Genomic DNA, 72,089 nt, shown 5'->3' on the forward strand with positions numbered 1-72,089 from the left:
CCAATACATCATCCAGATGATCAGACCAGCTCAACTCTAAGCATAGCAAGTATATCAGGGTGATGGCACAACATGGCTCAAGCATCTACCAGGTATGCTAGATTTCTGTGTTTAGCTATTTACTGTGAGAAAGACAGGTCATCCAAAGGAATGGGTTCATCTACCGAAACATAAGTAGCAGTTGAATCATTATCTCCCAATGCATTGAAATGAGAGCGAGAGCAAGATAGTGGGATTGTATCGGAATGCTGAAGGGGGTTTTCTTGCCTGTTGATCAGAAGAACTCAGTTGTTCTTCAATGTTGGTGATAACTACATCTCGCAAGGTCTATCAACAAGATCAACAGAGAACAAATTAAGCACGACAAATGCTTCACAATGATGCACGAGCATGGCATGTTAACATGATGCAGGTTTTATTTAATGCAAGTGATCACAAGTTAATTGGGGTTTATTTGATCAATATAGATTAATTCTAAACTCCAAATATAGGCATTTATATGCCTATTGTGTAATATTCCTACTCATTAAGTTTAAATTGTTCAAACATGCATGAAAATGGCACCAATGGATTTCTTGCATTTTTTTGATAATTTTTCATATATAAATTATTTTCATCCGAGTTATATTTTAATTTCTATGAATTTTGAATGTTTCGATAGTATTCTGGAATTATTTTAAACTAAGAATTGTATTACTACGTTAGGCTGATGGTATCCCTGCGTCAGCAGGTCAACTAGCCGATCAAGGTCAAACCTGACTAGTGGGGCCCACTGGTCAGTGACCAGGGCTAAACCCGAGTTGAACCGCCCCTAATTGGGGTTTGACCCACGCGTGGGGCCCTCTGGTCAGTGGATCTGGGGAGGGGATTAGGCCCTAATGGTTGGCCACGTCGACCCCCACAGGAGGGTGGTCACCGGCGACCAAAACCACGGCGGAGGCTCGCCGAGTTGGCCGGAATCATGCTACAAGGCACGAAATCGAGCGGGGTTTGCGGCTACGGGATGCTGGCGAAGTGCCTAATCTAGCGGGGGCAATGACTGCTCTCGGGGGCGCCGGTAGAGGCACCAGTGACGAGGCGTGCGACGGCCGGAGTTCCGCCTCGAGAGGGCTGCAGCTAGGGGCACGGGAGAGCATGGGAAAATGGGGGAAAAGAACGGCGAGCTGACGGTGGTGCGGATGGAGGTTACGGCTGGAGTTGGGAACGAAGGTGGTGAGGACGACACAGGGGCTCTGAGGTCGATTCGGTTGGCGTGGAGGTGCTGCTCGTGGAGGCGGCGCTGAGGAGCAGGCCGGGAAGGGCCAGCAGGGCCGGAGGCACGGTGGCGAGCTCGAGCTCGAGCTCGGCAATGGCAGCGAGGAGGAGGAGAGAAAAACATGGCGAAAGTGGAAAATGGAGAGAGGAGGAGGAGATAATAGAGAGAGGGGGTCATTTTGGCGCGGGGGAGGCGCCACGGCAAGCAGGAGGTGGCGAGGGGCTTGTCACCGTGCTCACCTTCTCCTGTGCCTACTGGCAGGAGGAGGAAGATGACAGGGAAGCCCTTGGTGGGCTGTTCCTGGCAGGTGAGCGCCAGGTAAGCCTTCGTCCCTTCTGATTTCTTTATTTCTTTTATTTTTTTTCTTTCTCGCATTTGTTTTGATTTGAAAATAGTTCAAATCAATTTTATAAAACCCTGATAATATTTTGAGGTGGCATAGTATAAATATCTAATGCCACACATTTATTTTCAGGAATTATGGAACTATATTTTATATATAGCAGATATAAGTCCATTTCAAATAATTGTTTCATTAATTCAAAAGTCCATTATAAAATGTTTCTGTGTTTTCAAAATATTGGTTGGCAAATTTAGCTCATCCCAATATTTCCACAGAATAGTTGGAACATTTTCCTCGAACTATTTGAAGCAGTTTTGATATTGCCTATTTCACAAAATTTTGGTTCCTGAGGCTTGATCACTTCCCCATTTCAAATTCAATGCAATTTGAATGCATGCATGAATGCTTGGGAAGCAAAGTAAAACTAGGGCTGTGACAACTCACCCCCACTAAACTAGAATCTCGTCCCAAGATTCACGCGTAGTCGGGAAGAGATCAGGGTACTCAAGCCGAAGACGATCTTCGCGCTCCCTGGTTGCTTCATCCTCGGAATGATGAGACCACTAAACCTTGAGAAAGTTGATGTTGCGATGTCGAGTGCTGCGCTCGGTTTTATCGAGAATACGAACGAAATATTCTCGATATGGAAGGTCATCTTGGATATCAAGCGTTTCGTGGTCCACTTCGCGGATAGGATCCTTGAAGCAACGCCTGAGTTGAGAAACGTGGAACACATCATGAACTTTGGAAAGTTGCTGGGGTAGTTCCAATTGGTAGGCAACTTCTCCTCGTTTAGCAAGACTGCGGAAAGGACCAATGTAACGAGGAGCCAATTTGCCTTTGATACCGAAACGATGGGTACCCTTGAGAGGTGAAATCTGAAGGTAAGCCTTCTCGTCAACTTCATAACTTACTTCCTTATGACGGCGATCATAGTGGCTCTTTTGACGAGATTGGGCAGTTTTTAAATTCTCACGAATGATGCGAATTTCTTATTCTGCATCCTGGATCATATCCAGTCCAAAGAATTGTATTTCACCGGTTTTTGACCATTTTAATGGCGTTCCATATCTTCGTCCATGCAGAACTTCGAAAGGAGCTTTGACTAGACTAGACTGGAAACTGTTGTTATAAGTAAACTCAGCGAATGGAAGACATTTCTCCCAATTCATTCCGAATGAGATAACACAGGCTCTGAGCATATCTTCGAGGATTTGATTAACTCTTTCTACTTGACCACTTGACTGAGGGTGATAAGCAGTGCTAAAGGAGAGATGAGTTCCCATAGCATTTTGGAAACTTCCACAAAATCGAGAGGTGAAAATACTTCCACGATCTGAATTGATTTCCAGAGCAACACCATGAAGAGAAACTATTCGAGAAATATAAAGGTCTGCTAACTGACTAGGAGTTATACTCTCTTGAACTTGAAGGAAATGAGCGACTTTCGAAAGACGATCGATGACCAGGAAGATGGCATCATTCCTTTCTTAGTCTTTGGAAAGTCGGTGATGAAATCCATAGAGACCTTGTCCAATTTCCACTCGGGAATAGCCAAGGGCAGAAGGGTGCCAGGAGGTCTTTGATGCTCTGCCTTAACCCGACGACAAATGTCACAGTTAGCAATAAATTGAGCGATTTCTCTCTTCATCCGGGTCCACGAGAACCTCTGGCGTTGGTCCTGATACATCTTAGTACTACCGGAATGAATCGTGAGAGGAGATTCATGAGCTTCCTTGAGGATCAATTCTCGAAGTTGTTGCTTCTTGGGAACCACCAAACGATTCTCAAAGAATACAACACCATTATCATTTACCAAGAAACGACCAACAACTCCTTTGGCAATGCTGCTCTTGATTCGCGAAATTCCCGTATCATGCTTCTTAGCTTCGATGATCTGATCCTCAACAGTCGGTTTCGCCACCAAGGTAGAAAGGAATCCTTGAGGAACAATGTGAAGATTAAGCTTACGAAATTCCTCATGGAGAAGTGGTTGACTTTGTAGCAACATGAGGTTGTTACAAAGAATTTACGACTTAGTGCATCACCCATGACATTGGCTTTGCCTGGGGTGTAAGATATTCCTAAGTCGTAGTCCGTGATCAACTCAGCCCAACGTCTTTGCCTGAGATTCAAATCCGGTTGGGTGAATATATACTTGAGACTCTGGTGATAAGTGTATGTTTCGCAATGATTACCCAGAAGGTAATGTCGCTAGGTTTATAGTGCATAAACTATAGTGGCAAGTTCCAGATCATGAGTTGGATAATTCTCCTCATCTGGACGCAACTGACGAGATGCGTAGGCAATCACATGATGATCTTGCATAAGAATGCATCCAAGTCCTTGACGCGAGGCATCACAGTAGATAATAAAGTCCTTTGTGAAATCGAGGGCACAAGTACCTGGGAGTAGTTACTCATATTTTCAACTCCTGAAAACTTTCCTGACACTGTGGGGTCCACTCAAACTTCTTATCTTTCTTGAGGAGTTCAGTTAGAGCTTTGGCAACTCTGGAGAAGTTTTCAATGAAACGGCGACAATAGCTCACTAAGCCAAGGAAAATCCTAACTTGCTTCACCGATTCAGGTGGAGTCCAATCAAGAACGGCCCAACCTCTCTCGGGATTGACAGCAATACCCTTCACAGAAATTACGTGACCTACAAAGGTCACTTCTCGCAACCAAAATTCACATTTAGAAAATTTGGCGTAAAGGTGGTGCTCTCAAAGTTTTATCAATACCAGCCTAAGATGCTCGGCATGTTCTTCTTCGTTCTTCGAGTAAATCAGAATATCATCGAGGTAAACCACTATGAATTTGTCCATGTACTCCATGAAGATTGAATTCATTAAACGATAGAAGGTGGCTGGGGCATTGGTTGGACCGAAGGACATGATGGTATACTCGTATTGGCCATAACGAGTGACAAAGGCCGTCTTAGGAATGTCCCTGTTCCTAATTTTGATTTGATGATAACCTAATCTTAAATCCATCTTGGAAAAGACTGCAGATCCAGCGAGCTGATCATATAGATCGTTGATCCTGGGGAGCTGATATTTGTTCTTTATCGTAACCAGATTAACCGATTGATAATCTACATCCATGTGATCCGTACCATCCTTCTTCTTGACGAAGAGGATAGGACAAGCCCAAGGAGAAGAACTAGGATGGATGAAACCTTTCTTCAAAGATTCATTGAGTTGTATCTTAAGCTCAGCTAATTCTTGGGGAGACATCTTACATGGTCTTCTAGCAATTGTAGTGGTTCCTGGAACAAGTTCTATGACAAACTCTACTTCTCTGTCAGGTGGGCCACCTAGTAGTTCTTCGAGAAAGACATCTGGAAAGTCACGGACTACCGGGATGTTTTCAAGTTCTCGAAGAGGATTGGCATTGAGAGCATAAATCTGACGTTTTGAAAAACCAGGTGAGAAATTGATTATCTGGCCAGAAGGATGAGTAAGCTGAACAGTCCTAGAAAAACAATCAATTTTGGCATGATGAGCTGTACTCGAGTCCATCCCCAAAACGATATTGATATTTGAAGTCTTGACGGTTATCAGAGAAGCAAGGAATATTGAACCATCGACAAGGATTTGGTTCCCATGGCTTACTGCATTAGTTTGCCATTTGGAACCTGGAGCCTGAACTACTAATGGGATGGGCATATCTCCGAAAGCAATGTTATGAAAGGAGGCATAACGTTCAGAGACGAAGGAGTGGGATGCTCCTGAGTCAAATAGGACTCAAGCTGGATGACAATTGACAAGAAGCGTCTTAAGCACAACATCATCATCATCTTGAGCTTCTTCTGCAGATACAAGGTGCAGACATCCATGAGTAAGAGAAACTAACCTTACATTAAGCTTCTTTGTTGGAGGCTTGCAACGAACAACACCCATTCCTGATGGGGGTGGAACATAACCACGTAGAGGGCAATCCCTTGAATAGTGTCCTGGCCGGCTACACTTGAAGCATGCTCCATAAATAGGATGTGGATCTGGGTTGAACACTTCGTTGATGAGGTTGTTCTGGGGAACACTTGGCATCGGCAAAGGAGGCACCACATAGGATGGCCTCAGTACATATCTCGGAGGAAGAGCTGCATTCGGGATCCATATCCTATGCTTCTGAGACATAGAAATTGAAGATGATCCAACATCACGGTTATGCTTGCGAGATTCCTCATAGGTCATTCTGCTTGTTTCTACTTGGATGGCTTTGTTCACAAGAATCTCAAAAATGATGAACTCTTGCAGACTGAGATCATGGCGAAGCTTTGGGTTAAGACCTTTCCTGAATCTAGCTTGCTTCTTGGCATTTGTGGATACTTTTTCTGGTGCATAACGCGCAAGGCGTCCAAACTCAAAACTATAAGCAACCATATCCATCTTGTCTTGAGACAAATTGCAAAAATCCTCTTGTTTCGGATCTATTAGGGCCTACGAAATATGATGTTGACGAAAAGCTTCATAGAACTCCTTCCATGAAGTAACTTGGCCTGCAGGACGCATGGCCTCAAAGTTCTCCCACCATAGGCTAGCAGAACCTTCTAGGTGATATGTGGCATAAGTAACCTTGTATCCTTCATCCACGTTTGCACAACACAGCTTGTTGTTGATACTTCGGAGCCAATCATCTGCATCTAGTTGCTCATTGGAATTATGGAAGATGGGCAGATTCAATTTGATAATGTCTCTGATGGATACTAGCTCATTGTGCTGATGGGCTGTACTATGCTCAATGTGCTCCAATAGACGGTTGGTGGCACGCTTGTTGCTCTCAATTTATAACATAACCTCTGTCATCAAAGGCGGATCGAGAGTGCCTTCTTCATTCCTACCATCTCCATTGTTTTGACCATGACCAGCAGATTTCCGGATTAGTGGCAACATCCTGAAGGACACAATCAGGGTTCGGAAACAAGGAAGAACACTAAAACACCACGATCCTATGGAAAATCCGACAACATAACGACTGTACTGGCATGAAATATGAGGCAACCTGCAAGAGATTTGGGCAACATAACAACTGAACATCACGGGTTCAAGGTGTAGCAAGAACATAGGCAACACTTCTCTCAAAATGGATGGAAACAGAATTGACACCCGACCATCCTGTAAGTCCATGGTTCGGTAACTCCTCATCCTAGCAGATAGGTAAGAAGCCTAGTCCTTAATCCCGTAGAAGAGAAGAGGGTGACTCAGAATAGAGTGAGTTGAGGAAACAAGTAAAAAGAATCTACGTTACCTTTCCACAATCAATTCCCTTATATAACTATAGTGTTACTAGACTCAACTTCGACCAGTTTGGCTTGGTAATCCTACACACAGTCAAGCTCTAATACCAACACTGTCGGGACCCCGATCCCAAGCCATACAATTCCAGCTTGTAACACATCATATCACTTTGTGGCCTCACACATGGTAATCACCATGGCTGCCACCTTACCTTGGTCGGGACCGTTTGCGCCTTTTGGCACACGTATATGACTATGTCGCTAGCAATTATATGTCAGAGAACCCGGTCGACATGGCTAGTTAGAAACCCAAGTGGCACATCTGTACAGGGACAGGCATACATAACCCAGCAAAGCAGGTGTCGGTCAACAGCATGTGTAGACGAGTCGTAGCAAGCTACATGGACTCCATTACACCAAGTGACATTTCCCCGAGGGGGCAGACACAACAGCAAAGAAGGATACATGTCGGTAAATCAATGTGTCTGGAGCAGTAGCAAGCTACCATGGCTTGGTGGAAGCACAAAGAGGCATTTCTTTGTAAAGAGTACTACTAAAGGCACACAACTAGGTGTCGAATCCCACATATACCAATGCCTTTCAAACATACACGCAATATGCATGATATGTGTAGATAAAACAATGGCATCACAACATAACTCTACGACTCATCTTTTATTTATAGGCTCCGAAGAACCAACATAGTATAATGTTAGAAACAGAGGGGTCACATGACCCGAAATTCAGAGCATATAAGCATCAAGGGTAAGTTACATGTCTGGGTACAAACATCTACGAAAAGCGGCTGGAAGAGCCTGAAAAGCTACAATGACCCTACCATAGGAGCCAGGCTTACATCAGAAGCTATTCCATCGATGTTAATGTCAACAGGAAAACATAGAGAGAACAACGTCTATCTCTGCAAAAATGAAAGTAAGCAACAGTGAGTACGAAGGTACTCAGCAAGACTTACATCAGAACTAACTACATATGCATCATGTATCAGTGAACGGGGTTGTGGCGTTTACTGCAGAAAAGCCAGCTTTGACCTTTGGCTAACCTAAACTTCAACAATGTTTTATACCTCTCTTGTATCCCTACGAGAGAGCACACATCAGTCCACATATCCACCACATCAATACACCACCATGGATCCTCTCTCGTCATCCTACGAGAAGGCCATCCATAGCACTCACATTTATCTGGACCATTTTAAAGTATCCGTTAAAGTTATCTATGAACCATGTAAGTATCCAAGTAGTCCATATCCGAGGACGCGGCTATTCGAATAGATAATTAACATGCAGGGGTGTACTTTGCCACACATGCTCCCGCCACTTATCGCCAGGTGCACATAAAAACAAGCACCTCGGCAACCTTCAAACGGAAGCCCAGCGAGGGAGTCGGCCACGGACGTTAACCTACAATGATTCATTCCCAAGGTAGTCGCCTATCTGAGTTGGAACCCATAATGGTAGTCCGGCCGAGGTTTCCAATATGGCCTAAATGATGTGAGCAGGGCCCCAAGCCGGTCTCGATTGGACCGTTCATCCACTAAGCAGTCTGTGCCACAACCTTTGAACGTTTCGAACTACTACGACTCCTAGACTTGGAACAGAGTAGTAAATAGGCCGAGCGGGGTTGAGTTATCGGAATCCAATGTGCGGTAGTATCTAGTCTTGGAAGACCAACACAAGATGTCAGGTCCTAAGTACGGTATCAAGGAGACAACCCACCATGTACTCCTACATGGCCTCTCATCGCTACCTTTACCAAAACAGGTTCACACACTTAACTCTCATCAGTAGGACATGATCATTCCAATACATCATCCAGATGATCAGACCAGCTCAACTCTAAGCCTAGCAAGCGTATCAAGGTAATGGCACAACATGGCTCAAGAATCTACCAGATATGCTAGATTGCTTGGTTTTGCTATTACAGTGACAAAGACAGGTCATGCAAAGGATTGGGTTCATCTGCCGAAACATAAGTAGCAATTGAACCTTTATGTCCTAAGGCATTGAAATGAGAGCAAGAGCGAGAGAGTGGGATTGTATCAGAATGCTCAAGGGGGTTTGCTTGCGTGTTGATCAGAAGAAATCACATGTTCTTTGATGTCGGTGATAACTACATCTCGGAAGGTCTATCAAGATCAACAGAGAACAAATTAAGCACGGCAAATGCTTCACAATGATGCATGAGCATGGCATGTTAATATGGTACTGGTTTTATTTGGTGCAAGTGATCACAAGTTAATTGGGGTTTGTTTGATCAATATAGATCAATTCTAAGCTCCAAATATAAGCATTTACATGCCTATTGTGTAATTGTCCTATTCAGGAAGTTTAAATTCTTCAAACATAATGAAAATTGTACCATTGGACTCCTTGCATTCTTTTGATAATTTTTCACATATATATTATTTTAATCTGAGTTATATTTTAATTTCTATGAATTTTCAAAGTTTGCATAATATTCTGGAATTATTTGAAACTAAGAATTTAATTACCGCGTTAGGCTGATGTCATCCCTGGGTCAGCAGGTCAACCAGCAGGTACATGTCAAACCTAACCAGTGGGGCCCACTGGTCAGTGACCCGCCCCTAATTGGGGTCTTTCCGACCCTCTGGTTAGTGGCTCTAGGAGGGGACTAGGCCCTAATGGCCGGCCAAGTCGACCCCCACTAGAGGGTTGTCGCCGGCGACCAGAACCACATCGGAGGCTCGCCGGAGTTGGCCGGAATCACGCTACAGGACACGGAATCGAGCGGGGTTTGCGGCTACGGGATACTGGCGAAGCGCCCTATCTAGCGGGGTAACGACTGGCCACGAGGGCTCTGGTAGAGGCACCGACCGAAGTTCAGCCTCGACGGGGCTGTGGCTAGGGGCACGGGAGAGCATGAGAAAATGGGGGAAAAGAAGGACGAGCTCACGGTGGTACAGATGGAGGTGACGGCTTGCTCGGGGAGGCTCGGTGGACGGTGAATTGCGATGAAGAATTTTTGGTGGCTGGAGTGGGGACCGGCGATGGTGAGGACGATGCAGGGGCTCGGAGGTCGATTCCGTTGGCGTGGAGGTGCTGCTCATGGAAGCGGAGCTGAGGAGCAGGTCGGGGAGGGCCAACAGGGTCGGAAGCAGGGTGGCAAGCTCGAGCTCGATCTCGGCAATGGCAGCGAGGAGGAGGATAGAAAAACAGGGGAGAAGGGAAAATGCAGTGAGGAGGACGAGATAAGAGAGGGGGTCGTGCTAGTGCGGGGAGGCAAGGGGGAGGTGCCACGGCAAGCAGGAGGTGGCGAGGGGCTGGCCACCGTGCTCACCTTCTCCTCTGCCTACTGGCAAGAGGAGGAAGATGACAGGGAAGCCCCTGGTGGGCTGGGCCTGGCAGGTGAGCACCAGATAAGCCTTCCTCCCTTCTGATTTCTTTATTTCTTTTATTTCTTTCTGTCTGGCATGTTTTTGATTTGCAAATACTTCAACTCATTTTTATAAAAACCCTGATAACATTTTTAGGTGGGATAATATAAATATCTAATGCCACACATTTATTTTTAGGAATTATGGAACTATATTTTATATATAGCAGATATAATTCCATTTCAAATAATTGTTTGATTAATTCAAAAGTCCATTATAAAATGTTTCTGTGTTTTCAAAATATTGGTTGGCAAATTTACCTCATCCCAATATTTCCAAAGAATAGTTGGAACATTTTCGTGGAACTATTTGAAGCAGTTTTTATATTGCCTATTTCACAAAATTTTGGTTCCTAAGGCTTGATCACTTCCCCATTTCAAATTCAATGCAATTTGAATGCATGCATGAATTCTAGGCAACCAAAGTAAAACTAGGTGTGTAACAAACGATGACAATGCCATATATGGATGCTGCATTGGTTAGAGTAGCATAATGAGTAGGTCTAAATAGATCCATGTGAAGCAATTCAAATGGACGAGCAGTAGTGATCATAGTCTTCGAGGGGTGTTTGTATCTAGTCATTTTTCCAGACTCACAAGCACCACAGAGGTGATCCTTGAGGAATTTGAGGGGTTCGATGCCGATGACATGCTTTTTCTTCGCCAGCGTGTGCAAATTCCTCATGCCTGCATGACCAAATCTTTGATGCCATAGCCAGCCTTCTGAGGTTTTTTCTAGTAAGCATGTGGCTGGTTGAGTACCTGTGGAAAAATCAACAATGTATAAATCTCCTCTCCTAAAGCCTTCGAAGACTTTGGATCTGTCAGATTCCATGATGACTACACATCTATATTTTCCAAAGATAACAACCATATCAAGATCACAAACCATTGAGACTGACATGAGGTTAAACCCAAGGGATTCGACAAGCATCACTTTGCCCATGTGTCTGGTCTTGGAAATAGCCACTTTGCCAAGTCCCAACACCTTGCTTTTATCTTTGTCAGCATAAGTGATTTGCTTCAGTGTTGATGGAGAGAGTGGCATATTCATCAGCAAGCTTCTATCACGAGTCATGTCGTTTGTGCAACCACTATCAAGAACCCACTCAGTACTCTTGGGTTTGTCATCCCGAAGATGAATGTCACATCCCTAACCCTTAAGCAAGTTAGCCTTGTGCTCATGTCTTCTTTGCATTTGCATCTAAGAATTTTCAACAAGAACAAGAAAGTGGCAAAGGAAAAACTCAAAAACCCTAGCCACTACTTTAAATAAAGAAAATCTCAAACTAGCTGAAATCAATGAACCCAAAATGGCCTCAAGAAATGTTCAAACTTTTTGATAAATCACGAAAGTAAATGAGCATTGGAGAAAACTATTTTCTTGACAGTTTAAGCATTTTAAATTAAAGCAAAAGCCACTGGTTTCAAACTTTAAATTTGAAATCAGAAACAATAAATTTTCAAAAATGTTGAAAACTTTGGAAATGGTTGAGAATATTATAACAAATATTCAGGTGTGTTTAAATTAGTTTTTACAACCTTTTTGGAGCAGAAATAAATAGCAAATCAATGTCAGAAATTAAAGCAGAAATAAAACAGAAGGAAATGGAAAAAGGGTTACCTGTCGCCTAGCCTGGCCCGGCCCATCTCCCCGAGTCGTCCCCTCCCTCGCGCCAGTAGGAGCAGGAGGTGGCCGCCGCCTTCTCCGACGCGGCCACGCACCTGTGCGCCTGCCTGTCCGCTGCCTCGCGCTGGCAAGGCCGGGGATAAGCTCCCCGAGGCCACCGCTATCCGTTCCCAGCGTCGGTTGCTTCCCTTCCTCTCGGATCTCTCCTTCCCCTCCTGCCGCCATTGGAGCCGAGCAAAGCTCGAGCTGCCCGTGCCCCTAGCCTTAGCCTCCCCTTGCTGAGCACGCCGTTAGCTCCGCCTCGTCGAGCCGTTCCTCTCTGCAGAAGCCGAAGCTTCCCCGAGCTCTGCATCGCCCCCAACGCCATCGTCTTCCACCTCCGGCCGCCGGAACTCTCCCGTCGATTCGCTCCCTCCGGCGCACCCCCGAGCCCCTCAGCAACACCATCGGAACCGCCGTGAGCTCGTCATCGTTTCCCCTCTCGTCCCACGCTCTTCCGTGCATCGTAGCCCCGTTCCCCACCAAGGCCGAGAGCTCCTCGCCGCCGGTCATGTCGTCGCCGTCGCTGTGGTGTCTGATCCACGCGCTCGAGCTAGGGTTCGAGCCCTTGGAGCCTCCAGGAGTGTGATGAGCCCCTCAGCTGTCCTCCCGGTGCCCTAGAGCCATCAACTGCGCGAGGCCGAGCTTCGGCCGCCGCTTCGGCTCGTCGCCGGCGCCTCCCCAGGCGACCCAAGCCTCCCCTGATGCCCCTGCCAGATCGGCTACTTCACCAGCGTTCCGTAGCTGCAAACCGCGTTCGAATTGGTGTTGTGCAGCGCCGTTTAGGTCGCCTCCGGCGAGCCCTCCGCCGCGGGCTTGGTCGCCGGCGACCACCCTCCGGTGGAGGCCGACGTGGCAAAGCTAATCCAGTAGATTAGTAGCTTAATCTCTCGCTGACAGTGGGCCCAAGGCCAAGTCAACTCAGTTTACGGGCTGGTCAGCGCGGGATTAGTCCCAGAGAGGCTGACAAGTGGGGCCCCCCTGTCAGGTTTGACCTGAACAGGTCGGCTGACCTGCTGACGTCAGTCTGATGCAATAAAGAGAATTTCCAGTTTAGAAATAAATCCAGGAAATTGCTAAAACTTGTAAAAATCATAGAAATTAATCTGTAACTCCAATGAAAATAATTTATATATGAAAAAGTTTCAGAAAAATTTGAGGAATCTGAATATGCTATTTTCAATCATGTTTGAAAAAGTTACAGAACCCTAAAATGTGGAATAAGGAATAATTCAATTCTTAGAATTACTTTTTAAATGGAATTTGGAAAATATTCAAATTTCATTATGAATGCCATGATCACACACTGTCCTAATTACAAATCAGTACCCTAACATGACATCTCATGCATGTTAACATCAAGTTGATCTGAGCATCAGGTCGAATCAATTAAATCGGTATTCGAGAATACCCCATTTGAATTGATATTCGAATGTGATTCAAATCAACTCTAAACCTAATACATGTTGATTGTAATAACCTATCACTTTGCATTCTCATGCCATGCTCATGCATCATCTTGTTTGCATGTGATTGTTATTGAATGTTGCCATTCATTACGGTAGGCTCCGCACCCTCGGATTCCACCGAATATCCGTCTGACGGATATCGTCCCTCCTCTGAGCAACAAGGCAAGCAACCCTTTTGATCATCCCGATAATTCCATGTTCTTGCTCCTACACTTATTTATTGCATTAGGATCAAATGCTTCAACTGCTTTTGCCACGTTAGTTGAACCCACTTCCTTTGCATGACCTAACCTTGTCACAGTAAATAGCCGAACCTTGCAACCTAGCATACCTGGTAGTTGCTTGAGCTGTGATGTGCCTTATCCTGCTATGCATGCTATGCTTAGAGTTGTGTATGGTCTGTCATCAGGGAGATGAACAGAATTGTGAGAATGTGTTCGGTAAGTAAAGGTTGTGTGTTGAACCTATTTGGTAAAGGTACCGGTGAAAGGCTGTGTAGGAGTACATGGCGGGTTGTTTCATTGGAACCGTCATTAGGAACTGAGTTCTGTGTATGTAATCCAAGACTAGATACTACCACATGCTGGGCCCTGAAATATGACCCCGCTCGGCCTATTAATCGCTTAGTACTCGGTCCAGGAGTTGCAAGTAGTTTCTGGTGTTTATAGTAATGCTGGAGGCCGTGCATGGTGCTGACCTGAGAGGTGGGCCGTGATGCGGTAGGCAGTGGCACGGTGTACCAAGTGGCAACCGGATGGTGGGCTTGGGAACCCTGCGCACATCGTTTGAGGCCGTGGCGGAAACCTCGGCCGGACTTCCGTACGGGTTACTCTCAGATAGGCGATAAACCTGGACTAGGTACTAGTGTGGTTAACGGTCGTGGCCGACTCCCTCGCTGGGCTTCCGCTTGAAGGTTGCCGAGGTGCATGACGTGCACATGGCGATAAGTGGCGAGAGCGTGTGTGACGAAGTAGACCCCTTCAGGGTTATGATCTATTCGAATAGCCGCGTCCGCGGATATGGACTACTTGGAGACATATGTTGTTCATAGATAACCTCAATGGCTACTCATAAAATTGCCAAGATAAGTGTGAGTGTCGTGGACGGCATTTCCGTACGGAGACGGAATGATTCCACGATAGTGTATTGTTGTGGTGTTAGTGGACTCGCGTGCGAGAAATCAAGTTGTCAAAATTATTTAAAAATACAAGTTGTCTAGCCACGAGTCAAATGCTGGCTTTCCGGATGAAACCCCACAATACCCCTTTTGATACCTTTCATGAGTAGTTAGTTGTCCTAAAGTCTTGCTGAGTACTTTCGTACTCATGTTTGCTTAATAAATGTTGCAGAGGTTGCTAATGACCCTAATGGAGGGTTCTTCGTAGACATCGACGACGACGAGTAGCTGGTGTCCCAGTTACGATCTGGCCCTACGTTGGATCTGTAGTATAGTCAGGCCATGTGCCTTCTAGTTGTCCTGTCTGTACTCAGACATTTCATAACTCTTCCGCTGGCTTGTAACTGAATGACTGCTATTATGGGTCGTGAGACCCTTAATGTGTAATATTATGTGTGTGGCTCTTCCGAGCCTCTTAAATAAAGCTTGTATGTTTATGGTTATGTTGTGATGCCATCGATGTATCTATACATATCGGTATGCCATGCGTACGTGTCTCGTACTTGATATGTATGGGGTTCGATTACCTAGTCGTGAGCTTTAGTAGCATTCCTTACAAGGAAATGCCCCTTTGTGATCCAACGAGCCTTGGTAGTTCGCTACTGCTCCGGACACATTGGTTGACCGGCATGTGTCCTTCTTAGCTGCTGTGTCTGTCCCCTTTTGGGGAAATGTCACGTGATGTAATGGACTCCTTGTAGCTTGCTACGACTCGTCTACATTCCCTGATGACTGACACCTGCTTTGTTGGGTCATGTATGCCTGTCCTTGTCCGGTACTGCCACTTTGGTTTATGACTAGACATGTCGATCCGGGTTCTTTGACATTGGATTTCTAGCGACACTATCGCATACGTGAGTCAAAAGACGCAAAGGGATGCAGCCGTGGAGTTAACCGTGCGTGAGACCACAAAGGGATGAGATGTGTTACAGGCTGGATTCCTATGGCTTAGGATCGGGGTCCCGACAATGAATTAGTACAACTTACCATCTCATATGCTATCAATTTCATCAGATATGGATTTCATCATAAACAGTAAATTTGAGGACGTGTGAAATGTTATCATTTCATCAATTTAAGCTTGCGTCCAATCAAGCGTTTCCTTAGGTCTCCAGCAAATTCTTCACATGATGATTTTCATCTGGAGACATGACCTGCAGAAGTGATTAGTTCAAATTCTTCACCACCCACATCTGAAGGGGTGGCAAAGATTTCATCATCCTGTGAGCACCATATGAGAAAGGGCCCATTGAAGCTAATGCACTTCTCTTTACAATAGGGGGTTAGGGTACTCAAATGAATAGGCAGAGAAGTTCTTTGAGGATGTATGAACATAATGATCTGAGGCATAATGCTCATATTCATATCCCTTGTAATTTCCCTACATATCAGAAGCATTACCATGAGTACGAGCATAGTTTTGACCAGTTGAGGATTTGATCCTCTTGAAGACTTTGGTCCACCTGAGGAATTTGATCTGGGGTTCAGGTTCTTCACAGGTGGTGTCATGAGGACATTCACCGGAATATTTTCCATGCAACTTTCGGGGACCCAGATTTTCCTCAAGGGCGGTCCATTCCTGCACTTAGTTCCAACATATCGAGCAAATACTTCACCAGATTGATTTTTTAACAGTTTATAGTTGGAGTCAAATGACTCATCTGAGGAATATGATAGTTCACATGCAAAGCATGTTAGATTGGATGGATCAACAGGAGGTCCTTTAGAATTAACCCATGAGGTTTTGGATACTACTCAGGTTTCCAGTATGATCCATCAGCATTTAGCTTCCTTTCAAAGGAAATTCCTTCTATCCTCGGGTTCCTGTTCAAAATATTTTTTTTGAGCACAACGCAAAGGGTTTGATTCCCCTTGAGACTTTTGTACATGCCTGTCACATACAATTCCTTCACACTTGTATTTTCGTCAGTAACATTTGTGGTTTCCTCAAGTGAGGAGTTTTATACCACAGGAGTAGTTGAAGAATTTGTAGCAATAGAAGCATTTGATGATTCTGGTGAAGAATTGGTAGTTTCACGCTCGATGCATTTGAGACATGGTGGTGTGAATTCAACGTGAGCGGCACTGATCTGTTGAGCAACTAATGAATCATTTTCCATTTGAAGATCATCATGAGACATCTTCAACTTTTCAAGATCAAGTTTACTTTGAAGAAACTCATAGGAAAGTTTATCATGATCATCCAAGAGTGTTCCATAGCGATCTTCAAGACAATCAAATCTGTACAGAAGACTTTTCATATCTTAAGTGAGGATTTGAGTATGATTCATTTCATCAATCAACATGTCATTGCTTTTGTCTAGCAGTTTTTGAAGTTTTTCAGTGGCACTTTGTTTCTTAGTTGCAATGTTGGCAAGTTTACTATAACTGGGTTTTTTATAATCATTAGGTTCACAGTCAGTTGGATCAGAGGAGGAAGTGTCACTCGGTACCTTTGATTCTTTTGCCCTGAAGCAATAGGTTGGAGCGAACTCATCAACATAGTCATCAATATAGATAGTGTTGTCATTTTCTTCATGGTTGAAAATTGACTTGCTGACGAATGTGGTAGCGAGTGCAAGACTTGCCACACCAGATTCTGAGTCTTCTTCAGAACCTTCCTCTTCATCACATTCCTCAGATTCTTCCTCAGAATCCATTTCCTTGCCAATGAGTGCCCGAGCCTTTCTGAAACTAGTCTTCTTGTGTGATGAGTTCTTTGAGGATGAGGTTTATGAAGATTTCTTCTTTTTCTTCGAGTCATCAGAACTTTCATCCTTGTATTTCTTCTTCTTTGATCACTTCACCTAGCAAGGACAATCAGCAATATAGTGACCAGATTTCTTGCATTTGTGGAAGGTTCTTTTCTTGTAGTCTTGAGATGAAGATTATGATTTCCTCATATCTCTTCTTGAAGATTTACCAAACTGGCCATGCCTTGTAAACTTCTGGAATTTCCTCAGGAGCATTGCAAGCTCCTGTCCAAGATCTTCAGGATCACCAATGCTGCAATCTGAGTCTTCTTCTTCAGATGAGGAAATTGCTTTGACCTTTAGAACACGAGGTCTAGAGTAGCTTGGTCCATAAAAATCTCTCTTTTCTTCCTATTGAAACTCATGAGTATTGCATCTTTCGAGTATATCAGCAGGATCAAGCATCTTATAGTCTACTCTTTCTTGAATCATCAGAACCAGTGTATCAAATGATGAATCCAAAGATCTTAGCAGTTTCTTAACCACTTCATGGTCAGTAACGTCGCGAGCTCCTAGTGCTTGGAGTTCATATGAGATATCAGTGAGGCGATCAAAGGTATCTTGGCAGCTTTCATTGTCAAGCCTCTTGAAGTGATTGAAGAGATTGCGAAGAGCATCAACACGAGAGTCACGTTGAGTTGAAATTTCTTCCTTGACTTTGGACAACCTATCCCAGATAAGCTTCGCTGTGCCCAAAGCACTCACTCTGCCATACTGATCTTTGCTCACATGGCCACAGATGATATTCTTCGCTTGAGAATCAAGTTGCTTGAATTTCTTCACAGAATCGTATCACGATGAAGACAGCTGTGGATGACCCAGTTCCAACTGCTGTGACAGTCATACGTCTGGTTTCGAGCGGCTTGGTATTAAAACCAAAGGACACACAATCCCTACTGTATTCTCCTTGAGCTAAGGACACACAGTCCTCGCCCAACACTCGTTCTAAGTCTCCAGGGAAGACTTCCAAACCCTCACAAACTCGGTCACCCGGCGATCCTCAATTGACAGCTGGATGCTCTAGACCATGACGCCTAACCGTTTGGAGGATGCACAAACCTCAAAGGTCAAAGGCTTCAGTTCCACACAGGAACAAATTCTTCAGTGATGCTCAATCACTTGGTTTTTGGTTTGTGGTTTGGTGTTTGGGGGTATTTCCTCACTTGATGAATTTGGGTTCCTCTAAGTGACAAGTGTCAGTATTTCACGGAGCAGCCAACCAACTAGGGGTTGTGGAGGGTGGCTATTTATTTCCTGGGAGCATCCCGACATGATTTGACATAAATGCCCTTAAATATTATGACCGTTGGTGTGGATAAGATCGGTGAGGTCGCGCGAATCGCGGTAACGGTCGAAACTCTAAACTGTGAGAGTCATCATGTCTCTCATATTCCTCACTTGAGGCTTTTGTAGATTTAGGCTTGGGTTGAGCATCATGAGGAAATTCATTCCGTAGTATTAGCTCGACCCCCTTTAACAGTACGGTCTTCCTATGACTCAAGAGTGAAGAAAATGAAACAGAAAGAATAAATCTTCATGCTTCATAGTCTTCGAACTGATTATCTTCAGGACACACCAAATTCCTCATATTTAATATCTTCACGAGGAATATCAATTTCACCGCAATTTCTTCGTGATCAAAGTCTTCCGCATAAGACCAATTTCTTCAGCCGAAGACATACATTTTTAGGGGTCGACATTCATCGTATAATTTAAACTACTCAGTGACTTATAGAGCCTGTGTACACTTATAAACACATTAGTTACTTAACCTATAAGTCTTCTAACCACCAAAATCACTAAGGGCACTAGATGCACTTACAGAAAGCCTCTTCATTAGCGCCTGCTCTCACACCTCCTCGCGCCGCTTCGTGTAGCGTGCATCACCCACGTGATGGTGCACGACCGCGCAACCCCGTCGAGTCACCTTTAATGAGTCCGCCCGCAAGTGCCTCGACGGCGGCATTGGGGGATGCCCTTGTGAGAGGGCTTGGCGTGGACCCTCTTGATGTTCGCTAACATGCTCCTCGTGTGACAGGGGTCCCCACGAGGGCCTACGAGGTTTAGTTTGAAAAGGGTCATGGTCGGCCCCTGGCATGCACCGCGTCTGGGCCTGCATGCAGACGGGCCAGGATAAGCCCAGTCCCATAGGACGGACAAGTCGACAGAGCACTATTGTGATTTTTATGCATTGAGTCTAGTTAATGTTGAATGTGAGGATGACTGGATCTCTTCTACCCTGAATTATAATGTTTAGTCGCTTCTTGAATTTTAGAGGTTCTATCCATTTATGTTTTGCGATCTTAGAAAGGATAGTGAAATACCATGTCATCATATTATATCTTGATTTTTTTGACAAATTATTGGCATGCAAGATATCTTATTATTGCTTAATAGTCGTTTATGTATCGTCATGAGTGAATATGATATTTAATTGTTATCATGGATATCGTTATTTATGATTTATATTGAAAACCTAAACACTTGCTAAGCATATATATGGCCAAGAGAACAAAAAGGTTAGTAAAAGTTTTCTTCATCACTTTCAGTTTATCAACTGAATTACTTGAGGACAAACAATGACTTAAGCTTCAGGGAGTTGATACGTATCTAACGTATCTACTTCTCCAAACACTTTTGGTCTTGTTCTGGACTCTAATTTGCATAATTTGAATGGAACTAACCCGGACTGACGCTGTGTTCAGTAGATCTACATTGGTGTTATTTTTGTGCAGAAATCAAATTTCTCGGAATTGGACGAAATTTTTCTGAAATTTTTCTGGGAATTATAAAGAATTATGAAGCACAGTTCCACCAGAGAGGGAGGATACTTATGGCCTACGAGGCAACAAGGCACGACCACCCCCTAGGTCACGCCATGTTGTGTGGTAGGGCCCACAAGGCATCGCTAACCCTATTTCTGGTCCAATAAATTCACAAATTCAGAGGAAAAAATAAGAGATAAGTTTTCATCGCGATCTACGAGACAAAGCTGCCACCACCTCATGTTCTTCCTCCGGAGAGCTGATCTAGAATATGTTTTGGGCCCCGAAGAGGGGGATTCATCCCCGTCGTCATCATCAACCCTTCTCCATCAACAATTCCATGATCGTCACCATTAGGAGGATATTTCCTTTGTAGGCTCGCTGGTCGGTGATAGGGTTTGGATGACATTGATCATGTAATCGAGTTAAGTTGATAGGGCCTTATCCCTAGTATCCATTATGTTCTGAGATTGATGTTGTTATTACTTTGCTATGCTTAATTCCTCTCACTAGTGCCCAAGTGCCATGATTTCACACCTAAAATTATTATGTTCTCTCTGAATATGAATTTTTTTAGATCCTATCTTGCATGTTGTATGCACCTATTACGTGTCTTGATCCGCATACCCCAAGATGACAGTAATTGGGATTCTTTCCGGTGATTGCCGCAGTTTGAGGAGTTAATGTATTCACAATGTGTTAATGATTTGTTCCAGATCTCTATTAAATGGAAGCCAAAATATCCCTTAGTTTCCAGTACGACCCTGCTGCCATGGTAGGGTAGGATAAAAGATGCCACACAAGTTCTTACCGCAAGCACGTATGACTATATATAGAATACATGCCTACATTATATTGATGGATTGGAGCTAGTTATGTGTCGCTCTAGTATGATTGATATCATCGATATCTTTTCATCTCTGCACCATGTCCTATGCTTTACATATACTAAATCTTGCTAAGTTACTATTGTTGTTGTGACTATCACTATTGTCACAAAGTTGCTGTTATCATTGTTATTACTACTATTATTATTTTTCGTGCTACTAAACCTTTCTTGCAGAGAGATATCCCAGGTGCGGTTGAACTGAAAACTAAATTGTCAAGGCCTATAATTTTTCTTTGGATCCCTTTGTGTCCAATCAATAAATTAGAGTAAAATACTAACCGTGAAGACTATCAAGGTCCCATATACTTGTGGTTATCAGGACCTTTTTCTGACGCCGTTTCCGGGGAGCATAGCTATATTTATTTTGTTAATTTGAGGATATTCAATTGCTACTATGTAGAATATCAAAGATACCTAAACTAAGATCATCCCCTCTCGTACGATAGGAGGTAAGGAACTACCATCTAGATCTTCTTTTCAATCAGCTTATTACACCACACGTGTTTCTCATTCCGATATATCACTTGAACTTGATGATGCTACTTCTAAAATTAATGATGATACTACTGCTATATTTGATGGAACTGAAACTATGCCACTGAATGAATTATTTGATGCCCATATTACTAAAGCTAAAGAACTTAAAAATGTTGAAACCGATGAAGATTTGTTGCCCATATGTGTTGAATTATCATGCTATATGTTGAATTATTTGATGCCCATATCACCAACTACACCTCGCTCTACCAAAAAATAAGAATTGCCTTACGTACCTGAAAGTTATCTTATGGATGGGGAAGTAGCTAGAGACTTTCTTACTTGAGAAAATAGAGATGATATGAAGAAACTACTATGAGAACTGAAAGAAAAATATTTGATGGAGAAAATGAAACGTTATTCTAAATTTGCTACTTCTCCTATATTTGTTACTCACAAAGATTATGAATTCTCTACACACCCTAAGTTGATTCCTATAGCAGAATCTGATCCTTTCCTTGGTTATGAAAATGGAATTGTTGTTGGATATCTTACTAAATTGGATGATATTTCTACTTTGTTTACTAATTAGGAATATATACGTTACTACTACATCCTTAAGCTATTTTATTTCTCGCTAAAAGACAAGGATAAAGAATGGTTGCTTACTCTTGCTGCTAGTTTTGTGCGTAGTCCCGAGGATATGCTTCATTACTTCTCTAAAAAATATTTTCGTGTTCATAAGAAACAAGCCGCGTTAAACGAGATATTTAATTTATTGCAAATTGAAGTAGAGAATCTCCCTCAAGCTTGGGGGAGGCTTCTCCAGTTACATAGAGATTTTCTTGATCATCTTCTTAAGAAAAATGAAATACTTGATATCCTTTACAATGCGCTAACTGATGCTTCTAGGGATTGACTAAATAGTTGTGTTCGTTATTTTTTTAGTGAAAGAAATATTGGGCAAGCTAAAGAACTATTGAATAACATATTGCAAAATGCACATGATTGGACACTTCCCGAACCAGCACAAGAGCCTATTCAAAAAGAACTACATGGACTTGACATCCCTACACAGGTAGTAGATGTAAATTCTCTGAGAAACTTTAATGAAACTGATATACCTTACACTAAGACTCGTAGTCAATGCATGGAGGAATTCGAAAATTTTATTGTTGAGAAGAAAATTTTCATAATTCTGTTAGGACCAATTAAGTTGTAATTCTAGGATGATAGATTGTTTGACTTACTTGATGTTTAGAATTTGTAATGATGTTAAGGGTCTAGGTAAACATGCTTCTATGGTTCACACCCAACTAGACCAAGTTCCTAAGTCACAAAATGATTTGTTTGTTGAGGTGAATGATAATATGAATGTGAATGTTGTTATAGTAATGAGTAGAGGAGGTCGCATGACTCAGGAACCTCTTTATCCCCAAGGCCATCCTAAAAGAATAGAACAAGATTCCCAAAGAATTAATGATGATACACCTAGTCCTTCTAGGAAGAAAAAGAAAAATAAAAATGGTAGGACTTTGCATGCTTCTAGTGAGCCTCTTAGAGAAAATCCTGCTAAGAATCATAATGATGTTTCCATTTCTGATGCTGAGACACAATCTGGTAGTGAATAGACACCTAGTGATAATGAAAATAATAATCGTAATGATGATGTTCACATAGATGCTCAATCGGATAATAATAATGAAAATAATAATGACATGGAAATAGAAACTGCTAAAGCTCTTGATAAGCCACCTCCCAAAAATAAACGTTACGAGAAGAAATATTTTGTTGCTAGAAAGCATGGGAAAGAAAGAGAGCAATGGGTTAAAAAACCCATGCCATTCCCTCGTAAGTCTTCAATGAGTAAGGATGAGGAAGACTGCGAGTTCATTGACGATTAGGCATGTCTTTTTGCGCACTCAGCTCACTGATATTTTCAAAATACCTCCGTATGCTAAGTATATGAAGGATATTATTACTAAAAAAAGTAAAATACCTGAAACTAAAGTTGCTAATATGCTTGCTAATTATTCGTTTGATGGTGGAGTGCCTAAGAAGTTGGGAGATCAGAGACTACCGACAATACCTAGATCCATTAAAACAAATTATGTTAAAACTGCTTTATGTGATTTAGGAGCTGGTGTTAGTGTTATCCCTTTATCTCTTTATAAGAGACTTGATTTGAAAATTCTAACACCTATTGAGATATCTTTACAAATAGCTCATCAATTCATTGCTTTGCCTATTGGAATTTGCGAGGATTCTACTGGTGTGGTTGCAAATGTTACTATCTTGACAGACTTTGTTATTCTTGGTATGCCCGAGGACGACAACATCTCGATCATCCTTGGTAGACCCTTTTAAATACCCATATCTACTTAAGTCATCAGTGAAGATCAGAAAATAACGATATCCAACACGCGCCTCACACTCATTAGGCATACATAGCTTTTATTATTTCCAATAAGTCACTTTCTCGCTCCATCATGCCAGAAAACGGGGTTTTAATCATCTTGTCCATGAGGCATGCTTCACACATATCAAGCGAGTAAAAATCGAGTGATTCGAAAAGTCCATCACTATGCAGTTTTTTCATGTATTTCACACCAATGTGACCTAAGCGGTAGTGCCACAAGTGAGTGGTACTATCAGCATTAACTTTGCATATTTTGGCATCAATGTTATGAACATGTGTATCACTATGGTCGAGATTCAACAACAATAAACCATTCACATTGGGTGCGTAATCATAAAAAATATAAATATTATAAATAGAATACCAATTATTCTCTGATTTAAATGAATAACCATATCACAATAAACAAGATACAAATATAATGTTCATGCTCAATGCACGCACAAAATAACAATTATTTAGGTTTAAAACTAATCCCAAAGGTAATCGAAGAGTGAGAGTGTTAATGACAATCACATCAACCTTGGAACAATGTTTGATGCACATCATCACGTCGTCCTTTGCTAGCCTCCGTTTATTATGTAATTCCTTCTTTGAGTTACAAATATTAGCAACCGAACCAGTATCAAATACCCACACACTACTACGAGAGCTAGTAAGATACACATCAATAACATGTATATAAAATATATGTTTGTTGATGTTGCCAGCCTTCTTATCAGCCGGGCACTTGGGTTGTTCCACTTTGAGTGGCCACACCCCTTGCAATAGAAGCACTCAGTCTCAGGCTTGGGTCTATCCTTTGGTTTCTTCACAGGACTAGCAACTGTCTTGTCGTTCTTCTTGATGTTCCCTTGTTTGCCTTGCTATTCTTGAAAGTAGTGGTCTTGTTCACCATCAACACCTGATGCTCCTTTTTGATTTCTATCTCCGCGGCCTCAAGCATTGCAAACAATTCAGGGAACGTCTTCTCCATCCCTTTCATGTTATAGTTCATTACAGATCTCTTGTAGCTCAATATAGTGACTCAAGACCTCTGTCAAGCATTACCTCATCTGGAAGATTAACTCCCAATTGGTTTAAGCGGTTACATTACCCAGACATTATGAGGAAATGGTCCGTGATAGAGTTTTTCTCCTCCATCTTGCATCTAAAGAACTTTCGGAGTATTGATACCTCTCGACCCAAGCACAAGCCTGGAAAACCCTTTTAAGGTATTGGATCATCTGATATGCTCCATGGTTCTCAAAATGTCTTGGGAGCCCCGGTTCTAAGCCGTTAAACATGACACACTAAACTCTAAAGTAGTCATTAGACCGTTCCGTCCAGACATTCACAACGTCCACATACGACGGTCGAGGGGGTGGCTCATCGAGCGGTGCATGAAGGACATAAAGCTTTTCTGTTGCCGTGAGGATAATTCTCAAAATACGAACCCAGTCCTAATAGTTATTTCCATTATTTTTAAGCTTTGCTTTCTGTAGGAACGCATTAAAATCCAGGGGTTCTACTTCGCAAGCAATTGATCTATAATATAGTTTGCAAGGACAATTTAGACTAAGTTCATGACAATTAGTTCAGTTAATCAAATTGCAAACAAACTCCGACCCAAATCAAGATGCCTCGGGTTGTCTAAGTGTGACATGATCCAGAAACATCAACCCAAGTTTGATAATCATCTGAGATGAGGTGGTTTCAATGATGGACATCTCCATGCTGATCATATCTACTATATGACTCATATTCGAACTTTCGGTCTCCTGTATTCTGATGACATGTATGTACATGCTAGGCTCGTCAAGTTTAACCCAAGTATTTTGCTTGTGCAAAACTGGCTTATAGGCGTTGTATGCTAACGAAGAGTCTATCACACCCAATCATCTTGTGGTTTTCTCCCCAACTATTGCTTCCACAACTATTGCTAACACATAGCGATAAATTAAAGCCATGGTATAAAATCAATTAAAGATAACCTTACGGATCTTTGTGGTTGTTGTTCTCATCGACATCCAAGTCAAGATAACTAACAAAAAACATTATCATATCATATATCACATTTATCAAATCACATCTTAGCCATATCACATCAGAACATACCCTACAAAAACAAGTTAGACGTCCTCTAGTTCGTTTATGCAAGTTTTACATGGCTGCTATTGGCAACTAGCAAGAACGGTTCTTACCTATGCAAAGCCACAATAGTGATAATCAATTTGCCTTTTAACCTTCTACAAGGACCACCTTTGTAAAGTACGATTCAACTAAAGTGGGAGAGACAAACACCCGCCATCCACCATTATGGAATACAAGTTACATGTTTGTTGGTGTAACTAGTCTCTTGTGTGAGGAGAAGTAAGGTTGGTCCGAGATACTTCATCCCACAATACCGCCGAATCAAGATAACATGGGAGGTAAGCAAACTGAATATCAACGCACACCACTTCTCTGTATTCTACTCATGCATATCATCTATGGATAGACCTAGCTCATGATGCTACTTTAGGGGAATGAAGCATGGAAAACAAATAAATTCCTACGAACATGCAAGATATATTTATGGAGATGCATAGCAACAAGAGGGAGAGTGCGTGTATCAACCCTTCTCACTACTGGAATGAGAGAATTTGCCATCTGCTGCTTCTTTGCCGTCTGCTGCCTGATGGCAAAGACACTCTTTGCCATCGGCTACCCAAAACCTGACGGCAAAGAGCAGGCTGATGGCAAAGAGTGTCGTTGCCATCTGCTGCCTCTTTGCCGTCTGCCAGCTGACGGCAAAGCACATGCAGGCAGACGACAAAGAACCCACCCCACACCACCCTCTAACCCATAGCGGTCCACCTCTTTGCCGTCATGCTGTTACCCCTTTGCCGTCGGGGGCAGACGGCAAAGCGCCCACTAGATCTAACGTCGTCAACCCCCACCCCACCCCCTCTCTCCCCCCATAACGTCTCACCACAGCCCGTGACTCTCTCCCTCCACCGCCGCCGGAGCTCGTCGTCCCACCTCCCTCCTCCCCGCGACCCGCCGTCGGAGCTCGCCCCTCCTCCTCCTTGCGACCCCCTCCTCCACCATCGTGCCCCTGCTCCACCACCGCCCCCTCCTCTCCGTTCCCCTGCTCCACCACCGCCCCGACTCTCTCCCTGCACCGCCGCCGGAGCTCGTCCTCCCTCCTCCCCGTGACCCGCCGCCGGAGCTCGCCCCTTCTCCTCCCTACGACCCCCTCCTCCACCATCGTGCCCCTGCTCCACCACCGCCCCCTCTTCTCCGTTCCCCTGCTCCACCAGCGCCGCCTCTTCCCTGCGACCCCTTGCTCCACCGCCGCCCCCTCCTCTCCGTGCCCCTGGTCCACCTTGCCGCCGGCATTTCCCCCGAGCTCCACCTCGTCGCTAACGTCTCCCCTAGCCAGTTGTAAGTCCTCCGACCCTCCTTTCCTCTCTTTGCCTCTTTGGTAAGGGTAATTTAGTTAAGTTTAGTGACTTAGGTTAATTTTGTTAGGTTATTGTTATTAGGTTCTTATTTCTATTAGGTTCTTACTTTAAGTTGTTTAGGTTAATTTAGTTAAGTTACTTAGGCTAATTTACTTAGGTTAATTTTTATTAGATTCTTGGGTTAAGTTACTTAGGTTAATTCTTATAAGGTTGCAAATTTTTCTTCAGGTTTCATATAGGCTATTTAAAGAAAAAAAATAGAATTGATTACCACTAGTTCCAAATATTGCGAAGAAAAAAGACTCTTGCATTTTGCTTCAAGTTTTATATTGTTCTTCCTATTATATGAGAATTGGAAGTGGACATGTCATATGTGGTCATGTGATTAGGACACGTGATATTTCGAATTGGGACAGGTCATGCCGAAATTTCCCGTGAAAGAAGAAGAGGAGAGGAGGAGGAGAAAAGGAGAGGAGGAGAGGACGAGGAGGAGGATGAGAAGAAGAAGAAGAGGAGAGGAGGAGGAGGAGAAAAGGAGAGGAGGAGGAGGAGGATAAGGCCAAGGACCTTCTAGTCATTCTCCACCTCCTCCTTCTCCTCCTTCTCCTCCTTCTTCTTGATTTCTTCTTCTTCTCCTCCTCCTCCTCTTTCTTATCCTCTTTCATATTATCCTTGCTTTAATTTCCCCAACAATGACATAATTAGCCCATTTAGATTTAAAATACCATAATAAGCTCAAAATGACATAAGAACCTTGGTTAGCTCATGAATATTATATACTTAGCTTGTTTTCCTCTAAAATGGGATAATTAGCCCATTTAGCTCCAAAAAGACGTAATTAGGTAATTTAGCTCCAACAAGAAGAGGAGAGGAGAAGAAATAGGCAAAATGAAAAGAAAGAAGAAGAAGAAGAAGAAGAAGAACAGAAGAAGGAGAAGGAGGAGGAGAAGGCCAAGGACCTTCTAGTCCTTCTCCTCCTCCTCCTTGTCTTCCTTCTCCTCCTTCTTCTTGATTTCTTCTTCTTCTCCTCCTCCTCCTCTTTCTTCTCCTCTTTCATATTATCCTTGCTTTACTTAACCCAACAATGACATAATTAGCCCATTTAGCTCCAAAATACCATAATAAGCTCAAAATGGCATAAGAACCTTGGTTAGCTCATGAATATTATATACTTAGCTTGTTTTCCTCTAAAATGGGATAATTAGACCATTTAGCTCCAAAAAGACATAGGTAAGTTAGCTCCAACAAGAGGAGAAGAGGAGAAGAAATAGGCAAAATGAAAAGAAAGAAGAAGAAGAAGAAGAAGAAAAAGAAGAAGAGAAGAAGGAGAAGGAGGAGGAGGAGGAGGAGGAGAAGGCCAAGGACCTTCTAGTCCTTCTCCTCCTCCTCCATCTCCTCCTTCTCCTCCTTCTTCTTGATTTCTTCTACTTCTCCTCCTCCTCTTTCTTCTCCTATTTCATATTATCCTTGCTTTAATTCCCCCAACAATGACATAATTAGCCCATTTAGCCTCAAAATACCATAATAAGCTCAAAATGGCATAAGAACGTTGGTTAGCTCATGAATATTATATACTTAGCTTGTTTTCCTCTAAAATGGGATAATTAGCCCATTCAGCTCCAAAAAGACATAATTATGTAATTTAGCTCCAACAAGAGGAGAAGAGGAGAAGAAATAGGCAAAATGAAAAGAAAGAAGAAGAAGAAGAAGAAGAAGAGAAGAAGGAGAAGGAGGAGGAGGAGGAGGAGAAGTCCAAGGACCTTCTAGTCCTTCTCCTCCTCCTCCTTCTCCTCCTTCTTGATTTCTTCTTCTTCTCCTCCTCCTCCTCTTTCTTATCCTCTTTCATATTATCCTTGCTTTAATTAACCCAAAAATGACATAATTAGCCCATTTAGCTCCAAAATACCATAATAAGCTCAAAATGGCATAAGAACCTTGGTTAGCTCATGAATATTATATACTTAGCTTGTTTTCCTCTAAAATGGGATAATTAGCCCATTTAGCTCCAAAAAGACAAAGACATAATTAGGTAATTTAGCTCCAACAAGAGGAGAAGAGGAGAAGAAATAGGCTAAATGAAAATAAAGAAGAAGAAGAAGAAGAAGAGAAGAAGGAGAAGGAGGAGGAGGAGGAGGAGAAGGAGAAGGCCAAGGACCTTCTAGTCCTTCTGCTCCTCCTCCTTCTCCTCCTTCTCCTCCTTCTTCTTGATTTCTTCTTCTTCTCCTCCTCCTCCTCTTTCTTATACTATTTCATATTATCCTTGCTTTAATTCCCCCAACAATGACATAAATAGCCCATTAAGCTCCAAAATACCATAATAAGCTCAAAATGACATAAGAACCTTGGTTAGCTCATGAATATTATATACTTAGCTTGTTTTCCTGTAAAATGGATAATTAACCCATTTAGCTCCAAAAAGACATAATTAGGTAATTTAGCTCCGAAAAGAGGAGAAGAGGAGAAGAAATAGGCAAAATTAAAAGAAAGAAGAAGATGATGAAGAAGAAGAAGAGAAGAAGGAGAAGGAGGAGGAGGAGGAGGAGGGGGAGAAGGCCAAGGACCTTCTAGTCCTTCTCCTCCTCCTCCTTCTCCTCCTTCTTCTTGATTTCTTCTTATTCTCCTCCTCCTCCTATTTCTTCTCCTCTTTCATATTATCCTTGCTTTAATTAACCCAACAATGACATAATCAGCCCATTTAGCTCGAAAATGCCATAATAAGCTCAAAATGGCATAAGAACCTTGGTTAGCTCATGAATATTATATTCTTTGCTTGTTTTCCTCTAAAATGGGATAATTAGCCCATATAGCTCCAAAAAGACATCATTAGATAATTTAGCTCCAACAAGAGGAGAAGAGGAGAATAAATAGGAAAAATGAAAAGAAAGAAAGAAGAGGAAGAAGAAGAGAAGAAGAGAAGAAAAATACCTTCTCCTTCTCCTTCTTCTCCTCCTCCTCCTTCTCCTCCTTTTCCTCCTTTTTGATTTCTTCTTCTTCTCCTCCTCCTCCTCCTCTTTCTTCTCCTCTTTCATATTATCTTTGCTTTAATTTCCCCAACAATGACATAATTAGCCCATTTAGCTCCAAAATGCCATAACAACCTCAAAATGGCATAAGAACCTTGGTTAGCTCATGAATATTATATACTTAGCTTGTTTTCCTGTAAAATGACATAATTGGAATATTTGTGTTGATAGGGTGGATTTACATGTGATAGTTGTCTCGTCGCTGTGAGGTCTGCTGTGCGAAGACCTGCCGTGCGGTGTACGAGCTCCGCCCCTGCATTCGGGGGTCAGTACAAATTTCATCTCCTCCCCGCCCCTTCATTTACTATGGCTCGGTTTCCCGATGAAACTTTCTAGATTTAGGTAATTCAATTAATTTAGCAGTATGCGTGACCAGTATGCGTCTCCTGTTCGAAAGGGCGACATCTATAAATATGCATGTCTTTGCATATTTATAACCGCCATCCTTTCGAATTGTCCAACATTATCCATGGAGAGCCCGAGTATGTGTAGATTGGGTTCGTTTTCCCGTATGCTGTGCTCTGGATCCGATGCGGAATTTCGTCAGTGCCTCCCCCGTTGTTCTCCGGATGCACATCCTCTTTGTTTATGGCGAGACGTGTATCAGGAGAACAGCGGGGAGGTGCTGTCGAAATTTTGCGTTGGATCCGGAGCAGAGCATGGGAAAACGAACCCAATCTACACATACTCGGGTGGGACTAGGACCTATCTTTACCTATTAGCATGAAGGTTGCCTGGACGTAATAAAAATGGCGAACCTGATTAACTCATGAATGTAAATGCTAAATTGTATATAAATATATTTCTTCTGTCTTTAGTAGCTACGCGAGATGAGTGATCGTGCGTGGATGTATACGGGTCACCCTAGTCAGAAAGAGATGACGAAAGAATGGTTTGTAAAAACAAAGGAATTTGTGAAAGCCGCATTCGCAAATGGCCAGGAAAGAAACTATTGCTCCTGTCGTGGATGCGACAACTATAAAAAGACGAGATAGGCCGTAATGATTAAACACCTGCAAAGGAGGGGTTTTAAGCCTAATTATACGGTGTGGACATTTCATGGTGAGTCTATACAACGCACAAGAGCTGAGGTGGTCCGTCATCGCACGGACGAGCATGGTACCAGGATCGAAGTCATGGTGCAAGACTTTGATGATGCTCGGGATTTGGAAGATGAGATGGAGGAATCTCCAAAGGCCTTTTATGAAATGTTGGAGTCTTCAAAACGTCCTCTCCATGAGCACACTGAGCTCTGTCAGCTGGATGCAATTGCACAAGTAATGGCTCTGAAGGCTAAGTTCAACTTGGGAAGTGACGGGGATATAGCCCTAGGGTAGGATCATAGGTCTGACCAATACGTCCTACCCAAGGGCACCTCATTATTAGCTTAAAGGACTACAAGGGAAATTCCTACTGGATCGTGACAACATTTAATCCACTAGGTACGGATCCACTCAGACAAGTACATTCCATCCACTCGGATGACAGTCATCCACTCGGCCGTATGACTCACTCGGTCGTGCAAATACCAACAGTCGGCAAGACATCTGTAGTGGGTCGACATTATGGCATGAATGCCCCATCTTGTAACATAAGAGGTGAGGAGGTGGCGCACTCTATATAAGCCACCCCCTCCACATAGCTAGGGGGATCTTCTTCTCCTCCTTCGGGCTCATTCTTTCCCTCGAGCTCTGGCTCTCTCTCTCTATATACCATGTAACTCGTGTCCATGACAGATAAAACAAAGCCTCTCCGGAGCACGAGACGTAGGGTTGTTATCTCCACTGTGAGAGGCCCGAACTCGCTAAAACCACCGTGTCACCCATGTGCATCTTGATAGATCATGCTCCGTTATCTTACCCCCTTTCTATTGTCGGAATCGTTACCACGGCAGTTGGCGCCCACCTTGGGGCATCAGTGTCTATCGAGCCATGGTGAAAATGGTCTTCTTTCCAATCTTCGGCAGTGGATCAACGACCGTCGCAAGGGAAATTTGGCGCCGGAGTTTTGGCCATCTCGCCATTCGCGCAAACAATAGGATCAGGGAAGTATCCATTCCATCTAGTCTATTTACAATAAATTCTCTAACAACGAGTTTGCCTTCTCTTCCTATAGGATTAGACTCACCCATTCATGATCGATCATGAAGTAGAGAAGAGAAGAAAATGACAAGTCGCTCCATATATTTCGTGCCTTGTCATAAGATCATCGTCAATGGCGACTGCAAAAACAGCCATCGGCGTTATCCGTCTAGCCGTACCTGGTCTGCGTCAATGGCGAGCTCCGACACAAGGCCATCGGTGCAGTCCATCCCATCGTCTCCGGCCTCGTGTATGACGTTGTCGGTGAGGTCCTACAAATGGCCACGAGCACGATCCATCGTCGTCTCTCGCCTCGTGTATGACGCCGTCGTCGAGCCCTCACGCGTAGTGGACTGTCGTCGTCTTCGGCTTCATCTACGACACCGTCGTCAAGTCGAGAAGCACGGCCACCGACACCGTCGACTCGACCCTTGTGTCTTCTGCTGCTCGACGATGGCCTTCGCGGTGGAGGAGGAGGCCCGACGCGGTGCAGTCGTGCATTGTTCGTTCCTCTAGGGTCGATCGCTGGTGGCCGTCTTTGTGATCGGTGCGCGCTGCAACAGTGGCGTACGAACATCCTCTACCAGCAAGGAGTAGTCAACACCACGAAAGGTAACGTGAGTATGTGGGCTGCCCATTTAATCCGCCAATTGGCAAGGAATCTCCAACGCTTGGCATGGACGTGGGATAACTCCTTCAATGCCATAAGACGTGGTGGCAACCGCTTCAATGTGTTGGACATGGACAACTCCTTCGGTGAGCCACACTATCATGCCTAGTTATAAGGGAGGTTTGCTGCCCCATCACCATTTTGCTGAGGTAATTACCCCATTAAGCATCTCATAAGGTGAGCATTACGTGCGCCCAATTAATGGTGCATGCATGCAACCTTAACTGCCCGTCATCAAGTGTCCTATCAAGTGAGCATTTCCTGTGGTCAATTAATTATGCCTGCATGCATGCATAATAGCTCATCATCATGGAATGTCATCATGATAATCCTTGTAAAATAGCATCTATTCTGGCACATTTTGATCCAGCAAAAAATATATTCGTAGCTATACTTGCTACTAACTGGCAGGGTCACTCGTTTGTCATCGTCCCCGAACAACGGTTTATTCGAACGGACTGTCTATTCGAGTCAGACGCGTCATCATCACTCGATCGCCTTGCATGCCGTCGCTCAGTCGAAAGCATCGTCATCACTCGGCCGCTGTGTGCGTCGTCGCTCGGTCGGGCGCGCGTCGTTGCTCAGTCGGACGCGCGTCGTCATCACTCGGCTGTCCTAGACATTGTTCCTGAGTTAGACGTGCGCCGTCATCACTCGGCAGCTCCGCGCATCGCCACTAGTCCGGACGCTCCATCGTCACTCGGCCACTCCGCACGTCGTCACTCTACTGGACACGTCGTCATCACTCGGCAGCTCCGCGCATCGCCACTCAGCCAGACGCTCCATCGTCACTCGGCCACTCCGCGCGCCATCAATCTACTGGACGCGTCGTCATCACTCGGCAGCTCCGCGCATCGCCACTCAGTCGAACGCTCTATCCTCACTGGGCCGCTCCACGCACCGTCACTCTACTGGACGCGCCGTCATCACTCGACCGCTCTGCGCGTCGGTGCTCGGTCGAATACGCGTCAGCATCACTCGGCCGCCCTGCATGCTGTCACTCAGTGGGACGCGTCGTCAGCGCTCGGCCGCCCTGCGCGCCGTCCCTCACTCGGATCCGTCGTCAGCACTCGGTAGCTTCGCGTATCGCCAGTCAGCAAGACAGGCCATCCTCACTCGGCTGGAGGCTCCTTCGTCACCTGGTTGCTCTACGCATCGTCACTCGGCCGCACCGCGTGTTGCCACTCAGCTAGACGCGTCTTCATCGCTTGACCGCCCAACACGTCGACACTCATCCAGACGTGTCTACTTCGCTCGACCGCCCCACGCGTCGTCAGGCAGCTAAGTTATTTTTTCAGACTGCATTCTATTAAATAATCGTTTCTACATTACCGAGTGTCGAGGAAGTCGCACATGACGTTCACTCGGAGGCCACGCCACTGATTGTACCTCTGGCCTCGGTTGTTTATTTTTATGTGGGATCACTTCACTTCCGCTTCGTTTGGGTCCAGTACTCAAACGAGTTCAGCCGGATCCTTCACTCTTTTAGACTCTTGCTGGTTCCGAACCAGCAATCACGTGGCACACCCAGTGGGTGTCTATGGGTGCAATTTACACGAACTATTTCAGAAAAGATCATATTACTTTGATAATTTTTTATGCTGGCTTGTGCTATTTTTCATACACAGGTTACTCGACGCATCCGTGCGCCATCCTCGTCGCTACTCAGGCTCAGTCGCCGCAACGATCATTCATGTGTTTTCAGGTGTTCGGAAGCCCCCGCAATGACGTAGTGGAAACGGCCGCCCCGCGTGCCGTCAGCGGGTCGGACGCCTCCTCGACATACATCACTTGGTCGCCCCGCGCGTTGCCAATCAGCCAAAATCGTCTACCTCACTCGGATGCCATGCGCATCGCCACTCCGTGTGGCCCGTCTTCATCATTCGGTTGCCCCGCGCGACACCGCTCAGCTTAGCTGCGACTCCGTGTCGCCTAAGTTAAAACTACTTCGAGTACGGACACGCTCCACACTCGAGAACTTAGTTGCGACTCTGTATCGCCTAAGTTAAAAACAACTCTGAGTGCGGACATGCTCCACACTCGGGGGCTTAGCTGCGACTCCGTATCGCCTATGTTCAAAACTACTCCGAGTGCGGACATGCTCCACACTCGGGGACTTAGCTGCGACTCCGTGTCGCCTAAGTTAAAACTACTTCGAGTACGGACACGCTCCACACTCGGGAACTTAGCTGCGACTCTGTATCGCCTAAGTTAAAAAGAACTCTGAGTGCGGACATCCTCCACACTCGGGGGCTTACCTGCGACTCCGTATCGCCTAAGTTCAAAACTACTCCGAGTGCGGACATGCTCCACACTCGGGGACTTAGCTGCGACTCCGTGTCGCCTAAGTTAAAAGTACTTCGAGTACGGACACGCTCCACACTCGGGAACTTAGCTGTGACTCTGTATTGCCTAAGTTAAAAACAACTCTGAGTGCGGACATTCTCCACACTCGGGGGGCTTAGCTGCGACTCCGTATCGAATAAGTTCAAAACTACTCCGAGTGTGGACATGCTCCACACTCGGGGACTTAGCTGCGACTCCGTGTCGCCTATGTTAAAACTACTTCGGGTACGGACACGCTCCACATTCGGAAACTTAGCTGCGACTCTGTATCACCTAAGTTAAAAACAACTCTGAGTGTGGACATGCTCCACACTCGGGGGCTTAGCTGCGACTTCGTATCGCCTAAGTTCAAAACTACTCCGAGTGCGGACGTGCTCCACACTTGGGGACTTAGCTGCGACTCCGTGTCGCCTAAGTCAAAACTATTTCGAGTACGGACATGCTCCACAATCGGGAACTTAGCTGCGACTCTATATCGCCTAAGTTAAAAACAACTCTGAGTGCGGACATGCTCCACACTCGGGGGCTTAGCTGCGACTCGTACCGCCTGAGTTCAAAACTACTCCGAGTGCGGACATGCTCCACACTCGGGGACTTAGATGCGGCTCCGTGTCACCTAAGTTAAAACTACTTCGAGTACGGACACGCTCCACACTCGGGAAATTTGCTGCTACTCTGTATCACCTAAGTTAAAAACAACTATGAGTGGCGACATGCTCCGCACTCGGGGGCTTCACTAAGACTCCGTATCGCCTAAGGTAAAAACTACTCCGAGTACAGACATGCTCCACACTCGGGAACTTAACTGCGACCCCGTATCGCCTAAGTTAAAAAATACACTCGGAGACTTGACTTCGATCCAGAAATCATATGATGCAGATTCTACAAACATTCAACATAACGAGCACTGGAAGTCTTAAACCCTGTGCCAGACTCATCTAGTCCGATGGAGGCTCGGGGACTACACCCAGTGGTTGCACTTAGCGTGCCCCCACCAGAAGAGAAATACAAAAAAGAAACATTCTGCTTGGTCTGGTCCACCAACAACATCCAAGTTCAACAGATTCCAACTGACTACCAGCAGTCAGCCAGAGTCTCAAGATCCTGTTGGTCACTCGGATCTACTTCAATTCTTAAGTTCACCTGGACGTACTACTCAGCGGAATCGATCAGGGCGAATGATGAAGACTTCAATCAACGATTAATTTTGCAAGGCCCTAAAGCACTTTCAAGTTCGGTCTGCTGCTACAAGATTTACATCGACTACTTCACCACTCGGACCCTGATCCATTCGGGGGCTAATGACGGGGATATAGCCCTAGGGTAGGGTCATAGGTCTGACCAATACGTCCTACCCAAGGGCACCTCATTATTAGTTTAAAGGACTACAAGGGAAATTCCTACTGGATCGTGACAACATTTAATCCACTGAGTACGGATCCACTCAGACAAGTACATTCCATCCACTCGGATGATAGTCATCCACTCGGTCGTATGACTCACTCGGTCATGCAAATACCAACAGTCGGCAAGACATCTGTAGTGGGTTGACATTATGGCATCAATGCCCCATCTTGTAACATAAGAGGTGAGGAGGTGGCGCACTCTATATAAGCCACCCCCCTCCACATAGCTAGGGGGATCTTCTTCTCCTCCTTCGGGCTCATTCTTTCCCTCGAGCTCTGGCTCTCTCTCTCTCTATACCATGTAACTCGTGTCCATGAAAGATAAAACAAAGCCTCTCCGGAGCACGAGACGTAGGGTTGTTATCTCCACTGTGAGAGGCCCGAACTCGCTAAAACCACCGTGTCACCCATGTGCATCTTGATAGATCATGCTCCGTTATCTTACCCCCTTTCTATTGTCGGAATCGTTACCATGACAGGAAGAGAATGCTACGACGCGATGATGCCACTATTTGGACGTTTCCTACCCAAAGGCCATGTCATGCTTGCAAACCTGTACCAGTCTGACAAAATACTTCGTGTACTTAAGATGCCCTATGAGAAGATAGATGCATGTGAGAAAGGATGTGTCTTATTTAGGAAGGAGTATGCACACTTGGACTATTGTCCCAATTGCGAGTCTTGCAGGTATCTTGTGGTAGACAAGGGTATGGGTGAGAAGAGGTAGACCAAAATCGCAGTTAGTGTTCTTCGGTATATGCCAATCGTACTAAGACTTCAACGTCTTTTCATGGTCGAAGAGACAGCCAGACAGATGACATGACACAAATTGGGCAAAAGAACCGAACTAGATGCGGATGGGAATAAGATGATGGTACACACATCGGATGGGGAAGCGTGGAAACATTTCGATGGATTGCATCAGGATAAAGTGGCAGATCCAAGGAATCCTCGAGTCTGCGCCGCCACGGATGGTTTTAATCCCTTCGGCATGACGGCAACCCAATACAGTTGTTGGCCTGTATTTGTCATTCCACTCAATCTCCCCCCCCCCCAGGCAGATTATGCAAAGAAAGAACATATTTTTGACATTGATAATTCCAGGGCCCAATTATCTTGGGAAGAATATGAATGTTTACCTGCAACTGCTTAAGGATGAATTGGAAGAAGCTTGGGAAAATGGGGTCAAGACATACGATGCCGCTAGAAAAGAAAACTTCAAAATGCATGTGTGGTACATGTACTCTATGCATGACTTGCCAGCGTATGCGCTATCCTCTGGATGGTGTGTGCATCGAAGGTTCCCGTGCCCCCAATGCAAGGTAGCTATTCAGTTTCATTGGTTGCAGGAGGGTCGGAAGTATTCTTGCTTTGACTTGCATAGACAGTTCCTGGATCCTGACCATCAATTCAGAAAAGACAAGAAGAACTTTACCAAAGGTAAAGTTGTCAAAATGGCACCACCTGCGTTCACATGCCAATAGATCCTGGATCAGTTAAACGCCCTGGAGCCTGATCCAGAGCATCGAGGGTATTTCAAGGGGTATAATTCAAAACACGCCTAGACTCACAAGACATGCTTCTGGGATCTGCCTTACTTCAAAGACCTCCTTCTTCCACACAATATCGACATGATGCACACTGAAAAGAATATCGGAGAGGCCATTTTTGGTACATTGTTCGACATAGATGGGAAGACAAAGGATAATATTAAGGCTAGAGTTGATCAAGAGACACTATGTCATAGACCATTACAAAACATGCGAGAAGGCAAAGGAAAGCAGAAGTGGTCGAAGCCAAAGGCCTGGTTCAATCTTGGAAGGCCAGCTATGAGGGAAATTATCTTGTGGGTCAAAATGCACTTGATGTTCCCCGATGGGCATGTAGCGAATCTAAAGAGGGGAGCGAGTCTTGAAAAATTAAAAATCTTTGGTCTCAAGAGTCATCATTTGCACATATGGCTAGAATGGGTAATGTTGGTGATGTTACGTGGCTTCATTCCTGAGGATGAATGGCTAGTACTGGCGGAGCTGAGCTATTTCTTCCGTGTTCTTTGTGCGAAAGAATTGTCGCCTGGCGTGGTAGAAGACATGGAGGAGTTTGCACCGGAGTTGTTGTGCAAGTTAGAGAAGATCTTCCCACCAGGCTTCTTTAATCCGATGCAGCATTTGATTTTACATCTACCGACCGAGGCAAGATTCGGTGGGCCTGTGCAAGATCATTGGTGCTATGCAACTGAGAGGATGCAGAAGACCCGTCGAGCTAAATGTAAAAATAAGCGTAGAATTGAAGCATCGATGGTTGAGGCATTCATTACTGAGGAGGTGGCAAACTTTGTGACAACACACTACGAAGCCAAAAATCATCATTTGCATAATCCGAAGCCTCGGCACAATGATGCAGACCCTAAAAAAGGTGGGTCCAACCTCAGCCTACTCAAAGGGAAGCTCGCACCAGCCGGTGCTTCGAAACCAATAACGTTGGATGTCGAAGAATGGCGGAACATTTTGTTGTATATCTTCAACAACCTAACATAAGTGCGGCCATACATCGAGTGAGTTCTCGGCACATTTTCCCGTAACTTCTAATTCATTTGAACTGCTCTTATTCCCGGATATTTCAAACAGCCGTTACGTCGTCAAATTCTCGGCTGGAGCGGTGATCGAAAATGATTCCGTCGAAGAGTATGAGCTTCTGTCAAAGACAGGAGGCGGCTATCCCGGTTTCATCTCTTGGTTCAAACAAACGGTAATTATCAATAATGGACCATTTCATTCTTGGTCTAACTTGCAGCTAATGCAACAACCGTTTCGTATTAAACTTGTAGGCTAATTCAGTGTCTATGGACGCCGAATTGACACAAGTCGCTAATGGTTTTGACTATAAGGTCCGTTCATTTGAGAAATACAACATCAACGGGTATCTCTTTCATACCTTTGGCAAAGAGATATCTATGCCCGACCGGAAGTCTACAAATTGTGGTGTATCTGCTATCGGCGAAGGTGTTATCGAGTATTATGGAAGAGTTGAAGCAATTTATGAACTTCAATTCTATGGTGAAAACCCACCGAACGTCATAGTCTCCAAATGTTATTGGTTCCAGCCGAAAAAGAATAGAAGGACTCATGAACATATAGGACTAGTCGAAATCAATCCAAACACCCATTTAGATGTTCCCGATGTCTATATTACGGCTCAACAGGAGACCCAAGTTTTCTATCTACCGTGGGCATGCCAAACGGATAAGAATCTGGAAGGTTGGTATGTTGTTTATGAAGTTCCGCCACATGTCAAACTATCTCTCCCAAATGAACAGGATTATGAACCTCACATTAACCCAGACACATATGACGGAGAATTCTTCCAAGAAACACGTCTTTCCAAGAAACGTTTCGAGAACCGCCGTGCTTCACCCAAGAAGATGGAAGTAGACAGCGACAATGAATCCGACTCCAGCCATGAGCCGGAACCAGAAGACCTGGAACTCGTAGAGGTTACTGATGCGGATGACATGTCAATGCTTCAACGATTAAAGGAAGGCCTTTCACAACTTCACGCCATTGAACCCGACGAGCACGTCATTCATGAAGACATGCGTGATAGTGATGATGATGATGCATTTATTGATGATGATTATTAGTTTGTAAGATTCACAACTTAAATTATATATATTTTAATCTTTATTATTCATGTACATATTATTATTCATGTCAGTTATTCAAATTTTTTATGTTGTACTAATTTCTTTTAATATTTATCATGGCAGGTCACCAGGTGTGGAAAGATGGTGGGCGCTGGTCCAGATCGCTCGACGGGTTCTTCCTAGGCGCCCCGCACGAGGGGTGGTAATTCCCTTCCACCCCTATCTCTCCATAGAGCCTTGGCAGACAGTCTGTCGACACCACCCGTGGGTTCTTCTTCGTCGGCGGGATTGCCCATTAGGAGAGGTGCTGGTCGGGTAGGGAAGAAGGGGAAGGGTACAGGGAGAGGTGGTGGCCGCGGAAGATCCAGGAGGACTGTTGAGCCGTCCTCGCCACCACCACCAGCTCATTCACCCGAGCATAGGACTAGTATGGTCGACCCGTTTGCGGAGGAGGCTACGGGGACTCCGTTCCAGGAGCCTGTTGTTGACGGGCATTCGTCCCATGAGATTCCGGTCCAGGAGCAGCCTCGGGTCGAGGTGCATTCGGCCCATGAGCAGCCGGAGGAGACTACGGTTCCGGAGGCTTCACCCGACGTGGAGAGGCCCGGATGGGAGACCTAGCCGGATCGTACCGAGTTGCCGGATTGGACCGAGGGTCCGGGTGGCTCAGAGGGCGGGGATGGCGGGGATGAGCTTACGGATAGTGAGGGCGATGTGCAGGTGGACGGGGCCACCGTGTACAAGCATGGTAGTACACGTCTCCCGGTCGCCCCGGCTACCCGCGAGCAGAGGCCGGTGATTAAACCTGAAGGAGATAGGTAAGTACATTTACACTTTTTTTAGCTTTTGCCTTCAAGTTTGTTCAAATATCTAATGCGTTGACCTTATCATACTACAGGGGATAGGTACACCCTCTTGGAGTCCGCAGGCCGAACTCCGTCCTTGGTGTGCTTTGCCGGACAAATTTCCCGGGGTTTGTCACGTTGCCTGGTGAGGGTCAGGTTCCTACACTAGGATTTACCTCGGAGCACTACCAGGCTGCGCAGGCCCCGCCGGAGGAGATTATAAATGGTGTCTTGTGCCACACGAGGGCTGAGATGGTGATCAAGAGCTTTTGGGTAAATTATCCTTTTACAGAATCTAAAAATAACAATGTAGCTAATTATTGTACTAATCGGTGTTTTCACATTTGATTGCAGACCTTCTATAGGTGTGAGGATGGATATGAGGAGGAGGCGGCCAGGGTTCTCGAGGCCGAGTGTAGGCGGTTACTACAGAACTTGCGCCACGAGGCTCGGCCGCAGGCTATTCGAGATTACTACGCCACGCGTGGTATTAAGAAGCAGAAGAAGGATTGCCGCGGAAAGTTTCTGAAGAAGGAGCAATACATGAAGGTAATTACCTATTCTTAAGTCCTTATTCGTAGTTTTCTTGATTTCATTCATAGGCGTAGCGCTGAAAATTCTTTCTAATAACTTACTGGTGCCCCCGAGATGGTGTGCGGATAAGATGGATTGTTGGGAGGCGTTGGTTGATGAGTGGTGCACAAGCAGCTAGCGAGCCGTCCACGAGAATGCGAAGGATCGGCATAGCCAAATGGTTGGTGTGCCACACCATCAAGGCAGCGCCAACTTATTTCAGTTTGGACGAAACTGGGTATGTGATTTGCTTCATGATTCATGCAATTCATTCTTGATGCTAATATTTTATTCCTCTCTTTTAGGCGCATCACAATAAGACTGAGATGCCACACTTGTACGACCTTTATGGCATGGCCCATACTGCCTCGTACAAGAAGGCGAAGGAATTCTCTGAGTCTGACCTGGATGATCCCAATAACTTCACCAACATATCATCCCACCAGAAGCTCGTGGCATACAGGGACACGGGGAAGGCTACGAAAGGGGATGACTTTAACCCTAGCCAGGAACCTTTGGATCTAGAGCTGGTGATGATATCTGGTGGCGGGAGGCCCCATGGCTCGATAGCCATTGGAGATGGGATAATACGTTGTCCACTCACTCTTCCGAAGATCAAGGCGCGCCAGTCGAGCAACTGTCCTGAGATAATACGTCGTCCACGGCTAGTCGAACTTGCCATCGAGGTTAGTTGTACGGACTAAGAACACTTTCATCCATTTCATTATGTGTGTCACCATACATCATTACTGTTGTAACGAGCAATGGTGTTTCAGGCTTCTCTTCAGAAAGAGAGAGCGGCAAACCACGCTACTCTTGAGAAAGAGAGATTGGAAATCCAGGCTGCTCTTCAGGCTGCTCTTGATGAGAGGGACCAGACCACGACACAATTTCTTGAGGAGGAGAGGGCCCGGAATGAGGCGGGTCAACGGGCCCTGTACGAGCTTTTTGTGGTATGTTTTTTTCACATTAGCCAAATCATGTGTGTAATGTCTGTTTCATTACTAACTAATACGACCCACTCTTCAGGGTGTGCGCGAGAAGAGCGGTCAAGTCCCTCCGCCGATGCCCGTCTTCTCTTCGATTGGCACGGTGAGTTTCATTATAAACTAGTATTAATAATTGAGTGTCATCATGCTAACTGAGACATTGCAAAATATCTTTTCTGCAGAATAACTCCCGAGCAGAATCGCACGACCCTTCTCCAGGGCAACCGTCTCCAAACGAAGCCGCCGCGAGCAACTGTGGTGTTTCTCCTCCTTGATGACCACTACGGTAAGTTTCTCCTCCAAACTTAGCTTGTTTTCCTCTAAAATGAGATAATTAGCCCATTTAGCTCCAAGAAGACATAATTAGGTAAATTAGCTCCAACCAGAGGAGAAGAAATAGGAAAAATGAAAAGAAAGAAGAAGAAGAAGAAGGAGAAGGAGGATGAGGAGGAGGAGGAGGAGGAGAAGGAGGAGAAGGCCAAGGACCTACTAGTCCTTCTCCTCCTCCTCCTCCTCCTCCTTCTCCTCCTTCTTCTTGATTTCTTCTTCTTCTCCTCCTCCTCCTCTTTGTTCTCCTCTTTCATATTATCCTTGCTTTAATTTCCCCAACAATGACATACTTAGCCCATTTACCTCCAAAATACCATAATAAGCTCAAAATGGCATAAGAACCTTGGTTAGCTCATGAATATTATATACTTAGCTTGTTTTCCTCTAAAATGGGATAATTAACCCATTTAGCTCCAAAAAGACACAATTAGGTAATTTAGCTCCAACAAGAGGAGAAGAGGAGAAGAAATAGGAGAAATGAAAAGAAAGAAGAAGAAGAAGAAGAGAAGAAGGAGAAGGAGGACAAGGAGGAGGAGGAGGAGGAGGAGGAGGAGAAGGCCAAGGACCTTCTAGTCCTTCTCCTCATCCTCCTTCTACTCCTTCTCCTCCTTCTTCTTGATTTCTTCTTCTTCTACTCCTCCTCCTCTTTCTTCTCTTCTTTCATATTATCCTTGCTTTAATTAACACAACAATGTCATAATTAGCCCATTTAGCTCCAAAATACCATAATAAGCTCAAAATGGCATAAGAACCTTGGTTAGCTCATGAATATTATATACTTAGCTTGTTTTCCTCTAAAATGGGATAATTAGCCCATTTAGCTCCAAAAAGACATACACTACAACAGGACAAAGCTTTAGTAACACCATGTTATGTTACTAGAGGACCAAAAACATGTTACTACGCCATGTAGTAACACATTTTGAAATGTGTTCCATTAGACTGTGCTACTAACAGGTGTGCACTGTCACACGTAATAGTTGTTACCACATTTTAAATATTGTGTTACTGTTATGTTGTAGTAAGATGCATATTATGTGTTACTCAACAGTAAGGTAACATCTTAATGTAGCCACAGTAACACCAATAGTAATATACCGACCTAGACCTAGAATATTGATGGTAACATATTTTTGTAACTATAGTAACACAATTCATAACACATTTTTTAGCTTCGAAACTAAACTAGTATAATAATATCCAAATATTGTAACACTATAAGTTATAATTGTCAATGCCCTAGTAACATAGTTTGTAACTCTAGTAATTCCATGAGTAACACTAGTGTATTAGCATCGCAACATAATTAATATATTTATTTTTTATTAAACACAGAATTGGGTACATATTTTATTGAATAAAAATTTATTAAATAAAATTACCACACTTGCTCAAATAATTAATTGTTTTATTATGATTCTTGTCATTATTAAAATGATAGAGAAATTGAAGCACAACACATACACAAATTGAAAATTTCAAGATATTTATTACAAATATACAAAAGTTTAGGATTGTACCGATCGTAGCGTAATTACATTGCATTAAAATTAATGTAAGTATGTTGACATCATTGAGTAGTATTCCTAACATTTCAAATGTTTAAGAAACACTCATTTGGAAAATATTACATTTTTACATCCATCGACATAAACTATACTTGTTGCTTCTATCTTCAATGGACTAAATGCTTCTTGAATTCATCATGAGCATGAGGATAGGATCCAACCGGAGGAGTTCTACCATTACTTCATATTTATGTTCTGAAAAGAACAAAGGAAAGAAACAACCACGTTCACCGTTGCAATCGAAATATTGTATAAGTAAATCAAGAAATGGAAAACATAACTTTTACCATTGGAAATAGTAGCTCATATACTCCCGCATGAACAGTAAAATAGGTAAATATAGTAAAAAAAATTGAAAAAATCTGAAGTTTGTGGGCATGAAACATAGATGTTTTTTCTATATGTGTGCAAAATTTCATGGTGAAATCACATTTGTGGAGGTCTGGGAGAAAAACAAAATCAATGCTTCAAAAATAGTGTTTTTGGAAGCATTTTGGATCATCAATTTGTTTTTTTTGTCTACGCCTCGAGGAATGTGATTCCATTATGAATTTTTGCATGCATGTAGGAAAAACATCGATGTTTCCTGTCACAAAATTTTAGAAGTTTTTGAGTGGTTTTACTATTTTTTCGAATTTTACTGTTCATCCAAGAGCATATGAGCTCGAGCTTAGAATAGCACTTTCGGGAACTGCAGATAAAAGACATACCCATGCTGCTGGTGCCGTGAGTCATACAGTATGGTCGTATTATAACCTTGATGCCCTCCTCCCTATTATTTATCCTACAACAAGTACTAAGGTAATAACATGCAGTCTAAAATTGATTCAAGTATCTAGAAGTATGTGCATATAAGTGAAATCAACGATTAGAGGAGTATCACAAGTAGAGTTCTGCAATAACAGCTACAGGTTTGACCTGCAATATACCTTGTATAGGAAATGCTCATCACCATCATGAGTACTCAATCATCAATCTTGTGCACCGTGCTATGAAAAACACATCTGCAAATATATAATGATAAAAGACAAGCTTCATACTAAAAAGAAGCTGCATAAGCTTTTGTACTCTTCTTCGTAAGGGATTTCTTCATAGACACCCTAGGACCATGGACTCTTGGTTAACATAGATATCCCCTCTTGATAGGTCATGCAAGGACAAAAAACTGATAGAAAACTGATTACACATACTTGTAGTCACTTACTAAAAAATATGCTTACTTACATTAAAATTTCCAACCCTGTAAATATATCAAAAGTTGTTGAATCAACTAAGAGTTTTGGATCATTCAGATCACAAAAGTCAAATCTGGCATAAACGCCATATATAGCCATATAGACATAGTACAAATTAAGATAGATAGTCACAAGACACCTTTGGTGTAAGACGATTCAGATAAATATAGGACGATGTCTGATGCAGTAAGCAGAGGAAGTGCATATCTAAAGTCATCATCCAGAACAATTATTATCATGATAGGCAAAACGCAGTCCTAAAAAGTGAGTGCACTGGTGGACAAACATAAGACTAATGGATGTGTCAAAAGTAAAATATAGCAATATATTTATGAGCAAGTCAGATAGTGTGATGGTTATACTAATTAACTATAGACTACGAATGTATTTCAGTCTGTCATATATTTACTAATTTTTGATCAAGTCTCCTAGCAAATAACAATTTCTCACTGAAAAAGACCCCAATGGAGTTGACCACTTAAGCAAACAGCTTCACCACATGTTTCGAGATCTCTACAGACAGGTTATCCCTTGATTACAAATACATTCTAGATATAAACTTAAAAATAAAGGCTTCAGGAAAGGTGGATTCGTCTAACGAGGGCCTGCCTCCCTTCAGATCAGACCCCGGCGGAGTTCCATTGGAGGACTCAAAACCCAAGAAAATGCATTCTAGGTCGATTTTATTTAGAACAATGGCATTGGATTTCTCGGCCATCTTGATCGGATTGGTAAACTGTACACTAATTTATCACAATTATTAATGCTTCAAAAAATTCTATCACAACTTAATAACAAAATCAAGAGATTAGCAAACTCGCAACAGAGGACGAAGATAAGAACGACCAAGGGTACTCTAGCTCACATATTTGATTAGCTGGATGACCTACACGTTGATTTTGCGGCACCATATGCTGCTGGATGCTAGCCTCCTCCTGAAAAATAAACTCATGTGAAGGTATTATTAAACTGTGTGAAAAGAAATTATGGTGGCAAATGCAAACCTAGGGAATGAGATCAATGAACCAAATCAAATTCTAAAAAATCGGACCTCAAAATCAAACCTCACAATGGGAACAAGGTCCGGCAAAGGATCAATGATACGTCTAGATTTTGGCTAATGGTGAGGGGGAGGCATGTAGGGAACATAAATCCATCATCAGGGAAACATGATCAAGAGAATGGCTGGTGGCAGGATCCCACCAGCGTAGAGGCAATGACGGGAGCTGCTGGTTGTGCGGGAGGCGGCGAGCAGCGCAGGATCTGGCAATGGGGCGCGGCATCCTGGAACAACGACGAGCGGTAGGAGAATCGGAGAGGCAACGGGAGGTGGAGGGCGGCGCGGTGGTTGGAGTAAGTCGGTGGCGGCTTGGTGGTGGGCCCCGGCGTAGTTGTGGGGGGACGTGGTCATCGCCTCGTCGGAGTACGCCGGTGGCGTCTTGGTGGTCGGGCGACGTAGTCGGGGGCGTCAGCGCGGTGGACGGAGTATGCCGGTGGCCGCTAGGTGCGGGGGCGCACTGGTGGGGCGACGAGGTCTGGGCGGCGGCGCGGTGGTCGGAGTACGCCGGTGGCGGCTTGGTGGTAGGGGCCGGCGCAGCAGCGGGGCGACGCGATCGGGGGCGGCGGTGCGGTTGTTGGGTAGATGAATATTTCTTTTTCTCGTTTGTGTAGATGAGATAATCACGGGGAATTATTTACCGCTGTTTAATCAGAAGGATCTACTTTTTGTATTGGAGGGTAAAGTAAATATTAGCGGGAATCATTAAAAAATTCCTAAAGTTGTTTTTCTTCGGAAATAGTAGTACATATAGACTCTTGGAAATTATATTTTTTTTTCGAAGAAAACAAAATTCCGAGAAGCCTTTGATATGCAATTTTCAAATTGTGTAGAGAATTTTGAGAAAGAATTTCCTTTTAGAAGTGTATTACTTCCTCCAATCCAAATTAATTGTCGCTCAAATGTATGGATCTAGACTTATTTGAGTGCTAGATATATCCCTCCTTTCATGATAGTACACCACTCTTTGTTTTGATAAAAAAAGAAGTACAACATTCTCTGTACTGACTACCAAACACACATCGATTTTGTTCACTTTTTGTCCGTTTGGTACGGGTGTCCGTGTCCGCTTTTCGCATTTGGGTCTCGAGATGCACCCAACGGGGACGGTGCACCCCACCGCAACAAACCGCCGGAACGTTCGCCCTCACCGCACCCCATCCCAAGCCCTTCACTCTTCGACACACGCGCGCTTGCCTCGTCGTAACCCTGGCCATGTCTCCCGCGCCTCCTCCTCCTTCGTCGACCCTCCGTCCTACGCCGACGTCGCCGCCTCCTCCGCCACCCCGAGATCCGCGCGCCCTGCCACGTCCGAGTACTCCTACATCACCGTCTCCGACCCGGAGACCGAAACCGAGGCCGCCGCCACCTCCCTCGTCCCCAGACGCGGCTCCACCTACAGGGCCGGAGGGGCGGCGGTGGTGAGGAGGACGAGCGCCCAGTCACTGATGGGTGGGACCAGGGCGGACACGAGCGGGTGTGAGGAGACGACGGGAGCACATGCTTTTGTCCGCCGCGGACCCATTTGTGACCCATATTTGGGTTCAGCTTGGGTCGGGAACGGACACCAGACGGACTTGTTGTCCATTTGGGTCGCCTCGTTGGGCAAAGTTTTTTGTTCGTGCCGACCCAAACGGACGGCGGCGGACGAAATGTATCGACTTATTGGAGTCGCTCTTAGTGCTTCATTGATGCTTTTAGTTGGAATACTATAATCTTCATGAGTACATGTATTGACGTCAATTGCTTAATTCTATATAATCAATTTAGGGTGTGTATGTATGGTCGTTGAGTCATCCTAAAATTAGCGCCTTATTTGGTTAATATGGTATTTACCAAAACCATCTCGAAATAGTTCGATATTTATCAAAACCAAACCATGGATCAACACATGATTATGTGTTACTTTCTCTACAATATGTAACACACTCCCACTAACATATATCAATATGTTCCTATAGGAACATCTTTGTAACACATTATGTGCAACACATAATTACGTGTTACTGAGACGATATTGTCGTAACACATTTTCGAGCTTATATTGTATGTGTTACAATCTGTCTTTGCAACACAAATCATGTGTTACAGAATTTTTGACTGTAACATATTTTACTATGGGTTACATGATTGTGTTACCAAAGCTCTGTTCTCTTGTAGTGATAATTAGGTAATTTAGCTCCAACAAGAGGAGAAGAGGAGAAGAAATAGTCAAAATGAAAAGAAAGAAGAAGAAGAAGGGAAAAAGGAGAAGGAGGAGGAGGAGGAGGAGGAGGAGAAGGCCAAGGACCTTCTAGTCCTTCTCCTCCTCCTCCTTCTCCTCCTTCTTCTTGATTTCTTCTTCTTCTCCTCCTCCTCCTCTTTGTTCTCCTCTTTGATATTATCGTTGCTTTAATTAACCCAACAATGACATAATTAGCCCATTTAGCTCCAAAATACCATAATAAGCTCAAAATGGCATAAGAACCTTGGTTAGCTCATGAATATTATGTACTTAGCTTGTTTTCCTCTAAAATGGGATAATTAGCCCATTTAGCTCCAAAAAGACATAATTAGGTAATTTAGCTCCAACAAGAGGAGAAGAGGAGAAGAAATAGGCAAAATGGAAAGAAAGAAGAAGAAGAAGGAGAAGAAGAAGAAGAGAAGAAGGAGAAGGAGGAGGAGGAGAAGGAGAAGGCCAAGGACCTTCTAGTCCTTCTCCTCCTCCTCCTTCTCCTCCTTCTCCTCCTTCTTCGTGATTTCTTCTTCTTCTCCTACTCCTCCTCTTTCTTCTCCTCTTTCATATTATCCTTGCTTTAATTTCCCCAACAATTACATAATTAGCCCATTTAGCTCCAAAATACCATAATAAGCTCAAAATGGCATAAGAATCTTGGTTAGCTCATGAATATTATATACTTAACTTGTTTTCCTCTAAAATGGGATAATTAACCCATTTAGCTCCAAAAAGAGATAATTAGGTAATTTAGTTCCAACAAGAGAAGAAGAGAAGAAGGAGAAGGAGGAGGAGGAGGAGGAGAAGGCCAAGGACCTTCCAGTCCTTCTCCTCCTCCTCCTTCTCCTCCTTCTCCTCCTTCTTCTTGATTTCTTCTTCTTCTCCTCCTCCTCCTCTGTCTTCTCCTCTTTCATATTATCCTTGCTTTAATAATAAGCTTCTTGATAATTAACCCATTTAGCTCCAAAATGCCATAATAAGCTAAAAATGGCATAAGAACCTTGGTTAGCTCATGAATATTATAGTCGTAGCTTGTTTTCCACTAAAAATGACATAATTAGCTGGAAAAAAAATCATATTTTGTTCTTCTTCTGACTTTCTTATTCACATTTTTGCAGATTGGATATACTACATGCATGGAAGCTGGCATTCATGGAGTTGAACAATGTCGATGGATGAACTTTATATGTATATCATCTACTCCCTCCGTACCTAAATACAAGTCTTTTAAGATATTTCACTAGATGTCTACATACGGAAAAAAATGAGTGAATCTATACTCTAAAATATGTCTATATACATCCGTATGTAGTCCATTAGAGAAACCTCTAGAAAGACTTATATTTAGGAACGAATGGAGTAGTTTTCATTTGAGTTGATGAACAATGTTGAACTATATGTATATGTATATATGGATAAACAGTGCAATACTTTGTATGTTGGTTCTTTCGATATATGGGGATGTAGATTGATTTATATGTATATCATATATGTGTGGTGAATTATATATATGTGTTGGCAAGTATATGTGTGGTGAACTATATATCATATATGTGTGGTGAATTATATATATGTGTTGGCAAGTATATGTGTGGTGAACTATATATCATATATGTGTGGTGAATTATATAAATGTGTTGTCAAATATATATATATATATATGTGCTATGAAATAATATAAAACAAAAAAACAGGTACTATATGGGCTCTTTGCCGCTGCCAGCTGATGGCAAAGACCTTTGCCATCAGCTGGCTGATGGCAAAGGTGCCACATGGCACCCAGCTATGCATCCCGGGGTGTCTATATAGGCTCTTTGCCGTCAGCCTCCAGGGTGGGTAGACGGCAAAGAAGAGGGAACAAAGGAGGGGGGAGGAGGAGGCAGACGACAAAGAGTGGAGGGGGGGAGAGGCAGATGGCAAAGAGTGGAGGGGGGGAAGGGGAGGAGTAGGCAGACGGCAAAGATGGAGGGCGAGGCAGACGGCAAAGAGTAGAGGGGGGGGAGGAGGAGGAGGCAGACGCCAAAGATAAAGGGGGAGGCAGACGGCAAAGATAAAGGGAGAGGCAGACGGCAAAGCCTCCGTTAACCCCTAACGGAGGCAACGCCTATCAGCTGCCGTCTCGAGCACTTTGTCGACTGGTCCTAAGGAAAGCTGACGGCAAAGAGCTTTGTCGTTCGCTTTGGGAGGCAGACGGCAAAGAAGGTCCTATGCCGTCGTAGGTTGACGCAGAAATTTTGCCGGCCGTGAGAATCTTTGTCGTCTCCTTTTTTGTCTTTGCCGTCCGAGATTTTGTCTTTGCCGTCTGTGATGGCAGATGGCAAAGAAGCTGATTCCTGTAGTGTGTAGACCATTAAGAATAATTGTTTATAATGCTTTTGATGTAGTCATACTTCTTCACGATCCAATCGCTATCCGAACTGATCTAGCTACAATCAGACGACACCTCCGTGATCTGCACATGTATGGCTCGACGACGTCTCCGCCACCTTGATCCACTAAACGAGGGGGTAGCAGTTGGGATCTCTGAAAACACGATGGTGTGGTGGAGGTGGTGGTGGAGCTATCTCACCACGGCTTCACCAAGGACTATTAAAACATGGACCGAGGAGAAAATGGGAGAGAGGGAGGGCTGCCGCTATGCGTGGGGGAAGTTGTAGGGCAGCCCTTTCCCCCCACCTATATGTATAGGGGTAAGGGGGAGGGTGTCGACCATCAAATGCCTCCTCCAAGGAGGGGGCGGAGGAGTAGAGGGTGGCTTTCCACCCAAGGCAAGGGTGGTGTCCCCTCTAGGGTTTCCCCAACCTTAGGAGCCTTTGACCTTGGGAGCAGGGGCCACGTAGCCCACCAGGGGCTACTGCACCTCCACTCTTATCACATGAGGATTCCGGTGCTAGTCAGACTCTCCCAATGGACCTCCGGTGACCCCTCAGCACTCCTCGTACACTATCGGTAAAACCCAATACCTTTTCGGAACCCGAATAGAACTTTCCCATATATAACTATTTACCTCCCGACCATTTCGGAGGTCCTCGTCGCGTCTGGGATCTCATCCAGGATTCTGAACTATATTCCATCACCAACGTATATATCATGATACTACTCTATCATCACGGAACATTAAGTGTGCGGATCCTACATGTTCAAGAATCATGCACACGTGACCAAGACTCCTCCCTGGTCAATAACCAATAGCGGGACCTAGATGTCCATATTGGTTCCCACATATTCGTGAAAGATCATTATCGGTCGAACCACGATGTCAATCTCATATGGAGTTCCATTTTTCCATCGGTATCTAACTTGCCCGAGATTCGATTGTCGGTATATCATACCTAGTTCAATCTCGTTACCTACAAGTCTCTTTACTCGTCCCATAATACAAGATCCCATGACTAATGCCTTATTCACATTGCTTGCACGCTTATTGCGATCTTGTATTACCGAGAGGGCCCAGATATACCTCTCTGTCATATGGAGTGACAAATCCTAGTATCGATCCATGCCAACCCAATAGACACCCTCGGAGATACCTGTAGAGCACCTTTACGGTCACCCAGTTATGAATTGACATTTTACAGCACACAAGGTATTCCTCCGGTGTCAGGGAGTTGCATGATCTCATGGTCTTCAGAACAAACTTAGTCATACGATCACTTGTTACGGTTCGGTCTTGTGTGTTACATCATTCTCCTAATTATATGATCCCATTATCAAATATCAACTCGGTCTATGGTTTGGAAACCTTAACTACCATTAATCAACGAGCTTCTCTAGTAGAGGCTAACTAGGGACACGGTGTTGTTTATATATCCACACATTCATTTAAGTTTCTGGTCAATACAATTCTAGCATGGATAATATAAATTATCATGTACAATGAAGTAAGATAATAACCAATTTATTATTGCCTCTAGGAAAATTTACAACAAGTTGATGTAGGATAAGCTACACAACACGTGGCAGGGGTGGCCTTCGATCCACATGTAGAATTAACATGGAGAGAGAGGGGTAGCAGGGGGTGCGATGTGGTAGTACGGGTAGCTCGTGGCCGCCGTGCTCGATTGGAGGGAGAGGAAAGGGGAAGAACCACCGTGAGGGATTCATCGATGACACCTATTGGAAACTTTGGCAAGTTCATGATTAATTCTAGTAAACAATTCATGACTAGAATGGAAACTAGCATGCAACAATCTAGAAAACTAGATGAACAACCGAACATGCACATCATCATCGTACACGAAGTAGCAACTACAGAGAGAGACATCAATAGATCACAAAGAAGTACTATTTGTTAGTTGTTGCAGGAGCAACGGTGTTGATGATGATGTTAGCAATGATTGGATGTTGATGGTGATGGAGAAGACGACGAGTAGCACTGCCCAACTTGGACGATAGACGACCCATGATGACAAATTTGAGCAGTCACGCAGAGTGCTTTCAAAAAAACCTAATTCATTCGCTACCATTGCAAAATCACAAGTATGAACTATTCCAGTGACCTGCTCTGCAGAATGCTGATTCACCTTAGGATTCTACATGAGGTATGCAACGGTGGCAGTGCTATTTCCGAGATGAGGCAAAACCCTTTCTGTTTTCCATGTTATTTGGCCGCAACCGAGAGGGGTATATATATTAGGACAAAGGGCCATATTGTTTCGTGATCACAATCTCAAACTGACTTGGTTTCTGTAAGTGCATCTAGTGCCCCTTAGTGATTTTGGTGGTTTGAAGACTTATAGGTTAAGTATCTAATGTGTTTGTGAGTGTACACAGGATCTATAAGTCATTGAGGAGTTTGAGATATTTGAAGAATATCGACCCCTAAAAATATATGTATTCAGTTGAAGAGATTGGTCTGAAGCTGAAGAAATGAATCGCGAGGAATCTGCAATGAAATTGATATTCCTCATGAAGATACTGATATTGAGAAGTCCGGTGGTTGCTGAAGAAAATCACTATGAAGAATTTGAAGCATGAAGATTTACACTTTCTGTTTTACTTCCTTCGCATTCGAGTAATAGGAACACCGTACTGTTAAAGGGGGTCAAGGTTACACTATGGAATGAATTTCCTCATGATGCTCAACCTAAGCCTAATCCTACCAAAAGCCTCAAGTGAGGAATATGAGTGACATGAGGACTCTCACAGTTGAGGGTTCCGACCGTTTCGATAGCCAGGCCAATTCACTGGTCTTATCCACTCCAACGGTCATATTACTTAAGGGCATTAGTGTCAAATCATGTCGGGATCCTGCCAGGCTATAAATAGCCACCCCCCACAACCACTAGCTGGTTGGCTGCTCCGTTAGAAACTGACACTTGTCATAAGAGCAACCCAATTCCTCAGAGCCTTCGAGAGTAATTCATCAGTGATGAAATACACCATACACCGAAACCACAAACCAACCCTAGTGATTGAGCATCACTGAAGAAGTTGTTCCTGTGTGGTACTGAAGCCTTTTACCTTTGAGGACTATGCATCCCCCAGACGGTTAGGCGTCATGGTCTAGAGCTTTCCAGCAGTCAATTATGGATCGCCGGGTGACCAAGTTTGTGAGGGTTTGGAAGTCTGCCCTGAAGACTTACCACGAGTGTTGGGCGAGGATTGTGTGTCCTTAGCTCAAGGAGAATACGGTAGGGACTGTGTGTCCCGGGACTGTGTGTCCTTTGGTTTCAATACCAAGCCGCTCCAAACCAGACGTACGACTGTCATAGCAGTTGGAACTGGGTCATCAATGACTGTCTTCACTGAGAAACGGGTTCTAATTCCTCAACTCCTTACTTTCCTCGTATTATGTGTTGATGACTTTCACTGCGACTGTTTGAAGAATTTGTTGAAGACTTTCTCTGAATTTCCTCAACCCCAAATTCCTCACGTTAGTTAATCCTCATCTCTATTCTGCGTGCCTGCTCACAGTGCAATCTGTTTTCACATTCTTCACTCTAAAAAACTGATGTTGTGAAACTTCGCACATGTGATCCTTTACTGTTTCTGCTGTAAGTTAGTCATAAGTGAGGAATTTCCTCAAAAGGAATTTCCTCAGTGATGAAATTCTAAAAATCTCCTATTCACCCCCTCTAGTCGATATAACGCACTTTGAATTGGTATGAGAGCAAGGTATTCCCTTGTTCTGTGTGATTTTGGTTTAACCACCTTGAGTTTTAGTTATGTCGACTGCAGGCATGTTTAAGGTGATTGCAGCATGTCCTACCTATGAAGGAAAGAAGGTTCCCTTCTGGAAGAACAAAATGCAAATGCATCTACAAGCTATTGATAATGATCTCTGGTATATTGTGGAAAATGGCGTCCCCATCATCTCTGCCAATGTCACTTCGGCTGATGTGAAGAAATTCAAGCAACTCGATTCTCAAGCGAAGAACATCATCTGTGGCCATCTGAGCCCAGGCTAATTTGGAAGAGTAAGTGCTTTGGGCTCTGCAACACTGATCTGGGAGAGACTGTGCAAGGTAAATGAAGGAGTATCAACCCAGGGTGACTCTCGTGTTAATATTCTTCGCAATATCCTCAATCACTTCAAGAGACATGACAATGAAAGTTGCCAAGACACCTTTGATCGCCTCACGGACATATCAAATGAACTACAAGCACTGGGAGCTCGAGACATCACCGATCACGAAGTTGTCAAGAAACTGCTGAGATCTTTGGAATTTTCATTTGATACTTTACTTCTGATGATTCAAGAAAGACCAGACTACAAGATGCTTGATCCAGCTGATATACTTGAAAGGCTAAATACTCATGAATTCCATCTAGAAGAAAAGAGAGATCTATATGGACCAAGCTATTCCATACCACGTGCACTGAAGGCTAGAGCAATTTCCTCATCCGAAGAAGAAGACACAGATGACAGCATTTGTAACCCTGAAGAATTTGGACAGGAGCTTGCAATGCTCGTGAGGAAATTCCAGAGATTTACACGACGTGGCCAGTTCGGTAAATCTTCAAGAAGAGACATGAGGAAATCAGAATCCTCATCTGAGGACTACAAGAAACGAACCTGTCACAAGTGCAAGAAATCAGGTCATTACATTGCTGATTGTCCCCGTTGGGGAAAGGAATCAAAGAAGAAGAAATACAAGGATGACAGTTCTGATGACTCGAAGAAGAAGAAGAAATCTTCAAAATCCTCATCTTCAAAGCCCTCATCACACAAGAAGACTAGTTTCAGAAAGGCTCGGGCACTTATTGGCAACGAAATGGACTCCGAGGCAGAATGGGAGGAATGTGATGAAGAAAAGGGTTCTGATGAAGACTCAGAATTCGGACAGGCTAGTCCGCACTGGCAACCACTTTCGTCAGCAAGTCAATCTTCAATCTTGAAGAAAATGATTGCACCATCCATACTGATGACTATGCTGATGACTTCTCTCGAACCAATTGCTTCATGGCAAAAGGTTCGAAGGTACCAAATAATGCCTACTCCTTTGATTCAAGTGACTGTGAACCTAATGATTATAAGAAACCCAGTTACAGTAAACTTGCTATCATTGCCACTAAACAACAAACTGCTCTGGAAAAGCTTCAGAAACTGCTAGATAAAAGTGATGATCTGTTGAATGATGAAATGAACCTTACCCAAATCCTCATTGATGATGTGAAAAGTCTTCTGTCTAGATTTGATAATCTTCAGGATCGTTATGATACACTCCTCACTTATCATGAGAAGCTTTCCTATGAATTTCTTCAAAGGAAGCTTGATCTTGAGAAGCTGAGGATGTCTCATGATGATCTTCGTATGGAAAATGATTCATTACTAGCTCAATAGATCAACGCTGGTCAAGTTCAATTTATTCCTCCATGTCTTAAATGCATTGAACGTGAAACTGCTAATTCCTCACTAGAATCATCAAATTCTACCACTGCTACAAATTATTCAACTGCACCTGTTGTGTCTATTTCCTCACTTGAGGAAAACACAAATGTTACAGATGAAAATGCAGGGTTGAAGGAATTTTACGTGACAGGCATATACAAAAGTCTCAAAGGGCATCAAACCCTTTGTGATGTGCTCAAAAAGCAGATCTTGAACACGAACCCGAGGAAACAAGGAACTGCCTTTGAGAGGAAATTAAATGCTGATTGATCCTATTGGAAACCTGAGCAGTATCCGAAAACCTCCTGGGTTGCTGCTACTAGGCCTCCTTTTGATCCATCTAATCTAACTGGTTGTTCATGTGAATTATCCTATTTCTTAGATGAGTCATTTGACTCCACCTATAAACTGTTCAAAAATCAATCTGGTGAAGTATTGGTTCGATATGTTGGAACTAACTGCAGGAATGGCCCTCCCTTGAGGAAAATCTGGGTTCCCAAAAGTTGTCTTGAAAATCTTCAGGTGAATGTCCTCATGACACAACCACCGAGGAATCTGAACCCCAGATCAAAATCCTCAGGAGGACCAAAGTCCTCAACTCGTCAAAACTATGCTCGTACCCGTGCTAATGCGTCTAACGTGCAGGGAAACTACAAGGAAAATCATCATCATGTGAAGAATTTGCTGGAGACCTGAGGAAAATGCTTGATAGGCCGCAAGCTAATGATTGATGAAATAAAAATATTTCACACATCCTTACATTTCTGTTATGATGAAATTACTGATCTGATGAAATTAGTATCATATTCTTCAAATCTGAAACATATGAGATGGTAAGCTGTACTAATTCATCTGCAGGATGACAAACCCAAGAATACTGAGTGGGTTCTCGATAGTGGCTGCACACATCACATGACTGGTGATAAAATCTTACTGATGAATATGCAACTAACTCCATCACCTCTGAAGCAAATCACATATGCTGACAAAGGTAAAAGCAAGGTATTGGGACTTGGCAAAGTGGCTATTTCCAAGGATAGGCATATGGACAAAGTGATGCTTGTTGAATCCCTTGGTTTTAACCTTATGTCAGTCTCGATGCTTTGTGATCTTCATATGATTGTTATCTTTGGTAGATATAGATGTGTAGTCATCATGGAATCTAACAGATCCAAAGTCTTCGAAGGTGTAAGAAGAGGCGATTTGTACATTGTTGATTTCTCTACAGGTCCTCAACCAGCCACTTGCTTACTAGCAAAACCCTCAGAAGGATGGTTGTGGCACCGAAGACTAGGTCATGCGGGCATGAGGAATTTGCACACACTCGCGAAGAAGAAGCATGTCATCGGCATCGAATTCGTCAAATTCCTCAAGGATCATCTCTCCGGTGCTTGTGAATCTGGGAAAATGACCAGATCCAACCATCCCTCAAAAACGATCATGACCACTACACATCCATTCGAATTGCTTCATATGGATTTCTTTGGAACTACTCACTATGCCACACTAACCAATGCAACGTCATTATATGGCTTTGTCATAGTTGATGATTATTCTAGATATACTTGGGTGCATATCATAGTGTATAAAACTGAAGTGCAGGAAATCTTCAAACGATTTTCTTCAAGGGCCTCGATGAACTTTGGCATCAAGATCAAACATATTAGGAGTGATAATGGAACTGAGTTCAAAAACACTGGTCTTGATGATTATCTTGATGAAGTTGGTATTACTCATGAATTATCTGCTCCTTATAATCCTCAGCAGAATGGTGTCGTCGAAAGGAAGAACAGGACTCTGGTTGAAATGGTAAGAACTATGCTTGAAGAATATCAGACTCCTCGTCGCTTTTGGCCTGAAGCAATCAACACTGCATGCCATATCATCAACACGGTATATCTTCACAAGTTCCTCAAGAAAACCTCATATGAACTCGTCACTGACAAAAAACCCAATTTAAGTTATTTCAAAGTCTTCGGTGCAAAATGCTGGATTAGAGATCCTCACCATAGCTCAAAATTTGCACCTAAGGCACATGAAGGTTTTATGCTCGGTTATGGAAAGGACTCACACACTTACAGAGTCTTCAACAACTATCACAACGAAGTTGCTGAGACTGCAGATGTGCGGTTCGATGAAACTAATGGCTCACAAAGAGAGAAATTGCCTTGTGATCCAGATAAACTGTCTCCTGAGGAAGCAATAAAGCTCAATCCTACTGAAGACATTGTTCCCACTGAGGAAATTGGTGAAGAAACGATCCCCATCACTGATGAAAATCAAGAAGATGCTCCTGAGGAAATTGCACCAGTACCACTTCCTCAGCCCAGACAAAATTCTCAACTAGCTCATCCAAGGATTGCAAATGAAGTAGAACTTGACAAAATCCTCAACGACATCAACGTGCCAGGTCCTCTCACTCGCTCAAAAGCTTCACACTTAGTTAACTTTTCTGAGCATTTTTCCTTTGTATCCATCACAGAACCGTCAAAAGTTGCTAAGGATTTTCTGGAACCGGAGTGGATCCAAGCTATGCAAGACGAACTTCTTCAATTCAAGATGAATGACGTATGGGAGCTCGTCAAACGACCAGATCCTCGCAAGGACAACATCATCGGCACCAAGTGGATTTTCCGAAACAAGCAAGATGAGGACGGTCAAGTGGTGAGGAACAAGGCACGACTTGTAGCCCAAGGCTACACCCAGGTTGAAGGAATAGATTTCGATGAAACTTTTGCACCTGTTGCTAGACTTGAAGCTATTCGAATACTACTTGCTTATGCTAATCATCATAACATCATTTTATATCAAATGGATGTGAAAACTGCATTCCTCAATGGTAATCTTGAGGAAGAAGTATATGTTGCTCAGCCCCCAGGTTTTAAGGATCCAAAGAATCCACACAAAGTCTTCAGACTGAAAAAGGCTCTTTATGGTCTCAAGTAAGCCCCTCGGGCATGCTATGATACATTGAAGGAATTCCTCATGAAGAAAGGCTTCAAACCTGGTTCACTCGATCCAACTCTTCTCACAAAATCCTATGATAATGAGCTATTTGTATGTCAAATATATGTCAATGATATCATATTTGGCTGTACTGACAGACGATACAGTGATGAATTTGCCTACATGATGAGTGAAGAATATCAGATGTCCATGATGGGGGAGCTGAAATTTTTCTTGGGTCTTCAAATTCGTCAACAAAGCAATGGAATCTTCATATCATAGGAGAAATACCTCAAGGATGTTCTGAGGAAATTCGACATGCATGAATGCAAAGGTGCCAAGACTACAATGCCTACCAACGGCCACCTCGGCACTGATGAAAATGGTAAAGACTTTGATTAGCGGGTATATCGTTCTATGGTTGGCTCTTTATTGTATCTATGTGCATCTAGGCCAGATATAATTCTTAGTGTTTGCATGTGTGCACGTTTTCAAGCAAAACCGAAGGAATCACACCATAAGGCTGTGAAACATATTCTTCGATACTTAGCTCACACACCAACACTAGGATTATGGTATCCCAAGGGCTCCAATATTCATCTGGTAGGGTATTCTGATTCTGACTATGCTGGTGACTGTGTGGATCGCAAGTCAACTTCTGGCACATGCCATTTCCTCGGAAGATCACTAGTTTGCTGGTCCTCAGAGAAGCAAAACTACGTATCACTCTCCACTGTTGAAGCTGAGTACATTGCTGCTGGTTCTTGTTGTGCTCAATTGCTCTGGATGAAGCAAACCCTCAAGGACTACGGCATCAACATGAAGAATGTGCCTCTCTACTGTGACAATGGGAGTGCTATCAAGATTGCATACAACCCAGTAGAACACTCGAAGACCAAGCACATCCAGATTCGTCATCATTTTCTTCGGGACCATGTCCTCAAGGGCAATATCCTCATCGACCATGTGAAGACTGATGATCAACTGGCAGATATCTTCACTAAGCCCTTGGATGAGAAAAGGTTTTGCAAGTTGCGGTGTGAGCTAAATATCTTAGAATCTTCAAATGTTTTGTAAAAACATGCACACATCCTAACACTTATGCAAAGTTGATGACTTAGATGGGCAACACATGATGAATCGATTTTCTTCAACTAATGAAGAATGTCACTCTGAATGTGAAGAAATTAATGAAGAAATTGATTCTCAGGGCCCTACGACAATTGTACACGGCGTTTGTAATCAACATTCTTATATGGTGGGTCACGCCACCGCCCAATGTGAAATTCCTCACGTTGATTTTCTTCAAATGCTCTATTTCCTCAAAATGTGTTTTTCTTCAAAACAGTTGTTCTTCATTGTGATGATTTATCGCAAAATCTTCAAAAACACTTGATGACTTTCATTTTGACTAGATAGACTGTGATTTCAAGTCCTCAATGGCATTCACTTATTTCTATTTCTTCAAGTTGATATTTTTTCTAGGTGAATGTGATCGGACCGGACCTTTCCTCTATGCTATACTCATCCAGTCTATTCAGTTCTTCATATGCGTTCTACTTGAAACTTTGTTCAAAATCCTCACTGCGTCCTTGTCAGCTGTTGATTTTGTAACGAAAATCCTCAAATCTTCAAAAATTGTTTCTTTAATACACAGTAACTGAACCCCACTTCCCACGATCGGATAACCACGATCTCCACTATCTCCACCGCATCGTTCGGGAGCTACACGTGTCCTGCGGAGACGTAGAGGCACGGGCTGTTTGGTCCGAATTCTCGCGCCAATAGTAACTTTTGGCTATAAATATGTCCTTATCCCCCTCAGCATACTCTTCTTCGCTCCATCGCTCTCCTGCCACAGCATACACCACCGAACCCTAGCGCCATTGCCGGTAGTCTCCTCGCCGGTGAGGAAGAGCTTCACTACCTCGACTTCTCCGTCGCCGGAACCACGACGGAGTCGGACCATCTTCGTCCGCCGCTGCCGTAGACGTCCTCTGTCGCCGGGTTAGGGTGCATTGGACACGCGACCGAAGAGCTTCTCCACACACACCTTTCTGTGTTCTTCGTGCGCACCTTCCAGGGTAAATAAATCCCATTTTTACAGCAAGTTAGATCTAAAATTTTACATCTTCTATGTGAAATCTGTTTTTCCTCAAGAAACGATAAGCACTTGATTCCTCAAACACTGCCTATCACCACATTATTGATGAACTATGCTTAGCATCTAAGATTTTCACGAGATTCCTCAATTGTGCGAATTTTCGGATCTGTACAACTCTGGAACCCAAGAACAATATGCTTAGGCAAATTCCTCAACCACTGGTTATATTCCTCAATCTGTCAAACTTTTTCATTTTCTTCAAATCTGAGAACGCATATGACCTCTCCAAATTCCTCGCAACTATACTCTGTTCACAGGTACACACATGTCAGCTGATGAATCTCTCGGTTCTCATCACATTAACTCATTTGCAGCGTTTCAGCTAGAAACTCTTCAAGTCTTATCAGAATCCTCAAGGGTTCAATCTCATCAGCAAAATCCTCAACTGAAGAAAATGAAGGATGACAGAAAACAGAAGGTAGGAAAGAAACTTGAGCAAAACACAGCTGTGGATATCCCTGAGGATATTTACTTGGACTATTGCACGCCTGATGAAAATGAGACAATGTCCAAGAGAAAGATACGGTTGCAGAAGATAGAACGCCGATGGGCGAAGGAATGGAAGGAATACACGTTTGTGACTCCCAAATATGCGAAGAAATTGGCTCTGATGCCCCCTGGCAGAAGGGCCCCACTTGAGGATCATTAAGTAGCACATCGCTCAAGCCTCATGACTATTGATGACTATCCAGATGAGAAGGAAAAGCATCTCGCTAAGCTCAAGAAGCAGGCAGAAGCTGCAGTGAGGAAATTCAATGAATCCTCAGCTGCTGCTACTTCCTCTGCCGCAGAAACATCTGGCTCAGAAATTCCTCAAATGCAGTCTATGCCATCAAAGCAAAGGGATCCAAAGCCTCAAGAGAAGTCTGCTCAGGCTTCAGTCACAAAACCTTCAGCACCAAAACCTTCAACGCCAAAACCATTAGTGCCAAAGCCGTCAGTACCAATCTCCTCAGCTCCAAAATCCTCAGCTCCACCTCCAAAGCCACAAGAGAAACCAGTATAGAAGCAAGTCATGAAGCCTATGACCGCCAGCTCCAGCTCCTCACTCCGAGCTGCAACCAACTCGGGGAAAAATTCTTCAACACCTCCTGCGAAGACTTTAGTAACTGCTGAACGTGCAACTCTGCCCAGCCCCAGTAAAATCATCACCGTCCCGTCTGCATCAGAGGGAAGTGATGAATTTGATGATGAAACCCTGCAAGCCATCATAAGAAACAAGCAGGAAAGAGTAGCTCAAGCATCGGGCAGTGCCATTCCTCTGGTAATGGACCCCAAGGTCCTCCTTGATTACATCAACATCTGGTATGATGATCCAAACACTCCAGTTGATGATTTGAAGCTTCCGCCTGGCATCAGCCACATGGTGACCACTTTCATCAATGAAGCCAAGTGGAAAGAATAGCAGGCCAGGGAGGCCAAAGTTGCAAAGAATAAAAAGGAGAAATTCCTCAAGCAGAATCTCCTCAAACTGACTCCTGATGCACTGGTGTCAATACAGGCAGAGCAGAAGAGATTGACTGACAAGTACTCCAAGCTGTCAGATCGTAAAAGCCTCAAGAGCAATTTCATCAAGCCGGCCACTAGTGCTGTTGATGACTACAATAAGAAGGCCGCACCCCCAGCACCAACTCCTCAGCCATTGATTGAGGAGCCAACAGATGAATCTCCTCATAATGAGGAAACTCCTTAAGCTGAGGAAGTACACCAAGAGCGCCGTGTTGATGAACCGACTATTGAAGAATTCCTCATGGAAACTCTAGCTGATGAGACTGCCCCTGATCAAGCAGCTTCATCAAAGCAGGCTGATGACTCTGTTCTAGCTGGTTCCTCAATACCAGCTGAAGAATTTATAGAGAGAACCCTTTCACCAAAAGATTCAAAGGTGAAGAAGATGACTCCGTCTGCATCAGTCGTGAAGAAAACTAGGGCTGCTGAAAAGGAAGCCAAAAAGAGAAAGGCCTCCTCAGCAGAAGAAGAAATAGAGGCAAAGCGCCTCAAAGCACTTGAAGAAACTGCTCCTCTAGACCCTATGCCCCTGAATATCGCTCCTTCCTATGAAATGGTCATCATTGATGATCCAGCGAAAAAGGCAGATGAGGAAATGAAAGATGTCGACTCTGAGGAACACACTGATGAGGAAATTCAGATAGACGACAGCCCTCAACCATTCATTCCTCAAATAGACAATGTTCAAGCATCAGCTGCACCAGCTGATGAAACTGCCTCTGCCACCAAGCCAGCTGAGGAAATGCAAACTGAAAATCCTCAAGCTGATGAAATTCATCACTCTGAGAAGAATCCTCAAGATGAGGAACAGGCTGATCCAACTCTTCCAACTGAGCAAGAAGAAGCTATTCCTCAGCCTGAAGCACAGCCAGAGCAAGCTCCTCAGCCTGACGCTCAGCAAGCACCATCTCCTCAGACTGAAGTACCAGTTGCTGAAATTCCTCACCCTGAGAAAAATGCTGAGGAGAATGCACCTGACCAAGACAATGCATTCGTCGTGCTCAACCCAGAGACTGCCATTGTTGTCTCCCCTCCTATTCCTTAGCAAAATCTACAGCCAGTTCAGCGTCAGCCATTCTCCAAGCGTCCAAAGTTTTGAAAGGAAAATTTCTTTGAAGAACGCATGTACTTCATTGGAGAGAACCCCTATGACAAGCCTCAAATGAGGCATCTGAAGTTTTGGACTAGGACTCAGATGAATTACTATGCCTCTGTGCTATGTGGACGAAACAAGATATTTTAGCACAGGCATATTCCTCATGTTGAACTTGAAGCAATACCGTGCCTGGAGCGAGTCCTCAGTGTACTCCATGATGCAGGTTTACTCCCAATGTGCTCCGACATATCTCACTGGAACAGCGAGTTAATTCTTCAGTTCTATGCCACTCTTCACATATCTGGCAACCCTGAAAACATTAACACTTGGGTGTTTGATTGGATGTCATAAAACACTCACTACAAGGCTCCTGCTACTGAACTCCTCACAGAACTGCCTGTACCAATTCCCTCAGATGAGCCTGTGAAGCTTTATGGTGAGCGTGAGCTGCCAAATGGAATGATGGAACTCCTCATGAAGCCTTTGGCTGAAGCAAAATCTCCGAGAACAACCTTGCTCGTCCACGAGCTCAAGTACACACCCAGGTCTGTCTACAGAATCCTCTGTAATGTGCTCACGCCCATCAAAGGCCATGATGATGAAGAAGATGTTGTAGGCCTCATGAAGAATATCCTATTCAACATCATTCATGGTATTCCTATCAACATCCATGATTTCTTCTTGAGGACTTTGGCCGACAATGCTATGTGTACTTTTGATCACAAGATATATGCTCCATGGATCAGGAGATTCATCAGGACAAGGACATGCATCAACTTCCACGCTGATTTCCAAAACCATATGGGTTATATGCCTCCTATCCGGGTCAACAAGAAGACTTTCGAGTCCATTGAAGGAAAAGGCAAATCTGTGATTGAAGAAGGAAGTAGGCCCCTTGATGGCCAGTTCAGAGAGCCAGAAGCTTATTCTTCATGGGATGATACTGAGACTCGTCCGGCAAGCCCCGTTCCTCCTCGCGTGATGAATACAAGAGAGCTCCTCCTCTGTCTTCACCAGAAGGTGGATCGCAACCACAAATGGGTCAAACGCCAGTTTGGTGCCATTGTGAAAACCCTCACTGAAACACAGAACTCTGTGAAGCTCAACCACTACTATCTCCAGGAGGTTTTCGATCGCACCTGGGCTACACTTGCACATCTGAAGACCCTGACTGAGCTTGAAGAAATGGACTTTGAGCGAGACTTTGAATGGTCGTGGCCTCCCAAGAAGAAGTTCAGGCCTATTCCCATGCCAGACCTTGAAGACAGCTCCTTTTCTTCATTCCGCACTGCTGAAACTGATGAAGAACAGCTCGACACTTCTACAGGTCCAAGGAAGAAGACTACTCCCAAGAGGCATCACGGCTCTTCCTCAACCGCCAAGAAGTGAAGTCTTCACGGGCGTTAGTCCTCAGTTTGTCCCTTTTTGTCACTTGATGACAAAGGGGGAGAAACTTGAGAGTTAGTCTTCAAGCGGGATATTTATGGGGCTTATGAACTATATTTAAGTTACAAACTCTTGGCTCTTCCGAAGTTTTTATGTAATGAGTTTTAGCTTAAGCCCGATGGTACTCTGACGCTTTTGAACGTTTTTCTTCGCATGCTTATTCCTCAAGGTTTAATGCACACATGCTAGAATTCGTGAGATAACATTTTTCATCATGCATCTTCATATTCTTCATATGATATGTTACATGTATGCATGATTTACAAGACTCAGGGGGAGATCTCCATGATATAAATCATCAATGTGCATTTGTTGTAAATAGCAAAATCCTCAAGATATGCACATCTTCAAGGGGAGTCTCTCTGAATCTTGATTTCAAATTCCTCAAATGAGTATTTACACTTCATATGTTTGATCCCTGTTGAAGACTTAACCTAATTGTCATCAACCACCAAAAAGGGGGAGATTGTAAGTGCATCTAGTGCCCCTTAGTGATTTTGGTGGTTTGCAGACTTATAGGTTAAGTATCTAATGTGTTTGTGAGTGTTCACAGGATCTATAAGACATTGAGGAGTTTGAGATATTTGAAGAATATCGACCCCTAAAAATATATGTCTTCAGTTGAAGAGATTGGTCTGAAGCTAAAGAAATGAATCGCGAGGAATCTGCGATGAAATTGATATTCCTCATGAAGATACTGATATGGAGAAATCCGGTGGTTCCTGAAGAAAATCACTCTGAAGAATTTGAAGCATGAAGATTTACACTTTCTGTTTTACTTCCTTCGCATTCGAGTAATAGGAACACCGTACTGTTAAAGGGGGTCAAGGTTACACTATGGAATGAATTTCCTCATGATGCTCAACCTAAGCCTAATCCTACCAAAAGCCTCAAGTGAGGAATATGAGTGACATGAGGACTCTCACAGTTGAGGGTTCTGACCATTTCGATAACCACGCCAACTCACTGGTCTTATCCACTCCAACGGTCATATTACTTAAGGGCATTAGTGTCAAATCATGTCGGGATGCTCCCAGGCTATAAATAGCCACCCCCACAACCACTAGCTGGTTGGCTGCTCCGTTAGAAACTGACACTTGTCATAAGAGCAACCCAATTCCTCAGAGCCTTCGAGAGTAATTCTCCAGTGAGGAAATACACCATACACCGAAACCACAAACCAAACCTAGTGATTGAGCATCAATGAAGAAGTTGTTCCTGTGTGGGACAGAAGCCTTTTACCTTTGAGGACTATGCATCCTCCAGACGGTTAGGCGTCATGGTCTAGAGCTCTCCAGCAGTCAATTGTGGATCGCCGGGTGACCAAGTTTGTGAGGGTTTGGAAGTCTGCCCAGAATACTTACCACGAGTGTTGGGCGAGGACTGTGTGTCCTTAGCTCAAGGTGAATACGGTAGGGACTGTGTGTCCCGGGACTGTGTGTCCTTTGGTTTCAATACCAAGCCGCTCCAAACCAGATGTATGACTGTCACAGCAGTTGGAACTGGGTCATCAATGACTGTCTTCACTGAGAAACGGGTTCTAATTCCTCAACTCCTTACTTTCCTCGTATTATGTGTTGATGACTTTCACTGCGACTGTTTGAAGAATTTGTTGAAGACTTTCTCTGAATTTCCTCAACCCCAAATTCCTCACGTTAGTTAATCCTCATCTATATTCTGCGTGCCTGCTCACAATGCAATCTGTTTTCACATTCTTCACTCTGAAATCTGCTGTTGTGAAACTTTGCACATCTGAACCTTTACTGTTTCCGCTATAAGTTAGTCATCAGTGAGGAATTTCCTCAAAAGGAATTTCCTCAGTGATGAAATTCTAAAAATCTCCTATTCACCCCCCTCTAGTCGATAATGTACTTTCAGTTTCTAACTCATATGCTCACTGGACAAGCAATAAATAACTTGGACGCCAAGATATATAAAATAAATTGGGAAAAGGAAGTCACGCCCCCACAAGGCAACATACCAAACTTCGGCAGATCATTGACGCGCAGCTCACACGTATGAGCTGTCGCGTCCCACACCGACCTGTCCAAGCCAGGCGAGGAGGGCGAGCACGCACGTATGGCCTTCCCTTTATCTTATCAACACACACTTTGAGTGGTGGAGAGGACCCACTATATAAGAAGGTCCAACTCTTCCTCAATTGGTGATGTGGGACTAATCCAACGTATCTATAAGTTTTGATTTCCATGCTATTATATTATCAATCTTGGACTTATTTGTCGTTTTATATCATTTTTGGGAACTAATCAATTCATCCAGTGACTAGTGCGAGTTGTTGCTTTTTTGCGTGTTTTTGGCTTTTCAGGAAAACAGTACCAAATGAAGTCCAAATGCAACAAAACTTTTAGATGACATTTTTTGGAAAACAATTAAGACATGGAAGCTTTGGACGGAGACAGGAGGACACACGGTGTGGTGTCAAGCCAATAGGGAGCGCCAGGGGGTGGCCACCTGTGAAGACCGACATTCCAAAAGATTCCCTTTTTTCCGTTGTCGTCGTGTTATTATTTTCTCTGTCCCATTCATCATCGCATCATTCGCATCATCCACATTGCGTCGGCACTCCGTTGCTGCCAGTTTTCGAAAGTTGCATCCGTTATTAGTTGCCGGTCTTTTTCGGTCTCGTTGTTGTCCGTTTTGAGCCAGACCGCACTCGCACGCACCCGCAACATCGTCAAAACCTTGTTTTTAAAACTTTGTTTAAAAAATTCTTGGATTGTGATGAAACTTGGCGTGCGGTATTATTTTCATATAGGTAGGCCGCATGCCAATTTTCATCCCAATCGAAGTCCGTCTGGTACTCAAACGATCGACCATAGCGGCACCATTGTCGGTTATTCGTCGGACGGTTTTGTCGATTTTAAAACTCATTGCCGGGTCGCCTGTTTTCCCTCTCGTCTCTGGCTAGCCACTCTAAACAGCGCACCTAGCCACTTCCCCCATCTATGGCCGTCCAATCGTGATCCCGTGGCCGAAAACGAAGCCGGATTCCGATAACCCTAGCCCCATTTACTACATATAGACCACTATCTCAGCTAACCTAATCCCCCTCATTTCCCGTGCCAAGACCTAATCTTCTTAGCCTCAGCCTCCCTCCTCCCGAACCGGGACCACCAGGCCCAGGTGCAGCCCGCCCTGGGCCCGAACCACCGCCGCCAGCCCCGAACTCCTCTGGTGCCCGAGGAAGCCGAGCTCCCAAGCTCCCGCATCGTCGCCTCTAGCGATATTTGGTGGCCCCTCCAGCGTCCCGCAATGTGCCCCTCCGGCCGCCCCCCATTGCATCATCTGTCGTTGGACAGAAACCCATGGAGGCGCCGCAACAGCCAGCCCCGCCTCCAACTGCGAACCTCGTTGCCCCATGCTCTGCAGCAGCCTGCCGCTGCCGCCTTGGGCGTCGTCGCCGTCCGCCGCCAGCGGATCCGGTAGCCCCGGTCCGATCACCTCCGGATCCGGCCAACCCCGGACTTGCCGCCCTGGTGCCGCCTCGCTGGAGGGCGCGGCCTACGTTGACCTGCGCCGCCAGAGACTCCCTCTCGGGAGCGAGTACAAGGAGGACGAAGCTCCGCTTGCTCGCCTGGGCTGGCCAGCGCCCAGTGGGCCGCCGCGCCATCCCGGCCCAGTGCCCAGCACCTGGTCTCCCGAGGCCCAGCTCGAGCCCATCGCAGCTGGCCCGTAGCCCTCTGGTGAGCCTCCCCTTTTGCCCTATTTCTCGCCCGTGCATGGATTAGCTATCATGCGCCCTCAGTTTCGGCCCGTTATATTTTTTTATGTTTTTAGGATTAGTTTTATTTCACAAAATGCTAGATTTTCAAACGTCCGTAGATATTAAACCGTGCATCGGATCGCGATGAATGTTATATGTAACTTGTGTATTTTTTCACGGATATTCATATTTTGCCACTTGCATGCATGTTTTGAGTAGTTTGATGTCTCGTTTGCCTAGTTTTATGTCCTGTCCTATTAGGGTTAATACCCCGTAGTTATTTTTGTATGTTTCCGGATTGTTCAAATCCCATATATAAACGGTTCATGTTGTTCGGGACCCTTTGCCGTGTATTTTAAAATGGTTGCTTGCATTTTTGCATGTAGGAGCTATCAATAGTTTGTTATGTCATGTTTAGGACATATGCTCGCATATATGTGTGGCGTTAGATTTATTTTGCAACCCCACATATTAGATACATTTTGTGGGTAGCAAAATACATAGAATTTAACTCTGCATTTAGTTTTTCCTTTCGAGTAATTAGTGTGCATGATATTTTTGCCATGTTGCTCTCTTGTTTATTTTGTGGGATTTATTCCGTGCGTGATATGCATGACTTGTGAACTAGAGATATGCTCTTGGATGTGTATGCTAGACCCTCATAATTTTGGTTGCAATAGAAATCCATGTTTAGGTGTTGTTTGCTTGTTGTCGACATGCTTGGAAATAGTGTTGTTTTGGAGATGCTAGAATATTTCTAAGTCTGAAATCTGTTATATTTTGGTGATGTCTTGCCATGAGTTTTGCTAGTGATCTACACCTTTTTTGGGGTTGGCGCAATGGAGTTATTTCTGTTCCTTAAGATTCTCTAGCATGATCTAAATTTTCATGTCATTCGGTGCCCTCCAGCATATACTTTTTCTTCTGCCAATATGCCTTCAGATCGAAAACTGCATAATCAACAGTGTTATTTTCACTAAGTCTGAAACTGTGTGCGAGATGCCATTTTGTGAGTTCTTTTCCTAGTGTTCCATGCTGCCATGATAGATGTTATTAGTAGGATGTTGTAGTGCATCTTGACCTCTACTTCTTCATGTCTTGTTTGAGCATTTTAGAATTATGCAGCTTGTTGCTTTGGGGTGTAGAAAATGCCATGTTGGTGTTTTTTGCAGATTGTAGCTATTTATTGTGTAACTTGTATTTGTTGAACTGTTGCTCCATTTCGATCGTGTCCTATATAAAACTTTCTTTGAGTCTCATGTAGTTTCATAATATGTTGATGCCTTCTTCGTTTGGAATGTTTGTGGCTATTATTCGCATACATATTGCATTCGTGGCATCATAACTTGCGGTGATCATATCTTTTGAACCATAGCTCCGTTTGCATTGATCTCTATGTGTAAATTGATTGGAACGACGTGTAGAATCACATGAACCTATTTTTTGTCTGTTTAAATAATATTAAAACGTGTTAATTCAGGTCTGGACAGAATTACAAATTAAAGTATGGGGTCAGTTCGGAGATGCTATAAGACGTTTCCGACCTCATTTAAAATGCCTAGATAGGTAGCTTAATTACGCTTCACATCATGCCATGCTTAACCAACATTTAATATTGTTGTGTACCTAATCGGGATAGAACTAAATAATTCGTATGCGGAGTTTCGTCAATATGCAACTCGTTGCATATTGAACTTCACTTAATGTGTAGTGGTTGATTGTTGTGATTTGCCATGCCATACCCTGCATAACTGTAGCTGTTCATGCGTCATGTGTGTTGTGTATCCTGTGGTGAATATCGTGTGTTGATTCTTGTTTCCGGTTTCCTTCGTCTCGATAGAGTTCTGCAAGCGTGTCAGAAAGTCAGGATCCGTTCGACTACATTGGTTTGTCTACTTCACGGAGTCGTTCTTCTTCCAACCGGGATCTCAGGCATTACTATCATTGCCATGCTAGTTTTATCATTTCTATCGTTATGTCTCGCTGCCTACCACCTGTTAAATATCAGCCTCTCAACATTGCCAGGAAAACCTTCAATCTCATGACAACCTAGCAAACCACTGATTGGTTATGTTACCCGTTGCTTAACC

This window comes from Hordeum vulgare, chromosome 5H, assembly GCF_904849725.1.
Source record: "Hordeum vulgare subsp. vulgare chromosome 5H, MorexV3_pseudomolecules_assembly, whole genome shotgun sequence".
In the NCBI taxonomy this organism is placed as follows: Eukaryota; Viridiplantae; Streptophyta; class Magnoliopsida; order Poales; family Poaceae; genus Hordeum; species Hordeum vulgare.